The sequence below is a fragment of the Physcomitrium patens genome, chromosome 17, assembly GCF_059467195.1.
Source record: "Physcomitrium patens ecotype Gransden chromosome 17, ASM5946719v1, whole genome shotgun sequence".
Taxonomy (NCBI): Eukaryota; Viridiplantae; Streptophyta; class Bryopsida; order Funariales; family Funariaceae; genus Physcomitrium; species Physcomitrium patens.
Window position 1 is genome coordinate 10,994,938 of NC_143426.1, and position 72,089 is coordinate 11,067,026.

Genomic DNA, 72,089 nt, shown 5'->3' on the forward strand with positions numbered 1-72,089 from the left:
AATAGTTAATTAATTTAAATAAATAAAATTTTAATTAGATATTTTCTATCTTTATAAATCTAAAATAATACATCACTACAAACTTATTACCACAAACTTGATTGCATTTTTTTAAATAATGTAAAAGGTAAAAATTATTAACTTATTATCACAACAATAGTATCTTTAAGACAAAGCATATAATTAAATAAAACCAAGAAAAATTATAATTGGTTATTATATAATATATAATATATATTAATAGATAATATTTATAATATATATTAGATAATATATATTAACTATTTAGAAATAAATAGAATATTAATAGATAAACAAATGATTGTAAAATGCAAACAAAGTACAAATAGAGACCTTTATAAAAAAATATCTTTAATTATAAATAAATAAATAACAAATGTAAGAAGTTTCAATTCAAATACTAGTTATTCCATAAATTATGAAATTAAATCCTATTGTATTTGAAGTAACAAAGATATTAGACAAAGATACACAAAGTAAGTAATAATTGTAATGAATAAGACCAATTAGCTCAAAGAATAGTTCCAAAGGTACAAAGATATGTTTGAAGATCTTAAAGAAAGTAATAGATGTTTTATTATAATGAGAAGATTAAGCTTTATGTCATATTAAAAAATACAAATTAAAAAATAATATAAAAATAGAAGCTATACATCAAATTTAATTGCATTAAAGAACTATGTTACAAATAATATGATCAATGGAAGTAAGTCAAAGAAAGAATTTAAATAAAATAAAATAAAATAAAATAATCGACCAAGATTAAATTAAGATAGTAGAAATAACATAACACCTAAAGAAGTTGATTACATTAAGAAATGAGATAATTTTTGTAATCATATTAAAATATTAGAGCATAAATTACATACTTTATTTTTACGACATTAGAATTAAGATGAAAACAATAATATGTTGCAATTAACGAATAGAAGATAATTTAGTTGAACTTATCTAATTTTGCACTTCAATAAAAGTATTCAAAGGAAAAAAAAAATACCAAATCGAAAAATAAAACAATGTTTTTATAAATAGACAATGTATTAAACAAATAGATTCACATTTATAAAATTCTTGGATTTCTATTAAATTAAGGAAGTGAATAACGGAAGCAAGATAGTTATACTTGTTAATATTAGATACTACTTAACTATTAAATAAAATTAGATTGATCTCCTGTGCACTCACTCTCAGCCATGTCAGGACTCAAGGATTTAGAAGATGCTTCTATTAATGTCAAGAGTGTTTTAAGATTTATCGAAGAGTCAACTAAGTAGCATATAAGAAGTTATTTGAGGAGAATGTTAAATAGACCCAAGATTTTACTAAAGTAACCTATCCATCTTAACCATCATGAACAGAATAGAAAAATAACGTCTTAATTACTCTACTAATACAAAACCAACCACAGGCAACCACATTCATGATAGTTACCATATTCTTCATTTAGTATCATTACTTGAAACATATCTGCTAGCGAATGATACAGAGCCACTACCAACAAACCCAGCATATCAGTTGTACGTAGCAAATCAAGCAGAAGTAAGAAGTTACAAAGCATTCAGCTGACTACAGAGTGTCTGACACACTTCTTCGAATGCTTCCAGCTGAAGCAGGTACTTATTCTCTCACCTCCATTTTGAAGATACATGAGATTACCTGGCATTGTAAAGAACCCACCGGCTTCAGCAACCGCACATCAGCCACGTCAATTAGGTGTACACATGGGCCATTTCAAATATGAAATCTGATCCTGTGGATCTATAATTCCACATACTCCCGAGTCTACCATGGGCGCACTTCTGAGTTACGATGCCATTGAACCCTAAAAATCCTGAACTCGCAATCAGTTCCGACCCCGCATTCATCAATCGAGCACACATAAACTGTAAATTGCAGAACGTTGGTACTCCTCACCCGCAATCAAGACAGCAAAGACACTGTAACCTCAGTCCGAACAAGCACACAGGTCGCGATCCGCAACACGTGTTCCATATCTAGAAACGAGGTAGACTGCTCTGACCACCATCAGAGCCAATAGATCATCGTCCCAATCGAACAAAGCGCGTTGAGGATGATGTTTTCAACTCAAAAGATGGTGTTTAATAACACCATGTTGATATGGATAAAGCCGAGCTGGAAGATTTTATGCGCTCGTGAACTTCGTCACAGCCTTGGTCCCCTCAGATACAGCATGCTTCGCCAACTCACCCGGCAGAATCAGACGCACAGCAGTCTGAATCTCACGAGAGGTGATGGTCGGCTTCTTGTTGTAGCGGGCTAGGCGTGCGGCCTCCTGTGCTAACTTCTCAAAAATATCATTAATGAACGAGTTCATGATGCCCATCGCCTTCGAGGATATACCAGTATCGGGATGCACCTTCAAACCAGAGACACAACGAAATCCACAATTAGCATCCTAATGACAAACACGTCAACGGAAGTAGACAAAGAGACACTAAGCAAATAATCTGATTGCAAACGATCTGACAGACAAAACCTTCACTCACCTGTTTAAGAACTTTATAGATGTAGATCTTGTAAGTCTCAATGCTCTTCTTCGACTTCTTCTTCTTGGCATCACCCTTGATGTCAGCCTTGATCTTCTTCTCAGCCTTCTTCACCACCGGCTTCTTCTCGGCCTTGGATTTGCCGGCCTTCTGCTCCTCTCCTGTCTTGGGAGCCATTCTAAACACGCAACGAAGACAGTAAGCAAATCGACAGGAGTAAAAGACCTATAAGGAAGAATAAAATGAGCGAGGTCTAGAAGGACGACGTTGCAAGAGAGAGAGATAGACAGATTGCAATAAGGAACTATGAGAATTTTCTCTACGTGTTTATACTTACAATCCTAGGGTTTGAAGGAGCCAATGGGTGTGTTTATTTTCGCGGCTAGCATTGAGGATGTGGACCGTAGGATCTAATCGCAGATGAAAAATTTGAATATCATTTTGGCGCCAGCCATCGAGGTTTCACCCCGCGCATTCTTGCTGGAAGATCGTGATGCGATGCCAAAGAGTTTGTCACCTCGACAATGGAATCAAGCCCCCGCTTCACAATAAGCTTGCCGCCCTTTTCCATTCTGAACCCTGTTGTAGCTTCACTATGGTATAGTCAAAAAAGTTAAAAAGTTACTTTTTGGAATTAGTCCGAAATACAACCATTTAGTTGAACGGATGTATGTTTAGTATAACCACAACACACGTGACTTCTATACAATAAAAACAACACTAACAAACAATGAAAAGTATATGTTGTATTAAGTAAACAATATATATATATATATATATATATATATATATAATATAATATGAAAATATTCTCTTTTTATTAATACACTTGTTGTAAAAAATTGTACAAATGAGATATATGACTTTATACTGACAAACACCATTTTTATTTTCCTATTTAATATATTTTTTATTTATTTTTATTGATATGGTGTCACATTTTTATTTTCCTATTTAATATATTTTTTTATTTATTTTTATTGATATGGTGTCACAGGATTGCTGTATTGGAGTTCAAATCTTTTTTCATGTTTCTATATATATAATATTAATAATTATATACATACAATCAAAGTGTTTTTTCTTGTTGCACAATGAATGCAACATCAATATAAAAAAATAAAAAACTTTAAGAGTTGTAAGTGCATATGTGTACGTATACACATATGTGATATATTTGCAACGTATTGTCAAACAAATATATGTTGTTCAGATATTGTGCCAATAAAGATATATTGTCTATTTTTTTTCTGAACAACAAAGAATTAACAACTCAATATATATATATATATATATATATATATATATGTATAGTTATGTATATCAATAAATGTCATGTGTTTTTTGTTTTGTAATAGAGAAACAAATATGATCTTTGATGAATTTAATACAATTAAATCAATAATAATATTAATAATAACAACAGATTATTTTTTTGATTAGCTGATTTTGATTTAATTAGCATACACTGTAGATTATTAATTTAAGTTCTTTACAAAAAAATTGGTCTTTCACAAAATAGCATTAAAAGCAAAAGATGTACTTTTCAAGTACAATTGTGTTGGTGCAAAGCCTTAAAAAAAGCATATAATAATCACAGGTACTAAAATTCTTGTCGTTATTTTATAAATGTTGTCCATCAATAACAATCCTAACATTTGTTTCATGTAACAAATTGATTGCTTGTTCCTTGAATATCATTACATTGAAGATACATAGTGTTGGAAGTTGCTAGGGTTGCATCCAAGTCTTACAAGGCTCAATCTAACACATAGAACAGAAACAACAAACTGTGCAGAAGAATACAAAGCTAACAGGATTATCACAAATTGGGTTATCACAAATTGGGTTATCACAAATTCAGAAGTCAATGGATTTGAAGTTTACGCTGCATTGTTTAAACAGAGTTAACAATAAATTATTCTCTTATTCATGAAAAACAACAGTTTTAGGGTCTTTGGTTGGATCAGATTGTCAATATTTTTGTAAGGATAAGTGCGAGATAGAGTAGTAGGCGTAATTTGAGAGTAATCCATGGTCTAGATAGAGGCAGTTTTCCAAGTTGATGGGTTGCGGTCCTGGAGATGGGGTTGGCACATGTCACCAACATTCGGAGTTCCAAGTGGCACTACAAACTGAGCCTCTCAGAGATTGGATTTGTGTGGACAGGGTACAGAAGTTAACAAAGCACTGCTACACCCAGTTGATTGATGCTAAGTATCTCATTTCACAAATCTAGCATGAGGTGGTGGTCGTTGTCATCCAAACACGCGGTTCAGCCAGAATTTGTTCTTCAGAAACGTTGTTCAAGGGTGTGGAAGGTTATCCTAAAACACAGGGGCGTGGGACCAACCATTTTTAAGCTGCTAGCTAACCTCTGTTGATTGTCAGTGATAATCCATGAACAAGCAGGAGCATGATCATGGGTAGTTAGATCATGTGACCAGGATCATAGACAACTCTCACTACAGACTCAGGGATACAATCATCCAAGTAAAATACATGTGCACTTGAACTTCCCATGTTCTGCAAGTGACTAACCCCTGTCAGCCAGGACAGTTCAGGCCATGTGTGACCGAGGATGTCACACACCTTGCCCTGCCAGAAACCAAAATACACAGCTGCAGCAAACGACGGACCTATGACCAAAAGCAGAAATACAGATATTGGCACTCCGTGTCAATCTCATTTAAACCAAAAAAGGTTCTATATTATCCTCATTATCCCACCCTTCTTCCAAACTCCGCTTTTAAACTAAACTCAATCCAGCTACTGTTTGTTCAAATCGATTTCCTATGAAAACTCCTTTTCTACACCTGTTCCTTGTACACTGAAGTTTTTTTAGCATGTAACTTTCAATGAAGACCTGAAGTTCGAGATGACATCTTCCGAAACTGCAATGAAAGGCTTGTGTGAGAATCATGGCGCCTCTAACTCTGCAAAGCCCAGAATTCTGACCCTGATCACTAATTTGTCCCTTAAAAATGGTTGCCCTACTCGTCGGCTACGGCCAACTCCAGCGCGAAATCGTCTCGGTCCTGCCAATTCATCATTTAAAAGAATTAAAGTGAGCGAAGAGTTAATTATATGCAGCAGATAAATCCAGGCACGTTTCGATTATCAGATGATGGAAAGAACCAACAGGCAATAATATGTGGAGGTCTGCGTACAATAGCGTTCCTTGCGAAGTATTGTCCAAATTGCAGCCAGTAAACCTGCATGTTGCAAGAGCAAAATTACACGATTTAAGAAATCTGAAACTGCGACATAGCTGGAACTGCGACATACAAGTTTTAATAAGAAATATTTACCTCGTCTTCGTCCTGAGTTTCAACTTCGATATCTGACAGAGGGTAGCCGACACAGAGAAGCCCATAGCCCTGAACATATTATTCACTGTTATCAGTGGTCAGCTGAACACATCAAAAACTAAAATTATGTATACTAAGATATATACCAACTGCAATTTAGACCATAACTCGCGAGTTTATCGAGACTCATAGTTATTGAATTCTGGACATCAACTCTGCTAATTTGAGAAAATGAATTTTTACCCCTATTAACTATTAGACATAGCTAATATTCCAGTCACTCAAACCTCTGTAACCCGTGAACACATGTGTTCTTAAAACAAAAGAAATCACCAATGCAGAAAGGTATGATTTCGAGAAAGGAACAAACCTTTTCTCTCAATTCTGCAGAAATACCGAGAGCCTGAGGTTGGTATAATTGTCCAGATTTCACCCGCACAGCACATGCAGTACAGCACCCTGAACACAATGACGGGCCAGATGCACTTCATGTAAGCCTCAGCAAAAGGTTACTCATATCAAAAACTCTAAATTCGACTGCTGGAATAATATAAGATTCATTATATACTTCTTCTTAGTCTTGTGAAGAAATTGTAATTACCATAGCACGCAGGATACTAGACGCAACTTCAATTTATAAATGCCATATATGACTGTAAAACTATTATTTTCCCCAGTATGCTATGACGGACAAAGCATCTACTCTCAAATTCTCGAAATCTCCAGTAATCTAAACCCTGGGAATGTATGAATTCTAGCATGTAAATATTTGTCGATCAGAAGAATCTATAAATAAATAAATAAATAAATGACGAAGAATTAGATTGGAAATGTTCGTACCATGTCTACACGAAAATGGCAAGTCTATCTGTTGCTCTTCTCCAGTTTGAAGGATGTACCGATCCTGCAACCACAAAGATTTGTCAATAGCGAGGCGATCATAGTAATAACCCCTTGACCACAAGCTAATAGACTCGTGCCAGATATAATTTCTTGCAATCATACGTTTCTCTCGGTTTCATGTGCCTTAAGCCTCCAACTGCACACAATGAAGACATTTGATTCCAACGTGAGACTTCTAACGAAGAAGTTGGTATCAAAGGTGTCTGGTGAAGCTGCAAACGAGCCAATCCTCGTACTTCAAACATGTCGACACTTCACCCATAATTCTTCCACGATGTCGGCCCATACAATTTAAGGAGGGGAGCACAGCATGCACCGGAACACTCCAGTATGAAATACCCATCGGAGTTTCCGAGAATCGCAACGCATTGCAGCCACTCAATTTCAACCTCTCATGCAACCCCTTGCAACTTATCCAAACCAAGACTCACCTCCGGCACCCAGAAGCTGTGCGTGACGCCCTTTTGCCGGTCCCTAACCGTCACCCGGTGCACGGGAATCTCCTCCCATTCACCCTCATCGTCCCCGTCCACCGCACCACTCCCCCACGTCTCATTCGCAGAAGGTGGCCCGGGCACAATCGCAGCTCGCATCGCCACCGACTCCTGTCTAGGGGAAGAGGCAACCTCCCAGGGAATAGTGGACCGCAACATGGATGGCCTCAGCAACAGCGAGGAGGAGGCGCACGAGGCCGCCATGGCTAAACCCCAAGTATCACGAAGAAGCAAAATTGGAGGTAGTTCAGACAAAGAGAGTGTGAGAATGCTTGAGGGACCGAGACAGAGAAGAGGTGGAAACTCAGCAGCAAGAGAATGAATGAGTAGAGAGCGAGCGATGAGAGCCACCAATTGAAGTGTGAGGGTGAGAGTGATGGATGGCGAGGAGTGGCAGAAATGCCAGGAATGTGTGCGTCTCGCTTTCGCACTCTTTCGCTCTCGCTCGCTCGCTTGCTCGCGGTGTTGGTGCGTGTGTGTGCGCCTGCGGCGACGGAGACGAAGCGAGACACTGGATTGGATAACTTGGATTGGGTTTTGGGTTTCAAGCCTACGCATCGTTCGTCCCTTCTTCCTATCTTTCCCTGTTTTTTACTTATCTTTATCTTTATCTCGGTGCCGTCTTTGTCTTGGACTCGTTCTCATCTTTATCTTTATTTCTCTCTCGTCTTTCTACTCCTTACCTTCTCTTTTATTGCTTGTTTCTTTTTCATATGGTCCTATTACAGTTTTTTCTCCCAATTGTTTGTTGCTTTAAAAAAATAAAAATAAATAATAAATAATATGATGGTACAATTTATTTTTTAAAATTTTAATTTCTATGAGATTTTTCGCATATATTTTTTTAATAGAAATTTGCATATTCACAAGCCATTTGATTTTGTGTTTGGAAACTAAGCGTGTTTTTGTTTTTGTTTTTGTTTTTTTTTGTTTTTTGTTTTTTTTTCTATTTAATGTAAATAAGGTCATTTTTTACAATGATTTTTTTTTTTTTTTAAATTCTTTGGAATGGAAATTCCATATACTACGGAGAAATTTTAGATCAAGAACTGCAATTGATATCTAGTTATTTTGAAAATTATTACAAGCCATTGGTTTAGCTATTGATGAACCAGAAGTTAGTTGTGGTTTCATAAGGAAAAACCATATGCTTTTCTTTATTTTTAATATTTAATTAAGTTGTAAAAAATAACATCAAAATGGGTAGATCAGTGTATTGATATTTTTGAATAAAGTGATATAAACCATTTTTTATCATTCAATAAAAACAAAGTTATTGGTAAAGATTTAAAAAGTAGACTAATCCAAAAAATTGGAATTAAAACATAAAATTATGTTTGACATATATGCTTGATAGACTTTCTTAATATTCACTTGTAATATCTATAATTTTTTTTTCATTCTAAAGAACACAATGTATAGCAGATTTGATGTATACTTTCAATAGATTATAAAAAAAATGTCAAAAATAAATATCACAATGATAAAATAATCTTAATAATAATAATAATTTTTTCACCTAATGAAAATTGTATTTGGATTAATATTTTGTGATTTAATTTTTTAAAATCTACTTTTAAATTATTTAAAAAGTCATTATATTTTTTATTAGTATTTTTAATACCTACAAAAAAATTAAATTGTTAGTCATTATAAAAAAAAGAAACAAGTTAAAGCCAAATCTTATAACTTATCTTCATAAACCTATCTATTTATTTATTATAATTGAAAAGTTATATATATATATATATATATATATATATATATTTTTTCCTAAATTCAAAACACCATAATTTGACACTTTTTGATATGTACATTATACTTTGTCTTCTTTTGTCTACTTTGTATGTAGTTAAAGATTTGTCAATTGATGTGATAAAGTTCTGGTAGTCCTTCATTTTAAGCTTTCTTTGGGATATGAAATCATTAATCTTATTCTTTAGATGCTCTAGTTCCTTCTTAGTTAGCACGAATGAAATGAATACCTTTGTGAAGACATCTTCAATTCTTACCACAAAGAAAAATTTATATATAAAATTTAAAAAACCATCTATATTTATAGTTTGTGAACTCTTTAAAGTATCTTTAGATAACAACTTATATTTCATTGACATCAATAATTTGGTCTTAAACTTCTTTAAAAAAATTTCTACTTTTAAATATTCTACTTGTAAAACCAATAATTTTTTTCTTTAATAAATTTAATTTTAAGAATTATCGAGTATAAAAATTTCTTATTAAATTCTCTTTTGGAGATATCCCAAAAAAACCATTCTTATATATATGCTAATAGGTGGAATTTTCTTGCAATAAATCTATCCATAAAAAAAACTACATATTGTATTACTTTAGTTGGAATTGGTGAAGCTGAGTAATAAACTTTTACACTCTAAGCTTTAAGATTAAAATTGAAATTATGATTTTTGTACAACTTTAACTTCAATTACTACTTCTTTTTATAATTATCAAAAAGTATCAGATATGCAAAAATAGACAACGTTATCATTTTATTATTATTATTATTTCATTATTATTATTTCATTTCATTATTTTTACTTGAATTTATGATGTATAATTAGAACTTGAAGTTATATTAGAAATTAATGAAATGGGTATTTCTTACAAAAAACTTATAAGTGAATAAAAAATAAAGCAGGAATATTGGTTTTTTTTATTGGTTTTTTTAAAATAATTTATAATTAATATAATAATTTAATTAAATATACTAACAATGATTTAAAAAATAATTTATTTATACTATTTTCAAAAATATATAAAGTTAATATCTAAGTTTCATTATAGTTTTATTTTTTATTTTTTATTATTTTATATTATCTCTTAAAAATACAAGTCTCTAAATATATTGGCTAAGATAAATATATATTTATATTACTCAAAAATTCTATACAAATTTTACTTATATCTAATTAAAATTTATAATAATTTTATAAGAATTTAGTGACTTTGGAAGTTATAAGTTTATAGAAGTCATCAATCATAAGACTTTAGTACTACTTAAAATACAACATGAATTTTTTAGATTATCTTATTCAAATTTATTTAGAATCTTTTAAAATAAATGTTGTTTTCTATTATATATCATATCCTATTTTGATATATATATAGATATATATATATTTATTTGTGTGTATATAATCTTAGGATTTGAGGTATAATTAATATTACATTAATGACTTATTATATATTCTTATATATTATTATTATATAATATTCTTATATATTCTTATATATTCTTATTATATAATATATTCTTATATATTCTTATATTTGTACCATGCTTTCTTAAACCATAAAAATATTGTTAATTTATTTTTTTTAATTCCTTAAATATCATAGTATTTAAAGATTCTATATCATAATCAAAAAAATTAATAGTAATTTATAAAAAAATAACTTTTATTTGTTTAAAACAACAACAACTAAACCAAAGAAATTATCATTATTTTTGAATTGGTTACTTATTTACATATGTTCTTGGTGCCTAAAAACCAAGAATTAGATGAAACTTATGTATTTGTTGATAAGATTGGAGAACTACTGCTCTTATGAATCTGTATTTCATCTAATTCTTGATCAATTTTTTGACAATAAATTTTTTTGATTTATTAAAGATAATGCCACAAGTTATTTACAAATTAAAAATAATATTTTTACACTGATAATCATTTAATAGATGATATATAAGGGTTTTTACAATCTTCTCAAAAGTTAGATTTTTAATAAATAAAAAAAAAATTAATGATCTAATTTTGAAGTTAGATAAAATTAATTTAATAAAATTATGACTTTTTCATCAAAATATCATAAAATTAATACTTTAAATAAATTAAAAGACATTAACCAAAACAACTATGCAAAGAAATAAGAATATTGTTTTGAGGTGGTGTATGCTAAAAATATATAAGTTAGAATATTTTTAATCATATTTCTAAGATTCTTGTAAAATTTCTTAGGAATTTGTAATTTTTATTCAAGTAATAAACAACTTACTTTATTTGATAAATATTCATAGTATAAATTAATATATTTAATTTTTAAAATTTAAATCTTAAAATATTTTTAAATATAATTACTAGTAGTAATTTATATTGTCTTCATAAAACAAAAACTATTTGTTATAAATTTTGTTGCGATAAGAAAAAGTATATACTTAAAATATACTTATAGGTAGAACAAGAGAGGATATTCAAGGCTTTTCTATGAATATATTTTCAAAATGATTAATATTTTTGAATACACAAATATTATAAGTAAAACATTTTCTCTTCAAATATTACATAAAAGAGCCAAAATAATTATATCATTTTTTGCAACTTAGGTTATTTGAAGTCATTTAAGATGTAAATACAGATTCATAAGAGCAGTAGTTCTCCAATCTTATCAACAAATACATAAGTTTCATCTAATTCTTGCATTTTAATTATCCATCTTATTTTAGTTCCTAAACCTTCGCCACCTCGTCTTTAATTATAATTATTAACGAGTTTGTGAGCGGAAATGGTTGGCCGCTGTCCGACGTGGCTACGAGTCATTGGCTCTCGACTGAGTGAGGGAAAGCTTCGTTCCCGCCAAATTCGAACCTCGCTGGAGCTTCAACTGGAGGGAAAGCGTCAAACGGCGGGTCGGATGGTTTTAAAAGATGCCCCTCCGATGCACATCCAACGGTGCGCAGTGTCGATCCTGGTCAGGACAAGCAGGCGATCTCATTGGCTGTCGTGAGACATTATTACCCTATATTTTAAAAAAATCGCCTGATATGGTATTCTCTGAGTCAAGCTTCCCTTATTGTTCGCTTCTCATCCATTGCTTGTAGTGCTTCCTCTCGTAGGGCCTTCTTATTATATTTCCTTCTTCTGTGTGTTGTTTGTTCAGCGTGGAATAGATGGCTCCGAAGGCAGCATCTCCCGAGCAGAAGGCTGGTAAGTCCAAGGCCGAGAAGAAGCCCGTGGTGATGAAGGCCGAGAAGAAAATCAAAGCTGATACCAAGGGTGATGCAAAGAAGAGGAAGAAATCGAAGAAAAACGTGGAGACATACAAGATTTATATCTACAAGGTTCTGAAGCAGGTATGAATTTCTTATTCTCTGATCCCTGCGAGGCCTGATTATATTGCTTCCCGTACATGATTGTTGTTTTTGTGTCTGCTACTTTCGTATCGGTCGTCGACATAGATCTGATTTCTTCCTTCCTTTCTATCGTGAGGTAGTTTGTTCGGATGTCGTTTGACTTGTAGTGATGTATCGGACCATTGTTGACTGTTTACGGGTTGGTTTTGTGACTGATTTGGTGTGGATTTTGGTGTTAGGTCCACCCTGACACAGGCATCTCATCAAAGGCTATGGGAATTATGAACTCGTTCATAAACGATATTTTTGAGAAGTTGGCGCAGGAGGCTGCTCGTCTGGCTCGATATAACAAGAAGCCAACGATCACCTCTCGTGAGATCCAGACTGCTGTACGTCTGATCCTACCGGGAGAGTTGGCGAAGCACGCTGTCTCGGAGGGAACGAAGGCGGTAACGAAGTTCACGAGCGCGTAGAGAAACAGTAATACGAAATTATAACATATTGGTGTTTATGAACACCATCTATCTGGATGAAAGTAGTACTCCTGCTCCAAATTGGCATTATATACATTGTTCAAAATTTTTGTATAGAGGTGACGTCACTGGTCATACATTGTTGCATTGAATGATGCTTTCATGATGACACTTCGCGGTTTGGTCACTTACGATGTCAAATAGATGTTTCCTGACATGTAAGAATGTACTGTCATGGTTTGTCCTCTATTATTCAGACAAACAAGGCTGGCAACTGATTATGCTACATCAGTAGACAACTTTATTATTCACAGCCGTGTAGTATAATGAGTACATAAGAGCTTGTGATGGTAGTTAATGTAGGATACCAGAGTAAGTCATCCGTCGTAGATAGAAAACTAGGTCAGTTTGTGTGTCTTGATCACTCACATATTCCATCGAATCTAAAGCTGTTTGATGATGGGATTTGGAGCAGATTGGTGCGCTGTTAGAAGAGCTAATTGTAACCTCGTCGGTTTTGTCAAAACCACTTGTAATAAAAGTTAAACAACTACTTTTTCCAGTGATATGCTAAATTGCTGTTCAAAAACAAGATTATACAGTGTAGAGAGTATAATAGAGTTTGATCGAATATTAAACTTTTACACTCTAGTATTAATTAATGTCTTCAATCATAATAGTTATGGGAAAATGAGTGCGTACATTTATTTGTTCCGTTGTTAGCTGCAGAGATTAGGATATATAAACGTCATGCCGACATCGTCTCTTCAACATCCTTAGTGAGAAAATCAAAATTTTCTATTGGTGCAAAAAAATAAAATAAAATAAAATAAAAAACAATACTAAATTCAAAGTAGAAAGTCAACAGTAGTCAAAAGGCAGACTTTTGTATTATTTTATTAATTTACGTACATTGAAAAAGCAATGGTTGTCAATGTCTATATTTGCTATGAAACTACTTTCTATTTTCAATTCTCTACTAACTTCTTTCTATTTATTCATTAATAAAAAAATTCTATCTAAAGTATTGGCATTATAGATTTGATATATATATTGAGAAATGAGAAAGTGACCCACCTATTTACTAAATTGACTTACCCTATCATAACCATCATTAAAAAAATGAATCTTTTATATAGAGTGTTATTGTGAGAATAAACAAATACAAATCATATTGTGATCTTTAATATTTAAGAGTTTGTGAATATTTTATAGCGATATTATTTAATAAAATTGAACCGTTCTTTGCAATTTTTTAAAATATTCCAAATATTTTCCAATGATTTTGAAATGATCTAAAAAAGAATGTTATAACTTTTTATTCATTGTAATTTTATGGGATTAGAGGACTAAATTTCAATAATAATATTTTTTTGTAATATTTACAATGAATAAATACAATATAAAAAATATTTAAATCTCATAAATTTAATATTTTCAAAAAATAATCAAAATAATACAATACATACTTTTTATTACTGAAAGCTTTATATTTAAAATTATGTAAAGTATTATTATAATGGAAAAAAAAAAAAAAAAAAAAAAACAACAACAACAACAACAACAACAACAAAAACACAATACACAACTTTTTGCAAACATTATTTTATTTTCTTGAATATAAATTATTATTGTTTATTAATATGTATATATATATATATATATATATATATATTTAAAAGGTACAATATTGATAATAATTATATTTACCATAAATGGAAGTTATAAAAGAATCATTAATATACTAAAGTAATTTTTGCATACCTTCTTTCTGTATTCTAAAAATATCAATCACTTATTGAATAATCACTAATACTATATATATATATATATATATATATATGTATATATATACATGATATATTATTTATTTAATATATTATATTAAAGCTCAAATAATGAAGACCAAAAGTTATTTTGATGGTTGAACTTTAATCATCAATTTATTGGTTATAAATAGAAGTTAGTGACTTACCTTGAGTTGCTCAAGATTCCTTAGATTAAATATATTATCTTAACATACTTAAATGTAATCCTTTTAGATGACTATATTTGTATAATTCAAGTGGTTTAAGTAGGCATTGTATTGCCTTCAAAAAGACACTAAATTGTTAAATCTATAATTTTTGAACCTTGCATTGATGAAGTTCCTAGGTTGAGGTATTTGATATATGGAAAACATGTTACCATTATTTGCAACAATATTTTTAAAACAAAGTAATTACATTTGTAATAGAATTAGAATTGCTGTTTTTCAGGTCGGTTTATTGTTTTTTTGTTCTTAAATAATAGTCATATTGTTTATTTTTATGAAAAAATAGAAAATAGAAAATAGAAAATAAATAAAAATTTGCAATATCATAATTCTAATTGTTGCATATTATTGGATAAAGTTCAATTTTTAGTTTTTTTTTATTCAGATTGATTTTTAAGTATTTTTTTTAGGTGTTTATTTACATTATCTAATTTTTTATATTTAAAATTATCCTTTGTTTATTTTGAATTTTTTTTTTTTTGTTATTTATTGTTCTAAAAAATAGGTATTTTAATTTTAGTTGAAAGAAGCCTCTCTATTGTAATATTGTTATCTTTGTTTAAGTTCTTGTAATATGTGGCACTTTTATTAAGATTTTTATTGTGCTACATATTAATAAAATTACAGTATTTATTTATTTTCACAGATATATATATATATATATATATATATTTATATTTATATTTTTTATCAAATACTATAGGTTTTGTTTTAATAATCACCTTTTTAATTATTGTTGATTTTTTCATTTTTGTATGATGGTTTTTATAGTACTCAAGGAAGTGATTTTTTAATGAGTTTGTATAGAGTTTTAAATGTATTGTATCTAAAAAAAATATGTCATTATCTTTTCTAAAGTATATTTTATGTAAATATTATTAATAAAAATTATTATTTATATTTATACCATGATAAAATATAACTACTAAAAATTTATAAAAACTTGTGCATATTTTTCATGAATTTAAGACAATCAATTGATTGATATAAATAATAAAATAAGATAAAATATTATCTAATGATATTGATAGATCTTTTTTATTAGATAATTTTATACAACTTTAAAAATTACACATAGAAATTTAGATAGAAATAGATTTGATGGATAATATGCTTTTAAAAAAATGTCAAAGAAGAATTTTAAATACCAATTATATCTATAGATGCATCATATATCTAAAGTTATTTCAAGGAGAATTTCTTCGTTTAAAAATCTACTAAAAAACCATATATCTTGGACTCTTGAATTGGTTTAAAAAAATAAAATTCTATACATTTGTTTTACTAACTTATATATATGTTTTTATATATATATATATATATATATATATACAATTTTATTACTAGTTTTTTAGTATTCGACACTATCAATAATTCAATTGCAATGCATCAACTTTGTTTGCTATTACAATTGATGTTTAAGATAATTTGCCAAAGAGTTGTTAAAATAGTCGAAATTTCTTTAACAAATGTATTATTTTAAATTACTTTAGTTGTATCCATGTCGTTGTCACAAAATATGTGCAAAAAATTAGTTAATTTTGTTCAAGGAAATACTCCTAAATTTTAATGATAAAAAATCAAAATTTGTGGTATCATTCAATCATGTGTTATATATAGAGATTTATATAAAGATGGTTGTTGCTTTGAAATCAATGCTTGCCTAAAAATCAACAAGTCACAAAGCCATGGAGAGCTCAAAGTGCAAGTAAGATTAGAGTTGTAGTAAGGGAGACACCATAGTAAACATACTATGAATAACATAATCATTGAGAGAGTCAATGGAAAAAAGTCACATCACTGGTACTTTACTAAAAGTCCCCCCTTCCAATAGTGACTATTCTAGAGCATTGTGCACAAGACTTATCTACCCTATGTTTATTAGGACAAGCAATCAAATGGCTAATTTTTTCCTTTGGTTTATCATATTGATGTCTTTTATATAGTAAATAATTTCATTGCATTTTTTTGTAGAATTAGAATTTCATCTACCAAACAACCAAAAATTGTTCTTATGAAGTTTGATGGAGAACTGTCCAAATTTAATAGATTCATTAACTAAATTTTACTTCTTATTAGACAATTACCACTAAGTTATAAAATCCCAGCATCTTTGGTTTAGTTTACTGCAACATCAACTCCTTAGTAAACTCAATTGTAAATGTCATCGATATTCATGCAACAAGATTCATTATTAAAGAAATATAACAGTAAAAGAATTCTAATCTATGCACAAGAATATGATACTTTTTATGGATGAAATGTATCTTCAATACGAATGTTATCTATTGTACATTGTCCACAGAATTAGGTATGAGTAATTATGTTGGAATAGTTTTAAATGTACAAGAAATGGATGTGGAAATTTCTACAATACACAATTATTCAGAATTAAGAATGTGAGGATCTTTGTACACATATGTCTGATACGAGATTTACTCCCAACTGGTTCAAATGATGCATAATTTTGAAGTTACAATCGCATACCATATTTCATTTATGTATTATTTAAATTAAATAATTAAAAGAACGAAAGTATAACTGCCATTTTCCATTCTTGTATCCAAAGATGTAGCGCATGAAAGTATTTCACTAGAGTTTTACCGCAAACCTGGTAATTTAGCAAGTTATTCAGCAGCTAGTGAGTACTAGCAGGTTATAAAATGAGAATAGACGTAATACATATGTATCTTCAGTTTCTGATCGAATAGGTCTGTCTCTCGTCGCAAAGGTGGGAATGTACGATGTTATATAAGCCAGCTTCCATGTTACGGCTCCCTCTAGTCCCAAGGCATGACATAAGTTCACAGAGCATTCTCAGCGAGTTTCTCTGGAAATTGTTCGAAGCAATACCCACAAGGTGAGGAATAACATTTGCATGCACCAGATTCAACCAAATCGACGCACAGTTGCAAGTATCCGACAGGTTGCATCCACAGGCGGCTATCTTTAGACAACGTACCTTCTCTTACATAGATACTGCAACTCGGACAGCCTGGTAATGTTCAAGCAACAGCAAAAAAAAAAAAAAAAAAAAAAAAACACCAGAAACAGCCAACACTATACACTGACAGAATAGCATATGCAGGACCATGTGTACTCCCTGCAGTATTTAAAAAAAAAAAAAAAAAAAAAAGGAAGCAAAATAGGAAGCAAAAAACCAAAAAGCAAAACAAAAATAACAACTACACACTAGGGGATCAGAAGTGTCACTTTCATCCCAATTTATGGTGTTAATGAACACCAATTTGGTTTAGGTTTTTACTGTTCCTCTAGGCGCTAGTGAACTTCGTCACGGCCTTGGTTCCCTCTGAGACTGCGTGCTTCGCCAACTCACCCGGGAGAATCAGACGCACTGCAGTCTGAATCTCGCGAGAAGTAATCGTGGGCTTCTTATTGTACCGAGCTAGTCGAGCCGCCTCTTGAGCCAACTTCTCGAAAATATCGTTTATAAACGAGTTCATAATACCCATAGCCTTCGATGAGATACCAGTGTCAGGATGAACCTGTCAAGAAAGCAACCGTGACACGCCACTCAGACCATACCAAGCAGATAAACACCGAACACGCCTTAAATTCTCAAAAAAACACACTCTAAAACCTCGCACATCCACAGCCGAAAAAAAGCTGAACGAGGCAGAGCGAGTGCAGTCCTCATACCTGCTTCAAGACCTTATAGATGTAAATCTTGTACGTCTCCACGCTCTTCTTCGACTTCTTCTTCTTCGAATCACCCTTAGTGTCGGCCTTGATCTTCTTCTCAGCCTTCTTCACTACGGGCTTCTTCTCGGCCTTGGACTTGGTAGCCTTCTGCTCCTCTCCTGCCTTGGGGGCCATCTCTACGACTCAGCAATCAAACAGGCAACAGCAAAGATGAAGCTGGCATACAGTGAGAAGAATACACCGACTGAGCTAGCGAACGGACACTTGAAAAATCTGAAGATAGTCTGTTGTGGGGGCATTTTGGCTATATAGTGTGAGTTTACTAAAGAGCCAATGGGTGTAGGTGGTTTGGGCGGCAAGGATTGAGACTGTAAGCCGTTGGATTCGCATTGGATCGAAGTTTGAATGGGCTAGCCCGCCAGTTTTCGATTTTCCCTCCAAATTCCATATTGCTAAATATAGAGTTAAATTTGCGCGGTAAATGGGGATTGCGCTCACACTGTCGGATTCGTGCTCTGCCTTGCCTAAAGTTGCTGCTCTGGATTGACAAGACTGCAAGCTGGTTTTGAATAATAAATAATAAATAACGAAAACTAATAGGAAAACTAATGAGAAGAAGTTTTCCTATTAGTTTTTATTGAATGTTAAGGAATAGTTTGCATTGAATAGACATGATCCATATGAAAAAATATTAGAACTAAAAGAACATATTCCTAGCAACAATTTCAGAGTTCCATAATGACAATTAATTGCAAAAAGATTCAAAAACATCATGTGGAATAAACTGCAAACTCAACACATGAGAATTGAGTTTACATTAATGAAAATCTGCTTACAAATCAATAGGTTAATAACAACAACCAACCAACAAACAAAAAATACGATTAAATTGTTCCATGCTGATATTACCACCTAAGCATCCATCTGTGAGAACATATCATAAAATATAAAAAACAATGCAAAATTATTAAAAGTTAATAAACATAGAACAAAAAATATATTGTTTTACATATTATAAGTATAAATAAAATAGAACAATAATTTAAACAAGTTGAAATAAGAATGTACATGATATAAATGCTTAATAAAGCAAAGACTTACTTGTGTATTACCTCTTGGAACTCCAAAAGTTGAGAAACACACTTAGTTCATTTTGTATATTTACTCATGTTTACATTCTCATAAACACACATGTATTTGTTATGCACTAGGCCAACTTGCAAAGACATGTTTTAAGCGAAATCAAAATACACAATTCTCTCAATCTTAGATCTCTAAAATATATAAGATATAGATTATTAATATTTTTATTATTTTTAAATAACATAGAAATTCCACTCTCCATTTATTAAACAAGGAAAATTGCAAAATAACCACACCTATCTGCAAAATTTACTTTAGAACTTTGAAAAAAAAGAATTCAACTTCTTTTGAATTTAGAAATATGTATCTCAAATGAAAAACATTAATCAGTTAGGGATCACAGTATAAATTGTTCAAACAAAAAATTACATGTAGAAAAAAATATAAACTTCTCAAGTTTAATTATACATAGTAGCATTCAGATTCTCTATTGCCCCTACACAAAGACAATTTTTTCCTACTCATATGAAGTGTAAACACAAAATAATTGGGTAGATGGATGTAAATAAAAATTATCTATTGTGTCTTTGGCAGTTCTTTAAAATTAAACATTTAATAATCTTTGGAAGTAGCTATACAAAAATATTATATATGTAGGTGTATGTACATGAATATATGTGTAAATACATCCATACATATGTGTGTATATATAAATAAAATATCAAGTATATGTTTAAATATTTATTGAGAAGGACTCGTTTTACTTTGAAAGCAAAGAATCTCAGCAGTAAGATTATTATATTAAACATACAAATAAGATTTATTTTATTTATTTTATTTCAATACCTATACTTATAAAATAAAAGTATTTGAAGTTCAAATCTTATTATCTGTTAGTATTTGTAATAAATGAAAGAATGATTACATATTGTTAATTTCCTCTTCTAATTTTACTCATTAAAAAAATAAAACACCAACATATATATATATATATATATATTTTTAAATGCATATAATTCTATACTGTGATTTTTAGTTCTTTTATAATAGATTGGTTTTGATTGATGTAACATACATAAATAAATATATAAAAATATACATGTTACAATAAAAAAAATAGAAAATAAAAGATACAAAAATAATTGATTGTTAAAATATAACAAGATTTCATTATTTAGAATATTTATAATGTCATTACAATTTTTTGCTATTGTCACCACCACCCATTCTACATATCTTTAGTTTTTTTTGTATTTAAATATGTTTTTATTTATATATATATATATATATATATATATTGAATCATGAAGAAACAATTGTGGTGGCAACAACAAAAATAAAATTTTGAATAAAATTTTATATAAAAATTAATTTGGTCAAGAAGACAATACCAAAAATTGTGGTGGCATTAGCAATATCTTTGATTTATAATCAATTTATTTTCCTATTATCACACTAAAGTGTATTTTAGAGAGGGTTATAAAAACACATTAATATTTCTGTCAAATATTATGTTTCTGTTCACATTAAATTTCAATGTAAGTTGTTGGAAAAAATCTTATCTTCTAATCAATGCAAAACACTTCATTTGAAAAATAAAAATAAAATAAAACATAACGTTATGAGAATCTATCCATTCAATAAATTATAGTAATTTTGCATGCATGTTTTGGTATTAATAATTTCATTGTTCTATAGCACTTACTTTTGTGTGATAGTCTTTCATGAAAAACATGAAATCCCAAAATTGCACACTCACGAGTACAAATACAAATGATCGAATGTCCCCAAGCACTTCAAAATTTGCACTTAGTGGTTATAAATTGGTTTAATAGTTCGATTGGGATTTTCCCCAATTTACAGACACGTTGTTACTATGTCAGCTGCTCTGAAAATCTATTGCACGATAAATTTTTCCGTTCGTCCTTCAAATCGACCGTCTTCGACTCCAAAAGTTTATCGTTGAAGCCTTGCAGTCGGTGTTGCAGCGTATGGGAAAGCTATGGCGAGGTGTTGGTCTAGTTTCTTCCGGAGAAACGTTGCATTCGCAAGTTTGTTTCGGGAAGAGGAACTTCTTAACGGTATCCTCATTTTACTTCTCTGAGATTATCATTCCAAGGAGAATTGTGCTGATACTGAAAGTCTTTCCTGTGGGTTGCTCCGGCGTGTTCCTTTTTCTGATGTCCATGAATTTGATATCCCTCGAGAGACACCAGACATTGTAGTGGTGATTGCGTGGTTTCGATCCTGACGAAAGCTCTACGCCAGGGGCATATGTAGGATCATCCTATTCAGTTGCAGGATGTGGTTTCTCAGTTTGTTCCAAATCCAGTCTCAGCCCTGAGCAATTGCTTTCGAGTGAGAGGAGAAACAATGTCACAGCTCATCTGCTACTGTGGCGGTATCTAGTACCTACTTCCTATTCAATGTTTTAAGCTGCAAACGAGGAACGGATCGAGAGAACCTCAACCTTCTAAAGTGAATGTGTCAGTGACCGGCATTCGTGTATAGCCTGGTTTGTCGTAGACAGAGGATGCAACGTAGGGTTGTTTGTAAATCGTTTCTCGTTATGTCTGCACGGTTGCTGAAATTAGAGCTCTCGAAGACATATTAAGAATCTCAGTACATGTTTGTGCGAGCGCTATCCCAAGTCAGGGCATCGTGGAGGCATCTCAAGGCGATGATATTGGAGAGTCTCCAATACTACTGGCATGAACGAGAAGTCTTTGAGAAAGGTTATATGAAATTGTGACCTTCACCAAATTCGTCGTCAACAACATTCGAGGTGCCATCTGTTAGCATTTTGCCAAGTCCAATGTCGTCAATGTCAACAGACAAGTTGCCTTGTTTATGATGAAGAAGCCATCAGTAATTTGACTTTGCTCAAGCATGTGAGCTTCTATTTTAGCTCGTATGTTTTCCTTGCCAGGAGTCAATTCTTGAGATATACTTCTGTCAACGCTTTTTACTGTGTAGTCTAATATTTACCCTTCGTATGGAAGGTCTGAAGAGTTTCACATGGACTCCATATCTAAGCTCCTTTTAAACTTTTCAATATGCATTCAAAGTTGCTGCTTATTCTAAGGGCAAAACATAATGCTAACTTCGATACACTCTTAAGCCTGAAGGCCGAATCTGTAGCAAGCGATAACAAAATGAACCGGATACACACTCGGAAGAGACGGACAAACGGGATATGAGAGTCTTGAACACATTGGATACAAAAGAATCTGAAGGATATATGCATTGCCCGCCGAGTTTTCTTACAAGAGACAAGCCACACTTGGGATTCATTAGCCTCGCACAATTCGCCGATTTCAAAGAGCAAGGAAGCAAACCTGGCAGTTATCTCTCTCTCCACCATGCCTTGCATGAAAAGTCCCCTGGTAGTGCGCAGTCTGTAAGCCCTTGGGAGCGTGAATCATCAACCGGAGTTGTTGCGCTCTCCACCTCCGTCCCTCTTGCGTCGAGGTCACAACTCCGTCCACCATATCCTAACGAAGTTATTCCAGAAACTCAAGACGAACTGACAGAACCATCTAGGAACCATGGCCATCTTCGACAATGCCAACGTATATGAGTACCAGTTAAGGAAGAAAGTGACAACATATTCATACAGCGCTCGCAAATTCCTGGGTATTGGTGATGGCTCCATTTCTTACATTTGACGCGCGAAGTCTTGAGCCACTCTCAAATTGAAGGAAGACGAGCTCAGAATCAAAATGAGATGCTAAATAAAGACCCCCGAAATCCCTGGACACGATAGAAGAGTGACGGTGGCGAAAAGAACAACCATCTGACGCTGACGGGAAAGGGAGGAGCGGCCAGGTGGCCGCCATGGCGGTGGGGAGATGGCATATCTCCGCTGCCCCACCTATCCTATGAAGAGGCATGCGTTATAGTTATAGTTAGAGTTATAGAGTTATAGTTGATCTCTGCTTTGTTAGCCTCTACTTGTTAGATTGCCGAAAGGGCCCATTGACGATCCTTCGATCAAACAAGAGAAGGATGGAGTGTCTGTGAATTGACAATGTGTGGATAGGAATGGTGACATTGGCGGGATTACTTCGTGTGGGGTTGATTGTATGCGGGGAATGGCAAGATGCACACACGGAGATGGCCTAAACCCACATGGGGCTGCACCGTGTTTTCGGATGCCCCGAGGCTGATGGTAGCGGAGAAATCACCGTTTGCTGGAGACACTCACCAAACCTCTCCGTTGTCTGCGTTTGGGCTTATTCCTATCATTGCGCTGTATCGCTGCTGAGGTATGGAATATCGTATAAGCTTTTTTTGTATGAGGACTCAAGGTGTATCAATCGGTTGAATTTTGTTTTAGATTAGAGAAGATTGGTTTAAAATACAAAAAACATACTTGCGTAAAGTGGTCATGTAGCAGATGAATTATCAGGAATAGTGGAAGCATAAATTGTGTTGATATGATCAATGCAATGGAACCATTACATTGAAAGGATTAATTTGATATCCAAAGATTTTCAAACAGGCTTCCATTCAACATATATTACAAGACTAAATGATGAAATGGAACCCAAACCACTACTTGAGCAGATGACGATCAATTATACTTTTTAATTCAAAACCACTACTTGAGCAGATGACGATCAATTATACTTTTTAATTCAAAAATTGCCGGTAAAGCGTGGTGCTCCAAAATTAACATCAATCAACATCGGCAAATAATAATGATACTTGAAACTAAGCTTGAAAACATTGATTTCTGATGTTTTCTTTGTTCGTGGATAAAAGAATGTATGTGTCATGAGATATGTATCCATGACCCTTCCACCAGTAGATTGTTGAAAGCCTTCCATCTTGTTGACTCTAGTATTAAGTAAGAAATGTCCAACCATCTTAGTTTAGCATGTAAACTCAATGGTTGGTAATGAAATCAAGCCATATGATCTTGTCAATTAATCTAGGTAACATTGTCCTTTCTAAAAGCTTCATAGACGCTAAACCCTAAACCCTAAAAAATGCTAAGTTTTGTCAACCTCCAATGTAACGAAGATTTCTTTCTTTGATAGCAAGAAATTCATTAGTATCTAAAACTACACCTTTTAGGCATTTTATGTAAAGTAAATTTTACGTAAAAAAGATCTATGTATCATGGACATATATATTTATCTAAATAAAAAATGCTAAGTTAAAGATAAAAACTATGAAGCTTGAAAGTATACAAAATAGAAGAAAGTATGTATATTTTAGGAAGAATAAGAATGGTTATTGCCAAAGTTTAAAAAATGTGAGACTCTTGAAACTAGACTAAAAGCAAGAAATGAGTTGACAAAAGTGAGGAAGGCCTCATTCTTGCCTCTATATATACTACTTAACTAAGAACTATGTGACAACATACTATATGACTTCTAATACACATCCAACTTGCAGGACACATGTCTAATTTGCAAGGCAAGTTTCTTAGGTATGCACCATATATCTAACTTGTACTTTAAGTGGTCAACATGTCGATACGTAGTGTCCTTGTTGGCCAAGTTTTCAATCTACCAATCACATGTAGACATGTATAAAAACAAAGTAGCGTCTATGAAGCTTTTAGAAAGCTTTCCACAAGATATTATCATATTTATCTACTTTGACTTACTTCTAGCTATTTTTATTATCTAGATAATTATCAGGGTAAATATGTATATCCATGGCATTATCCTCCTTTCTAGAGACGAGTTCTATAAGGAGTGGTGATTACATATTAATGAAATTCAAGATGTGCCAAATTGTATTTGTCACGTACTCTGATTTTTGTTCCCTTTGAAGGTAGTTGGTAGGTCCTTTCAACCATCAATAATGTCCCATACCATAGCAAGAAGACCACCCCAATATTTGATCATTATTGAGGCCTTCATAACTTTCTTCAAACAAAATATTAGTAATACCATAAAGAATGGTTCCTACCTCTTGTATGGCTCAAGTAAAGACATATGGAACACAAGATGGATTTTTATAGATTCTGGTAGGTATAATTGATAAGCAATTGGATTGATCTGTTCACAAATAGAAAATAGTCGAAACTTATGATAATCTAGCTTGTCACAATGATGAATAGTTTTAATATTGTGACAAAGTAACCATACCTTATCTCCTACGTGGAATTGAGGTTGTTCCTTATGATAGATATCTGCATTGGCTTTTTGTTATTCTTGAGCTTCTTTTAATTGTACCTTCATTATTACATATAGTTCTCACAATCGATTTACCATATCTTTTGCCGCAGGATTATCAACTTTTAAAAAGTCAAAAGTATCAAATTGTAGATGATAACCGTAATTGGTAAAGAAAGGTCTTTGTTGAATAGAAGAACATATCAAATTATTGTAAGTAAACTTTATTAATGGCAAAAGAGTTGTCCAATCATCTTGTTGATAGTTGATAATACATCTCAAATACTATTCTAAAACTTGATTTATCCATTTTGTTTGTCCATCAGTTTGAGGGTAGAAAGTTGGAGATAGTTTTATATCCACCTTCAATATCTTGAAAAGAGTTCTTCAAAATCTTGATAAAAACTATGTTCTTTTGTCTCATATAATATTCCTTGGTAATCCATGATAGTGATAGATGTTGTCAAAGAAGAGTTTAGCTATTCTTTTAACTATGATAGATTTTGTATATAGTACAAAATGTGCCATCTTGATGAAATGATCTACAATCACAAATATGGAATCATATGAACTTGAAATTGAAAGATCCGTGATAAAATCCATAGAAACAAAAGACCATGTTTGTTCTGGTATAGTTAATGGTTGGAAGTATTCATAAGGTCGATGATAAGGAGTTTTTGATCTTAAACAAATATCACATGTTTGTACAAATTCTTTAACAACCTTCCACATTTGAAGCCACCAAAAATCTCTAGATATAAGCTCTAAAGTCTTATTATATCCAAAATGTCATACTGCAAGGAAATTGTGACAAGCTTCAAGAGCACATAATCATGCTTCTCTTTTTGAAACATATAAGCATCCTTTGAAATAGAATAGGTTTTTCTTAAACTCAAACTTGAAAGTATCTTGAGATTTAGAAGAATTATTTTCAATATTATAAACAAGAAGGTCTCATAACATACTTACTTGGATCTGCTTGAAAAAAGTCAAATCAACAATCAATGTTGATTTTATTGCTCGGAGATGAATTTTTTTTGGCTTTAGTAAAATTATCTTTTGTTGGTCAAAAGCTGATTCTTCTTCTTTTGATGTAAGATAAGAACTTTTATAAAAGGCATCAAACAAACCTTGTTATTTCTCTGGTTGATAAGTGATATTGAATTCGAATTTTGACAAAGACATGCTTCAATGGGCTTGGCGACGATTCAAAATATATGCTAACATGAAATATTTGAGGTTCTTGTGATCTATATACATAGTAACTAGACTTAGAGTGCATTCTAAATAATGACGCCATTCTTGAAAAGAATCCATGATTGCAAAAAGTTCCTTGTCATAGATCTCATAATTAATCTTAGCTTTTGAAAGTTTTCTTGAATGAAAAGCTATTAAATGAAGTTTGTTATCTACTCCTTTTTGTGACAAGACAACACTCAAGGCAAAGTTAGATGCATTTATTTCTATAAAAAATGCTTTAGAGAAGTTCATGCGATGTATGATTGGTGCAGAAGTAAAACTTTTTTCAAAGCTTCAAATGATGCTTTTGCTTCTTAATCTACTCGAGCTTGTCTTTACAAGTTAAGTATGTAAATTACATTGCAACTTGAGAAAAGTTCTTAATGAAGATCTAATAGTAATTAGCAAATCTCAAAAAGCATTGTACATCTCTTATTGTTTTTGGAATCTTCTAATCCATGATTGTGTGAATTTTTTTAGGATCCATCATTAGACCATTGTTTGAAATGATGTATCCTAAGAAGTTAACTTGAGCAGTGTAGAATATATATATATATATATATATATATATATATATATATATATATTTTATCTTGGCATACAATCTCGCATCTCTAAGTTATTATAACACATGACGAATATAAACTTCATATTCTTTTGCATTCTTAGAGTAGATTAAAATGTCGTCTAAGTAACAAACAACAAAATTATTTAGAATCTAAAAAAAACATCACTCATAAAATGTTGAAAAATATTTGATGTATTTATGAATCCAAAAGGCATGACATTATATTCAAAGTATCTATATCTTATTTAAAATACAATCTTCTATTCACCTCTTTCTTTAATGCAGATTAGATTGTACGCTCCTTGTAGATCTATTTTTGTATAGATCTTAGCTTGATTTAATTGATCAATAAGTCTAGTTACTAAAGGCAAAGGATATCTATTCTTGATGATAATCTTGTTGAGTCCTTGATAATTCACACATTAGCAATGATTCATCTTTTTTCTTCACAAATAAGATAAGAGCTTCTGCAGGAGATTTTGAATGGCGTATAAATTTTTTGGCTAAGTTCTCATCAATATACTTCTTGAATTCAGCCAACTCATTGTGTGATAAACTATAGATTGGACCAAATGATGGGTGAGTTCCTTTTTTAAGATTGATTGAGCAATCATATGGATGATATTCTTGGAGAATATTTACATTTTTCTTCTCAAAAATATCTTAAAAATCTTGATATTGACTTGGAATTTTACTTGAAATCTTTCCATCATTTAAAATGGATGTGCTGTAAATAACAAAAGACGATCTTTTTTTTGCAACATGAAAAAAAGTTTTTGCACCTACAAATATATGTTTGGCTATACTAAATTCATGGCTTTCTATTGGATTAAAAAAACTCTTAATGATGTTTGAAGAAAAGTGTAATTTATGAGAAATCCAATATATATTAGGATTATATATTTTTAGCCATGATAAACCTAAAATGACTGAATTAGAGGGAGATCTAATTATATTAAAAATTATGTAACTTTTATGACCATTTATTATTACATCTATAGGATGTATTTCATGAATAACATCTTTAGAAGTTAACGGATGACCATCTATGACTTTTACATATATGGATTTAATTTTTATACTAACTGTATATTATGACTTTTAACAAATTCTTCATCTAAAAAATAAGTTGAGGCTCTTGAATCTATTTAGGTAGAGGCTTTGTGATTATTAGATCCTAAACAAACATCTATTGTAAAACAAAGATAGGACTCTCAGGAGAGAATAGGACCTTCATTAAGAAATGTACAAGATTCTAGCTATACGATCTCTATTGTAGTTGGTCAAATTTATTTTTTGACATATTTTCATCTTTGACAGCAATACTCCTCATTTTGTAGTTGTGTCATTTCTTTGGATAATATTGAGTAGTGTGCTTAACTTTGCAACAATATAAAGATAGTCTTTTTTGATGACAATGAGTCTTTTCTTATTCGGTAAGAGGTTTAAAACATACTGCATCAATTTGCTTGTCTTCTACTTCGAAAATATTTAGATTGAAAAGTCGTTGGTGTTGTCATTGAATTGTAATAACATTGAGATTTTCTTGTGCAATTCTTAGATTGAAACTCACAAAAGTCGATTATCACATTTCATAGCAAAGTCAATTGATTGACTTAATGTCTAAGGATCATGTAAATTGAACATTAATTTCTTTATTTCATATTATAATGTCTAGAAAAATTGGTTGATGAGTGCTATATCATCCTATTTGATATTTGTTGCTAATTGTCAAAATTATGAAGTATATAATATCACTAATTGATTATCTTGTTGTAAGATACAAATCTTGTTGGTTGCAACATAGATTATATCATATTTTCTATACATAGATCAAAACTCCACTTAAAATGCTTCAAAATTATCCAATATTGGATCACGTCATTCAAAAAATGATAAAAATCATGATAAAGCAGAACTTGAAAGTAGTGTTCTAATAAACCTGACTTGTGATCCTTGAGTTGGATAACTTTGAGGTTGTAGTTCAATCACCAGTTGTACTTGATTGATGAATCCTCAAAACTTAGATCTTATACCATCAAACTTCTGAGGAAAAATAATTTTTGGTTTCTTAAAACTTGAAGAATGTACCATTGTAGGAGCAATAGTATGACTTGGTGTAGATGTTGAAGCAACTCCAATCATCTCTATTTCTTCATTGCCTGATAATCTTGTTGCTCCTTGTAGTGGTAGACTGAATTGATGCTTTGCAAGCATTAACTCTCTCATTTGCTCTTGCATTTGAGCCATTGCACTCTTCATTTCAGCAAGCTTTGTCATGCTAGCATAATAAAAAAAAAGGTATCTATTCTCACAAAATATAATACTCAAGAATTGAGAAAAAAATTTCTAGAAATAATATCAATTTAAAAGAGGATAATTTGTAACTTCTAATATACTTATGTCTTATCAAAAAAAAGGGATAATCTACTCTTTATCAAGAAAAGACAAAGTTATGATATTATATGTATACTCTTGTCAATCTATCAAGGACACAAACTCAAAGAAGATACATAAACTTGTGGAATCTGTATAAAAAGAAAAATGACAAAATAGAAGAAAGTATGTATATTCAAGGAAGAACTGGAATGACAATTGGCAAAGACTAGAAAATATGAGGCTCTTGAAACTAGACTAAAAGCAAGAAATGACTTGACAATAGTGATGAAGGCCTCATTCTTACCTCTATATATACTACTTAACTAAGAACTATGTGGCGACATGCTATACAACCTCTAATATGCATCCAACTTGCAGGATATATGTCTAATTTGCAAGACAAGTTTCTTAGATGTGCGCCATATATCCAACTTATACTTTTAGTAGTCAACATGTCGACATAAGGCATCTTTGTTGGCCAAGTTTTCAACCTATTAATCACCTATAGACATGTATAAAAGCAAAGCAGTGTCTGTAAAGCTTCTAGGAAGCTTTCTACAAGATATTACCATATTTATCTATTTTGACTTACTTCTACTTATTCTTATTATCTAGATAATTATGAGGATAAATATATATGTCCATGACACATATGTAGGTAGCTTGAATTACAAGCTATTGATGTAGATAATATATAAAAAACTTACCTTGTATATTAAGACATATGTCTTACAAATTATATATGTATTGAAAGTCCTATAATTATATAACTCTTAGTTAGATTATATATATGGAAGCAAAAATAAAACCTTCTTCTTTCTTTTCAATGCCTTTTTAGTTTTTAATCTTGTTTCAAGACTTTTTAGTCTTCTTACCTTTGAAAATAGCCATTTTGGTATAATATTATACCATCTTTGAATGATTTTTTTGTCTTCTTGAATGACATAAGAATTTATTGATATTTTAGTTTTTTAAAATTTATATCCTTAGCACTTTGATAAGATTGCTAACTTATTATTTTTGTTTTTTTAGAAGTGTGTGAATTATGTCACTTCTACTATTATGTTTCGAAGGTTGTGGACTATCCATCTTTAAACTAATTTTTAGTTTTTTAAATATTGATTATTTTTCTTAAAGAGAGTAGATTACTTTTTTTTGTAAAATTTTTTATTTGATATTAGAGGTTGGAGATTACCTTCTTTTAATTTGATTTGTGAGATCATTTGAGTTGTCTATGAAAAGAAAAATTATAGATACTACTTATTATTGAAGTGAAAATAGATTTATAATTATTGCAGATCTTTACAAGCTTCTCAACATCCTTAGGGTCAAAATTTCGTATATTCTAATATGAACCATGGAGGTACTATTTCTATGTCTATTGAAGAAGTCAACAATGAGGTTTAAATTCTACACCAGAAAATTATATAATTGAAAAAGAAATCTTTTATGATTTGAATTCATTTTTAAGAGTGTTTATAATCACTTTTGGAAAAAGTAATAAAAAAATGGTAGGAGAGATCAAATTCCTATTTTTACAATAAGCATGATATTTAGTTATTATACATGCTATAAAATTCTAAAATCTTGCTTGCAATGTGACTAGAAATAACAAAGCTTTTATTAATCAATTTAGATATGAATTGAAAGCCAATATTAAAGATTTATTGTTGATAATATTAAAAATAAAATTATTGGAGTAATTTATTTTTAAAGCCATTCCATACCATAATTGATTGTTTGAAAGATGTCAAGAAAAATAATTTGGTTAAGAAGATACAAATTAAGTCATAACAATAATTTTTAAGTTTACAGAAGCTTATTCATTAAGATCAAAACATATGCAAATTGACATTATATATTTCAAATTTCTTATTTAGTAAGAAAAAACTCAATGTGATTAAAAAAGATTGTGCTTATAGTACTAAGAATCTAAACTTACTACTCAACATTATTCAAAGAAGCAATATAATCACAAAATGAGGAACATAGTTGTCAGGGAAGATGATAAGTTTAAAAACAAGTTTTTATAACTATAAAATAGATTGTGCAATTGAAATCTTGTGTAATATCTAGTAAATATCATATTTTTTTAGATCCTTCACATTTTTTTTATAATAGAAGTATATTTAAGACTAAAAAATTACAAAGTCTTTGCTTTGTTAAATTCAAGAGCTCCAACTTATATTATAAACAAAGTTTTTATTATAAAATAAAAATATATTTAGATAAGAAAAACAAACTTTTCTATGTAGAAATCAAAGATAATTATTTATTATCTTCTCAAGTATTATTCATGAAAAAATTTCTTTTGATGTAATAAGTAAAGATCATAAAAGCTTGATAATATTTTATGCCATTAGATTCTCATGCAATCTAGTTATTTTAGGATTATTGTGACTAAAAAAATATAACCCTTAAATAAATTAGATTTCTTGTGATTTTGATTTTTTCCATAGTTTAGTCCAAGATTTTGCTAGTCAAATAGAAATCTATAAGTCTAATACATCAAAATCCTTATTAATAGGTGTAAGAGCTTTCATACATGCATAAAAAGAAGTGTCAACTTTTGCTATATATGCCATACTTATTTTTGATGGAAAAAATATTTTAAATATTATTCTAAGTCAATATCAAGATTATAAAAATATTTTTGAGAAAAAAAATGTAGATTTTTTTTCAAAGCACCATCTCTATGACTATTCTTTCGATCTTCAAAAAGAAATTCAACCACTATTTAGACCAAACTATAGCTTATTACAAAACAAGTTGGTTGCATTCAAAGAATATATTGATGCAAATTTGATTAGAAACTTCATACACTATTCTAAATCTCTAGCAAGGGATTTTATCTTATTTATAAAGAAAAAAGATAAATCTCTATAGATATGTATGGACTATTGAGGATTTTGTAATATCATCATAAAAAATAGATAATCTCTACTTTTGATTTTAAGACTTTTTGATCAACTCAATCAAACAAATATCTATATACAAATAGATTTACAAAGAGCAAACAACATGATATAGATTAAAATAGGAGATGAATGAAAAATTATGTTTTGAACTAGGTGTCATGGACACATATATTTACTTCAATAATTACTTATATGATTAGGAAGAAGTAGGTAAGTATAGATTAATTTCATAAAGACTTTTAGTGAAGCTTTATATAAGCTTCATAGATGCGATTTTGATTTTAGATGTCTTTGTAGGTCAAAAACTTGGCCAACAAGTTAACCACATATTGGTAGCTTGTAGAATAAGTTAACTCCGCACAGTAGCTTGTGAAACAAGCTAACCATGTGGTACAAATATAGATAGCTTGCCTTGTAAGTTAAGACAAGTGGTTAGCAAATTCAACATGTTTTGGAGGTCCTTTAGGACATCACTACATAGCTCCTAATTAAGAGTATATATGGAGGCAAGAGTGAAGTCTTCTTCACTCTTGTCAATGCCACTCTAGTCCTTAGTCTTGTTTTAAGACTTTCAAGTCTTCTTGTTTTTGGCAATAGCCATTTTAATTAATATTATATTATCTTTAGAGTGACTTTTTAGTTTTCTTCAGTGATACAAGAGTGTATCGAGGATTTGATTTCTTTGAGATTTATATAATTGATACTTTGACAAGAGTGCTAACATATTATTTTTGTCTTCTTTTAGAAGTGAGTGAATTATCCCACTTCTATTATTATGTTTGAAAGGTTGCGGACTATCCATTTTTTAAACAAAAAAATCTTATTTTTTAACATTGATCTTTCTATAAAGAGAGTGGATTACCTCTCTTTGTATAAATTTTTATTAAAGGTTGTGGATTATCCTCTTTTTTTTTTTTTTTTTTTTTTTTTTTAATTTTTTTGAGTTGCTTATGGAAGGAAAGATTATGGATGCTATTCATAGTCGAAGTAAAAATAGATTTGTAACTATTGTAGATCTTCATGAACTTGTCAATACTTTTAGAGTGGAAATCTCACGTATTTTTAACCTAAATCATGGAAGTACTATACTTACACATATAGAAGAAGTTCAGAGTTTGTGGCAAGAAGTTGTACAATTGAAGGAAGCAAGTAGATCGACCTCACAACCAAATCAAAGAGTTTTGCTTCTACAAGTATAACATGAGCAAGGATTAGTATGTTTGAGAAGTTTGATGGAATAAGATTAAAATTTTGAGGATTTTTGCAACAAGTCAAGCTCTATTTAAGGTTGCATCCTTTCCAATACCCTGATGGATTTATTCAAGTTGGATTCATAGGCACACTTCTATCAAGAAGTGCTCTCTCTTAATCTGTACTTTTAATAGAAAAAGATTTGTAACTCCTTTATGATTTGAATATATTCCTAAAAGTGTTTATGGCTACATTTGGAGAAAGTGATTGAGAATCAATAGCAAAAATTAAACTCTTATCTTTACAACAAGGATCACAATCAGTCACGACATATGCTGCTTAATTTCAAAACCAGGCTTGTGATGTGGACTGGAATAACAAAGTATTTATCAATCAATTTTGATATAGATTGAAGGATAATGTCAAAGATTTATTATGAACAATGTGAAAAGTAAAATCTTTAGAATAATTTATTATTCAAGCCATTGCATGCAAAAATTGATTATTTGAAAGGCTTCAAGAATAAAGACTTTGCTCGAGAAGAACAAGTCAAGTAATGGTGGCAACTTCCAAGTTTTTTGAAATGTATTCATTAAGGTCGAAACCATTGCAAATTAATATGATACATTTAAAACCTCTTAAAGAAGAAGAAAAGACTTGACGTCGCCAAGAGGGTTTGTGTTTATATTGTAGAGAAACTAAGTACACTGATCAACATTATCTAAAGAAGGAGTATAATTATAAAATGAGGAGTATAATTACCAAAGAAGATAATGTGTCAAAAAATGAGTTTCTATAGCTATAATAGGGACAATGCGGCTGGAATCATGTGCAATATTTAATAAAGGTCCTATTCTCTCCTTAGACCCTTCACCTTATTTTATAATAGATATATACTTAGGACCTAAAAATCACAAAGTCTTTGCCTTATTATATTCAAGAGCCTCAGCCTCTTTTATAGACAATGATTTTGTCAAAAATCAAGAAATATCTTTAATCAAGAAAACTAGATCCTTTGTCATGATGTAATAATACTTTATAGTGAAATTATAATCAAAATTAATTTTTTAATTAATATATAATTATCTTAGTTCAATTATAATTTGAGGTATCTAAACATGGCTTTAATAAAAGTCTCTTAGGTTATTTTCTTATCTTAATAGTTAGTTGGTTGAAGGTTAGTTAGTAATTTTACATTCTAGATTATAGAGACTCTTCTATATGTGGACGGTCAGATTAGATGTTACAGTATATTAAAGCTCATTGATTAGAGTAGGGGTGTAAGGAACATAGTCCTTAGAATCTTCTAGAGACAAGTTTCTAGAACCTTCTAGAGACAAGTTTCTAGAACCTTCTAGAGACAAGCTTCTAGAACCTTCTAGAAGCAAGTCTCTGGAACCTTCTAGAAGCTTCTTAGTTGGTAGAAGATGTTAGGGACATAGTCCTTAGAACCTTCTAGAGATAAGTTTCTAGAACCTTCTAGAAGCAAGTCTCTGGAACCTTCTAGAAGCTTCCTAGTTAGTAGAAGTTGCTTGAGAAGCTTCCTAAATAGGAGTATATATTGGAATCGAGGCTGAAGAGTTCTTCAATCTCGACAACACATCTCTTGGAGCTCTAGCTCACATCTCTGGTGTTGTTCTTGTATTCACCTGATTAATCTAGTTCTTACCAGTTCTTCTTGAACTTCTTGGTAGATATCAAGTCTATATTCTGTGTCCGTTGTCGTGTTGTAATACGAGTATACCGTGAAAATATAAAGAAATGGGACTTTTATTAATGTTCAGTTACCTCGAATATTGGGAGCAACGACCAACTCCAGTGCAAATACTGAGTGGCCAGGTTCAGTCACCCCATTACAGTCAGCCGGGGCATACTAAAATGCTCCGTTCGATTCCAATAACAGGAGTCAGCAGGAAGAGAAAGGACCAATTCACACAACGGATGTGCTTGGTTTGAAGAGCCAATTGGATCCAATTTCAAGAATCCAATCCGGGTCCTCTTACCATATATGAGACCTGAATTGGCCGAGCAACCCAATACAGTCTAATTACGGGAAAATCCAGGTCTTACTACGGGCCTCAGCCAATCTGACGTGAAGGACCAATTTGATCCAATTACGGGGACATCTGGGTCTTACTACTGGACTCTTAGCCAATATGAGACCTGAATTGGTCGGGCGACTCAATGTGGTCCCGATTACGAGGTTTCGATTCTATTTCAGGCTGTTCTGTTCTCTGTGCCGTTTCAGGGAACGTTGTTTTTGGTACAAAGATCTCTTAAAGGTAAAAATGGGGGAGAAAGCTTTGACGGCGAGAGCCAATTTTGGATCCAAGCTTTGACGGTGGGAGCCAATTCCGGATCCAAGACGGAAGATTGAAGAAATTCAGAGGATAAGGTTAGGGGTGAGAATAAGTTTTTTGGAGAGGTTTTTGAAGATGGGATGTTTTTGGATCAAAGAGCTAGCTTCAAGCTCTTTTCAAGGACACTAGTTTGGTTTCATTAGGGTTTGTCGGGGGAGAGCTAGCTTCATGCTTCGGGCAGGAAAAAAAGACAGAGAATTGGATTTTTTTTTTTTTTTTTTCTTCATAGGGTTTGGGAAGACTGAGGCAATCGTTGCTGAAGTCAGTGTTGTAATGGTGAATCGGGATTTTTAATGAAGTGGGTTTGATTACTCTTGACTGTTTTGTGAAATCGAGTTACGTCTGTGATGAAGAATTAAAAGGGTGTCTATAGGATTGAGTATGTGGAGTGAATGAAATTTATTGGATTAATCTAACGAGACAGTCAGTGGATACAAGATTGTGAGTATAAAGCGGTATCGAAGATTAGTAGTTTGGATTGTTCGGGGTTCTCTGTAACGTCTAGAGACCTATCGACCGAGACAAAAAGGACTTCGACGAGCAATCGAAGGGCATCCATATAGGTTTACGGTATATTCTTGTAGTCGTTTATATTCTAACTGTCAAAAACTGATAGACTGCTTGACTATTGGCGAATCTCCATACTACCTTCTAGAGCCAGACGCCCGGAGCGTTCTTGAGCAGGAAAGCACGTAATATGACAAAAGTGGTGAATCCGACGTGAAAGCTTGAGGTGGAAGGTATTGGATTTCGATTGATTTTATCTTTATTTTATGGAAAACAAAAATAAAAATTTTGAAGGATTTTTGAGAGGAGTTTCTGGTGGGGATTCTTCTAAAGGACAAGGTATGCACATGGATCTGTCTATTGCTAGTATGTTTTAAGCCTTCTCATTATCAATGCAGCAACAGCAAAGCAATGATCGAAAGGAAGCTTTGGCAACTAAAGCATTGCAAGCAGTGGTCAATAAAATTGATCAATTTGATGGAAGGAATATTTCAAGGTATTTAAGATGTTATGTTCGTGAAATGGAATTAAATCGAGTTTCTGAGAAGAAAATGGTTGAATTATTTGGACTTGCCATGATACCGGAGATAAGAGACCACATTACATCGATTACAGATCGTTATCGGAATTCATGGGAGGTTTTTTCACATGCATTGAAAGACGAATATTTCTTGAAAGATGCAGATCACGTTACTAAGAGGCTGTTTCTGGAATGGATTGAACGGCCCAATAAGAATTTGCAAGCAACAGAGCTACTAAGGGAATTTGAGAGGCAGTACTTTCAATTATCGAAGGTAGAAAAATTGACATTGGAGCCGAACAAAGTTGATCTATTTCTTCAAGCTGCTGATGGAGAATTGCAAGGAAAATTAGAACTCCTTCTTGAAGACAAAGAAGAAGATGAAGGATTGACAACGAAGTGGAAGAACGTTGAAGATGCAGTGGGATTGCTTACAAAAAAAGAAAGGAGGAAGGATAGGAGTAATATTCCAAAAACAGTACAAGCATCCAAAGCTCCAGTACGTACAACACCACCAACAATGCCTACAGTTCAACCTTCGACATCCTTATCAAAGAAAGCAGATATGGGGATGGAAGAAATTATACGAGGAATGCGAGATCTTCAAATCAAATTGGCAAGACTTGAAGAAAATACTTCTATAAATAATTCGAAGAATGTTTCAAAACAAGGATATGTACAAAGATGCATTTGGTGTGATGACGCTTCACACACAAGAAAAGATTGCAATGAATTTAATAATATGATATGACAGGGAATTATTTGTTGAAAAGATGGGAAGATAGCATTGAAAGATAGGGAGGATCTTCTTCAAACCAATTTTGGCAAGGGAAGAATGAGAGCATTGGTTCAAGATTACCTAAAAGAGTATGAAACAGCAGCACGAGAAAGTGCAAGTTATGGTGCTCGAGTAGATGATGAAATTGGTGGAAGTACGGAAACTAGTGAGTTTTGGGCTTCTGCCGTTTCTACAATGCAAGAAGGGAAATTACCTCGAGAAGCATTATTGAGGACTGCAGCTACAATACGAGGTAGAACAGGTTGGGGGGATCCTGTTGAGTCTCTTTCAGTTCATGCATATATTGCTAAGAGCCAACATGAAGCTTTGATGGAAGAAAAAAGACGAGGAAATTTTGATGATACTAGAGAAGGAAATTCTTTTAAGAGGCAAACTCGAGGAGACAAGGCTCGGGAGGCAGCTTCACAAGAATTGCCTGTAAAGGATACCTTAGCATCATTGGGAGAAAAAACAAAGGAGACAAAAGATAAAGGCAAATCAATTACTTATAAGCTACTTTCTGACATTGAAGCGGCAACAAATTTGAAAGGGGTATTAGAAGAACGTATATTAAACGCTAAGGTGGAATTCACATTGAAAGAAGTCTTGAAAATTGCAAAGAAGGAGTTTCATGAAGTTATCATTGACAACATTAAGCGAAAGAGGCAATTAATAGGCGAAACTGGAATGAGTCATGCTATTGATGCAAGAATATATAAAGATGAAGAAGAGGTTGATATTGGTTACAAGCAACCAACAAATGAAAAGAATGGGTCTAATCAACGAGTACGTTTTGCAGATTCTAATAACAAGGAAATGGAAACTTTGAGCCATTATACTCGAAAGCATTGGGCAAGAGCAACTACTGAGGTATTGGTGAAAGTAGGAGATATAGAAGAACCAATAGTTGCTTTAGTCAACCATGGTTCTGAAATAAATCTCATGTCTAAAGATCTTTATAAGAAGCAAAAATGGCCAATTGATATGGAACATGGATGGGCAATACGAGCAGCTAATAACACACGAGGCGAATTATATGGAGCTTGTCCAGATGTCAAAATTCGGATTGGGGATGTTGCGACGGAGCAACATTTCTTTGTTCAAGATACAACGTCTTATCCGTTGATTTTAGGACAACCTTATATTACGGCAACACGGATGGAAACATAAGTACTTGACGATGGTTCTGCTTATGCAAGGGTACGCAGCGAGGATGGGAGGAAAGCTGTATAATTTCTAACAGTACCTCCTAACCATGAATGGAATCGAGATAGGTTGAGGGAGAAACCATTGCCAAAGATTGTTGAAGGATTTAAGGATTTTGGGGAGGTACCACTGTAAAGCGAGATTATGGAGGTACAAAAGAGGAGGTACTCTCGCGAGATGAAGGTGCCTTTGATGCGAGTTTTATTGGTATATTGGAGAATGGAAATATTATGTATAAGAAAGTTAATGATTTTAAAAGAAAAGAAAGAAAAAGATTATATGATATTGAAGGACAATTACGCAAGTTAGGTACATTGCAAGATGATGAGAGGATTTTAGGTGTTTATGAAGAAAATGGACTGGAAGATTCATTGGAATTGATTACATCTATTGGCTTATGTCAAGGACAAGAACTCGATAAAAAAACAGTTCAGACAAGTAAGCCTTCACTCAAAGAAAAGTAACAAAATATGAATAATAAGTATGTGTATTGAAAAGAGAAACTAGAATGGCTATTGCCAAAATACAAGAAAACTAGAGACCCTTGAAACTACACTAGAAGCAAGAAAGGAGTTGACAAGAGTGAAGAAGCCTTCACTCTTGTCTCTATATATACTATCTAACTAGGAGCTATGTGGCGATGTTCTATAGGACCTTCAATATGTGTTGAATTTATAGGACACATGCCTTGACTTACAAGGCAAGTTTTTCTACGTGTGGGCCACATAGTTAGCTTGATCTTCAAGCTAACAAAATGTGTGGCACATGGCCAACTTGTTGACCACGTTTCTAATCCAAAAAGTCAATTAAAGACACCTATGAAGTCAAAGCAGCATCTAGGAAGTTTCTAGGAAGCTTCTATATTAAATATTATAGAATTAACTTACTTTTATCTACTTTTACTTACTTCTATTTATTTCTATATGTAATTATTAGCTTACATGATTATGGCCGTGACATTACCCCCCCTTCTAGAGACAAGTTCCACGAGGAGCGGTCATCATATGTTGAGGAAATCTATGATGCGACGAATTGTATTCGCCACATACTCTGATCTCTGTTCTCTTCGAAGATGATTGATAGGGCCTCTCAACCATCGGTAGTGTCCTATACCAGGGCGGGAAGACCACCCAGTTATTTGATCATTGTTGAGGCCTTCGTAACTTCCTTCGAATAGAATATTCAGAACACCATCAGGAGTTGTTCCTACCTCTAGCTAAATTAGCAAACATCGAGAGTCCCTTCCCAAATCGTGATACCAAACGCATTGTATCTCACCATCTGTTCGAGGAAGAACATGTCGTTCTTGAAGATCTTCATCTCGATTGCATCGTCTTGAAGGTTGTGACAATCGTAATGTCTCGTCCGACAGGTCAGCAAACGAAGGTTCTTGAGTTGAATCCGCTGGTTGTTGGCTCTCCATCTAATTAGCGTCACAAATGTAAAGAAGTTACAAACAAGGATAGGAAATTGAATGTTATCTTGCCTCAATCTTGTCTCTTTTATAAGAGAGATTTTCATCTTAGTTTTGATGGATGTCGTTGATGAAAAACTTTGACTTTAGCTGATGCATTTGCTAGATTCCTGGATGGCTCCCATGAGCATTCACTAATATCATATCCGCGCCAATGAACAAGATATTCCAACTTATTTCGACGCCGCCTTGAGTCTAATATCTCTTCCACCTCAAATTCTTCATTATTATCTACTTCTATAGGAGGCGGTGGCATTTGTCTTCTTCCTTGTATATCCACTATCTTATATGGTTCAAGAAGAGACACGTGGAATACAGGATGGATCTTCATTGACTCCGGTAGATGTAACCGATATGCAACTGGGTTGATCTGTTCAGAAACAGAAAAGGGGCCAAGCCTACGATAGTCCAACTTATCACAAGGTCGAGTAGTCTTGATATTGCGACGAAGTAGCCATACCTTATCACCCACGTTGATTTGTGGTTGCTTCTTACGATATAGATCTGCGTTTATCTTTTGTCGTTCTTGAGCTTCCTTCAATTGCGTCTTCATTATTGCATGTAACTGTGACAGCCGATTTGCCATATTTTCTTCTGCAAGATTATCAACTTTTGAAAAATCAAAAGTATCAAGTCGTGGATGATAGCCATAATTGGCAAAGAAAGGTGTTTGTTGCGTGGAAGAATGTACCGTATTATTATAAGCAAACTCTGCCAATGGCAGAAGGGTTGTCCAATCATCTTGTTGGTAGTTGATGGTACACCTTAAATATTGCTCCAAGACTTGGTTTATGCGCTCTGTTTGTCCATCAGTTTGAGGATGGAAAGCAGAAGATAGCTTTATGTCCACTTTTAAAATCCTGAAAAGGGTCCTCCAAAATCTTGACACAAATTGAGTTCCCCTATCTGATATGATATCTTTAGGTAATCCATGATAGCGATAGATATTATCAATGAAAAGCTTAGCTGTTTCTTCACCTGTGATAGATTTTGTACATGGCACAAAATGTGCCATCTTGGTGAAACGATCTACTATCACAAATATAGAATCATAAGATCTTGAGCTTGGAAGATCTGTGATGAAATCCATAGAAACAGAAGACCATGGTTGTTCTGGTATAGGTAATGGTTGAAGAAGTTCGTAAGGTCGATGATGAGGAATTTTTGATCTTGAACAAATATCACATGATTGTACAAAGTCTTTGACTGACTTCTACATTTGTGGCCACCAAAAATCTCTTGATATGAGTTCTAAAGTCTTATTATATCCAAAGTGCCCTGCTGTTGGAAAGTCATGATGTGCTTGAAGAACACGTAAATGTGCTTCTCCTTCTGGAACATATAGGCGTCCTCTAAAATATAATAGATTATTCTTGAACTCGAACTTAGAAGGATCATGAAGCTTGGAAGAATTATTCTCGATATCATAAACAAGAGGGTCTGAGGACATACTGGACTGGATTTGCTTGAGAAAAGTCGAATCAACAGTCAATGTTGATTTCATTGCTCGGAGATGAAATTGCTCCGGTTTCAAGAGGACCGTTCTTTGTTGCTCAAAAGCTGCATCTCCTTCTTTTGGTGCAAAATAAGAACGTCTAGACAGGGCATCGGACAAACCTTGTTGTTTTTCTGGCCGATAAGTGATAATGAAGTCGAATCTTGACAAAAACATACTCCAACGAGCTTGACGACGATTCAACACGCGTGCTGACATGAAATACTCGAGGTTCTTGTGATCTGTATACACAGTGACTGGACTAGAAGCGCCTTCTAGATAATGACGCCATTCTTGAAAGGAATCCACGATTGCAAGAAGTTCTTTATCGTGGATCTCATAATTGATCTCGGCTGCTGAGAATTTTCTTGAATGAAAAGCTATCGGATGAAGTTTGTCATCTGTTCCCATTTGTGATAAAACTGCACCCAAGGCAAAATCTGATGCATCTGTTTCCATAAAAAATGCCTTGGAAAAGTCAACACGATATAAGACTGGTGCAGAGACAAACGATGTCTTCAAGGCTTCAAATGCTGCTTCCGCTTCTTGATTCCATTGGAATTTATCTTTACTAGTCAAGCGTGTAAGTGGAGCTGCAACTCGTGAGAAATCTTTGATGAAGATTAGATAGTAATTGGCAAATCCCAAGAAACATTGGACATCTCTTATTGTCCTTGGAATCTTCCAATCCATGATTGTTTGGACTTTCTTAGAATCCATCATAAGACCATCATTTGAAATGATGTATCCTAAAAAGTCAACTTGAGTAGTGTGAAATATACACTTTTCCATCTTGGCGTACAATCTTGTATCTCTAAGTTTTTGTAATACTTGACGAACATGTATTTCATGTTCTTTGACGTTCTTAGAATAGATCAGAATATCGTCTAGATAGTAGACGACAAAATTGTCTAAGAATTCACGAAATACATCATTCATGAGATGTTGAAAAGCAGCTGGTGCATTTGTGAGTCCAAAGGGCATGACATTATATTCGAAATGTCCATACCTGGTTCGAAACGCAGTCTTCCATTCATCTCCTTCTTTGATCCGTACTAGATTATATGTTCCTCTTAGATCTATTTTTGTATAGATTTTAGCTTGATTCAACTGGTCAAGGAGTCTTGATATCAAAGGTAATGGATACCTGTTCTTGATTGTGATCTTGTTGAGTCCTCGATAATCAACACACATTCGTAAAGATCCATCTTTTTTCTTTATGAATAGAATTGGAGCTCCTGTTGGAGATTTTGAATGGCGTATGAAATTCTTTGCTAAATTCTCGTCAATATATGTCTTGAGTTCAGCCATCTCATCTTGCGATAAACTGTAAATTGGTCCAAATGGTGGCTGAGTTCCTTCCTTGAGGTCGATTGAACAATCATATGGGCGATGCTCAGGAAGAATATCTGCATTCTTTTTCTCAAAAACGTCTTGATACTCCTGATATTGACTTGGAATGCCACTTGAAGTCTTTACGTTTTCAGAAATAGGTGCAACATAAATAGCAAAAGTTGATCCTTCTTTTGCTGCGTGTATAAATGCTTTTACACCTATCAGTACGGGTTTTACTATATTAGACTTATAATTTTTTATTTGGTTGGTAGAACTATTAATAATGCTTTGGGAAAAATCAAGTTTATGCAAATTCCAATCTATTCGAGGGTTATATTTTTCTAGCCAGGATAAACCTAAAATAACTGGATTGGACGGGGATTTAATTATGTTAAAAGCTATGTAGCTATCATGACCGTCTATTGTTACTTTTATAGGATGAGTTTCATGAGTGACATCTCCAGAAGACAAGGAACGACCATCTATGACTTCTACATGTACTGGTTTAGGTTTCTGTACAAAGGATATTTTACGACTTTTAACAAATTGTTCATCTAAAAAACATGCTGAGGCTCCCGAATCTAATAAAGCAGAGGCTTTGTAATTCTTAGGTCCTAAATATAAGTCTATTGTAAAACAAGGAGAGGGTTCTGAGGAGAGGATAGGACCTTCATTAGGAATTGTACAAGGTTCCAGCTGCACGGTCCCTATTGTAGTTGGACGAATCCATTTTTTGACATGTTGTCTTCTTTGACCGTCGTACCCCTCATTTTATAGTTACGTCTTTCTTTAGGCAATGTTGAGCAGTGTGCTTAGGTTCTCCGCAATATAAATATAATCCTTCTTGACGACGACGAATCTTTTCTTGCTCAGTTAGGGGTTTAAAACGTTGTCGTGTTGTAACACGATTATACAGTGAAAATAAAAAGAAAGGGGAATTTTATTAATATTCAGTTACCTCGAATATTGGGAGCATCGACCAACTCCAATACAAATACTGAGTGGTCAGGTTCAGTCACTCCGTTACAGTCAGCCGGGGCATACTGAAATGCTCCATTCGATTCCAATAACGGGAGTCAGCAGGAAGAGAAGGACCAATTCACAAGACGGGTTCGAGGAGCCAATTGGATCCAATTTCGATAATCCAATCCGGGTCCTCTTATCCAATATGAGACCTGAATTGGCCGGTCAACCCAGTGCAGTCTAATTACGGGAAATCCAGGTCTTACTACGGGTCTTAGCCAATCTGATGCGAGGACCAATTTGACCCAATTACGGGAACATCCAGGTTACTACGGGCATCTTTTCCAATATAGGACCTGAATTGGTCGGGCGACTCAATGTGGTCTCGATTACGGGGTTCGATTCTGTTTCAGGCTGTCCTGTTCTCTGTGCCGTCTCAGGGAACGTTGTTTTTGGTAAATGGATTTCTTAAAGGCAAAAACGGAGGAGAAAGCTTGACGGCGAGAGCCAATTTCGGATCCAAGCTTGAGGTGGGAGCCAATTCCGGATCTAAGATGGAAGATTGAAGAAATTCAGAGGATAAGGTTAGGTGGGATATAGTTTTGGGGGTGGTTTTTTTTTGAGGAGAAATCGGGGGGGAAGGATTTTTCAAGCTTCTGCAAGGTTACCAGTTCGGTTTTTTTTTGGAGGTTTTTGAAGATCAAGGGAATTAGAGAGAGGAGCTTCATGCTTCGGGTCGGGGAAGGAAAGACATAGAATTTGGATTTTTCTTCTTCGTAGAGTTTTGGGGAAGACTGAGGCAATCGCTGCTGAAGTCAGTGTTGTAATGGTGAATCGGGATTTTTAAATGAAGTGGGTTTGAATACTCTTGACTGTTTTGTGAAATCGAGTTACGTCTGTGATTGAAGGATTAAAAGGGTGTCTATAGGATTGAGTATGCGGAGTGAATGAAATTTATTGGGTTAGTCTAACAAGACAGTCAGTGGATACAAGATCGTAAGTACAAAGCTGTATTGAAGGTTAACAATTTGGGTTGTACGGGGTTCTCTGTAACGTCTAGAGACCTATCGGCTGGGGCAAAAAGGACTTCGACAAGTAGTCGAAGAGCACCCGTATAGATTTACGGTACATTGTTGCAGTCGTTTATATTCCAGCAGTCAAAAACTGATAGACTGCTTGACTATCGGCGAATCTCCATACTACCTTCTACAGCCAGACGCCCGACGCGTTCTCAAGCAGGAAAGCACGTAATACGACATAAGTGGTGAACCCGACGTGAAAGCTTGAGGTAGAAGGTATAGGATTTCGGTTGATTTTATCTTTATTTTTATGGAAAACGAAAATAAAAATTTTGAAGGATTTTTGGGAGGAGTTTCTGGTGCGGAGTCTTCTAAAGGACAAGGTATGCACATGGATCCGTCTATTGCTAGTTTGTTTCAAGCCTTCTCATTGTCAATGCAGCAACAGCAAAACAATGATCGAAAGGAAGCTTTGGCAACCAAAGCATTGCAAGCAGTGGTCAATAAAATTGATCAATTTGATGGGAGGAATATTTCAAGGTATTTAAGATGTTATGTTCGTGAAATAGAATTAAATCGGATTTCTGAGAAGAAAATGGTTGCACTATTTGGACTTGCCACGATACCGGAGATAAGGGACCACATTACATCGATTATGGATCGTTGTGGGAATTCATGGGAGGATTTTTCACATGCATTGAAAGACGAATATTTCTTGAAAGATGCTGATCACATTACTAAGAAGCTGTTTCTGGGATGGATTGAACGGCCCAATAAGAATTTGCAAGCAACAGAGCTACTAAGGGAATTTGAGAGGCAGTACTCTTAATTATCGAAGGTAGAAAAATTGACATTGGAGCCGAACAAAGTTGATCTATTTCTTCAAGCTGCTGATGGAGAATTGCAAGAAAAATTAGAACCCCTTCTTGAAGACAAAGAAGAAGATGAAGGATTGACAACGAAGTGGAAGAACATTGAAGATGCGGTGGGATTGCTTACAAAAAAAGAAAGGAGGAAGGATAGGAGTAATATTCCGAAACCAGTACAAGCACCCAAAGCTCCAGTACGTACTACACCACCGACAATGCCTACAGTTCAACCTTCGACATCCTTGTCAAAGAAAGCAGATATGGGGATGGAAGAAATTATACGAGGAATGCGAGATCTTCAAATCAAATTAGCAAGACTTGAAGAGAATACTTCTATAAACAATTCGAAGAATGTTTTAAAACAAGGATATGTACAAAGATGCATTTGGTGTGATGACGCTTCACACACAAGAAAAGATTGCAATGAATTTAATAATATGATATGACAGGGAATTATTTGCTGGAAAGATGGGAAGATAGCATTGAAAGATAGGGAGGATCTTCTTCAAACCAATTTTGGCAAGGGAGGAATGAGAGCATTGGTTCAAGATTACTTAAAAGGGCATGAAATAGTAGCACGAGAAAGTGCAAGTTATGGTGCTAGAGTAGATGATGAAATTGGTGGAAGTACGGAAACTAGTGAGTTTTGGGCTTCTGCCGTTTCTACAATGCAAGAAGGGAAATTACCTCGAGAAGCGTTATTGAGAACTGCAGCTACAATACGAAGAAGAACAGGTTGGGTAAATCCCGTTGAGTCTCTTTCAGTTCATGCATATATTGCTAAGAGCCAACATGAAGCTTTGATGGAAGAAAAAAGACGAGGAAATTTTGATGATACTAGAGAAGGAAATTCTTTTAAGAGGCAAACTCGAGGAAACAAGGCTCGGGAGGCAGCTTCACAAGAATTGCCTGTAAAGGATACCTCAGCATCATTGGAAAAAAAAACAACGGAGACAAAAGATAAAGGCAAATCAATTGCTTATAAGCTACTTTCTGACATTGAAGCGGCAACAAATTTGAAAGGGGTGTTGGAAGAACGTATATTAAACGCTAAGGTGGAATTCACATTGAAAGAAGTCTTGGGAATTGCAAAGAAGGAGTTTCATGATGTTATCATTGACAGCATTAAGCGAAAGAGGCAATTAATGAGCGAAACTGGAATGAGTCATGCTATTGATGCAAGAATATATAAAGATGAAGAAGAGGTTGATATTGGTTACAAGCAACCAACAAATGAAAAGAATAGGTATAATCAGCGAGTACGTTTCGAAGATTCTAGTGACAAGGAAATGGAAACTTTGAGCCATTATACTCGAAAGCATTGGGCAAGGGCAACTACTGAGGTATTGGTGAGGGTAGGAGATATAGAGGAACCAATAGTTGCTTTGGTGGACCATGGTTCTGAAATAAATCTCATATCTAAAGATCTTTATAAGAAGCAAAAATGGCCAATTGATATGGAACATAGATGGGCAATACGAGCAGCTAATAACACACGAGGCGAATTATATGGAGCTTGTCCAGATGTCAAAATTCGGATTGGGGATGTTGCGACGGAGCAACATTTCTTCGTTCAAGATACAACGTCTTATCCGTTGATTTTAGGACAACCTTCTATCACGGCAACACGGATGCAAACAAAGGTACTTGACGATGGTTCTGCTTATGCAAGGGTACGGAGCGAAGATGGGAGGAAAGCTGTACAATTTCTTACAGTACCTCCTAACCATGAATGGAATCGAGATAGGTTGAGGGAGAAACCATTGCCAAAGATTGTTGAAGGATTTAAGGATTTTGGGGAGGTACCACTGTAAAGCGAGATTATGGAGGTACAAAAGAGGAGGTACTCTCGCAAGATGAAGGTGCCTTTGATGCGAGTTTTATTGGTATATTGGAGAATGGAAATATTATGTATAAGAAAGTTAATGATTTTAAAAGAAAAGAAAGAAAAAGATTATATGATATTGAAGGACAGTTACGCAAGATAGGTACATTGCAAGATGATGAGAGGATTTTGGGTGTTTATGAAGAAAATGGGCTGGAAGATTCATTGGAATTGATTACATCTATTGAGTTAGGGGATAATGATAAGATTGTTGAGATTCATTCGAGAGAGGTTTATACCATGCTTGAGTCTTTTCAAGCACCAGAAGTCACAGTAGAGACGAGATATAAAACGGCAGATAAGAAGGTAAAGCTTGTTGCCGGACCATTACCAGAGGATTTTAAAGAACAAATGGGAGAAGCATCAAGAGAAGCAAGTTTAAGAGATCCAATGAGTATTGGACATCAGTTTACTAAAGAGACTTTTGAAGAATTGAAGATTGGTTCTGATGGATCTTTATTGCCGGAGGAAATTACTTGCTTCAAAAAGATGTTGGCTAAACAAGGTAGATCGTTTGCCTTCGAATCTCATGAAATTGGGTGTGTGGATCCAAATATTATAACACCTATGGTTATCTTCACTGTACCGCATGTACCTTGGAATCTAAGACCGATTCCAGTACCGAGGGCACATTTACCTAAATTGGTCGAACTATTGAAAGAAAAGATAAAGATGAAAATATTAGAACCTTCATTTGCGCCGTATTCTAGTCGATGGTTTACGGTACCTTAGAAGAATGGGTCACTACGGTTTATTCAAGATATGCAGCCGGTGAATGCTTTAACTGTCAGGAATGCAGGAATTGGACCTATTGTGGATGAATTTGCTGAGGCGTTTGCTGGAAGGGCGATCTACTCAATGGGTGATTTGTATTCAGATTATGATCAATTTCAACTTGCTGAAGGAAGTAGAGATATGACAACAATGAGGACACCGCTTGGATTGGTTAGAATGTGCACTCTTCCTCAAGGCGCGACCAACTCAGTTGCGCATATGATGAATGGGATGAATAAGGTATTGAGAGATTTTATCCCGGAAAAGACTATGCCTTTTCTGGATGATGTTCCTATAAAAGGGTGCAGAGAAGGAGACAAGGATGAAACTTTAGATACGAGGGGGTGTCGCAAATATGTTGTTGATCATATACAAGATTGTGAAAAGATTTTAACTCGGCTTGGAGAAGTTCATCTTACATTATCGGGTATGAAGTCCGTATTTGGAGTGCGAGAGGTTGTAATTGTTGGACATTTATGCGGATCTTACGGAAGAAAACCAGATCCGACTAAAGTTGATGCAATTGGAAGGATGAAAGAGGATTGTGGTTCTTTAATAGACGTTCGCAGGTTTTTAGGTGCATGTGTATTTTATCGAATCTGGATCCCTCATTTTGCTCACATAGCGGATCCATTATATGAACTGTTACGCAAAGGTTACCGATTTGAATGGAAAGGAAGGCATATTCAGGCAATGCAAAGATTGAAGAAATTATTGATGTCACCTCCAATATTGAGGAAGGTTGATTATAAGTGCAATAGACCAGTGATTCTTACTGTAGACGCTAGTCCAATTGCCGTTGGATGGGCGGTGGGTCAAGATGATTCGAATGGGAGTAGATTTGCAGTTCGATTTGGGGCTCAAGTTTTAAATATTCGTCAGCGTGCATATTCGCAAGTCAAAAGAGAACTTTGGGGAGTCGTTTCGGCTATGAAAGCTGAAAAGGACTATTTGATTGGGGCAGTAGTAGTAATTGAAACAGATTGCTTGCCATTGCTTGGAATGATTACTAACTGTTCAACGCCAGATATTGCAATGTTGAGATGGATTGCTTATATTAAGTCACTAAATCTGAAATTTAAGCATGTTACTGGGAAGGACAATTTAGTAGCAGACATGCTATCTCGAGCAAGATACGAGAGGGAGGACGAAATGGTTGAAGACATTGATGACGTCGGATTGAAATTCTATTCAATATCAAATCTCAACTGAGAAGACAAGCTATTTCTTGAAGAATCTTATGAAGGAGAATTATTGGATATTGGTCATTACTTGAATATCTTAACTAAGCAGGGGAATTGGTCTACAGAAAAATTCAAACAAATAAGAAAAAAAGCATATTGATTTTTACTTCGAGATGGATTCTTATGGAAGAGACCGAAGAAAGGAATTGGGATGCCACGACGAGTGATAGGCAAAAGGGAAGAAAAACTAAAATTATTAAAGGAGTTTCATGATAGTTTATGGGCAGGGCATAGAGGAATCTGGGCTACTTTTGCTAAACTCAAAGAACGATATTGGTGGAAAAATATGTATCGAGATGTGTTCTCATTTGTAGAGTCATGTGAAATCTGTCAATCGTATTCTAATATCCGACATCGAGATGGTCTTCATCCTACGTATCCTCTGGCTATTCATTTTAAATGGGTTGTTGATTTGGTTATTATGCCGGTTGGGTTATGGCAGATGAGATATTTGATTTTAGCTCGTGAAGATTTATCAAATCAAGTAGAAGGAAGCGCATTGAGGACAAAATCTACAGAGGAGATTTGTAGGTTTTTGCTTGAAGATGTCATTTGCCGTTACGAGTGCGTAGGAAAAATCACTGCAGATCGTGGAGAATTAAATGTACAAGAAGTTCGTAAGTTCTTTGAAAGATGTGGAGTTAAACTATCAGTGACTACTGCTTATAATCCGGAAGGGAATGGGAAAAGCAAACGCGGTCACCCGCCGATTGTGAAAGCATTGGTTAAAGCTTGTAATGGGATGGTTAAAGAGTGGCCACGGCTTTTGTCATTTGCATTATGGGCTGATCGAACAACACATAGTTCGGTGACAAGATATATGCCAGTAGAACTTATGACAGGTCAAAAACCAATTATGCCGATTGAAGAAAAGGTACTTACTTGGAATATGTTATCATGGAAAGATGGATTGACAAGAGAAGAACTTCTGGCTATTAGGATTCGACAATTGGAGCAAAGAACGGAAGATGTCTAGATAGCATTGGAAAGGTTAAAAAGAGCAAGGTTACAAAACAAGGTGCGATTCGATAAGCAACATCGATTGAGATCAAAAGCAATCGAGGAAGGTGACTGGGTACTTGTTTATGACAATAGTCTGGATAATCAACATAGTACTTTGCGGAAATTTTCAAAACGTTGGTTTGGACCATATGTAGTAACAACTGTTCATGATAATGCGACTTACTCATTACGGGAGTTAGATGGTACAAAATTGAAAATACCAATTACAGGGAAGCGAGTAAAAATATTTAAACGAAGACACGCGGAGATGAATATGGAAGACCTTAATGAAGGTACAGAGATTCCGCAGCAAAAAGATGAAAGTGATATGGATAATGAAGGTGACGACGACGAACTGGACAAAGACGTAGGGGATATATTCTGAATCAAATAGCAATTGGGTAAATTGGTGCATACCGGAGGATGCATAGGTTCAGAGGGGGTGGATGTCGTGTTGTAACACGATTATACAGTGAAAATAAAAAGAAAGGGGAATTTTATTAATATTCAGTTATCTCGAATATTGGGAGCATCGACCAACTCCAGTACAAATACTGAGTGGTCAGGTTCAGTCACTCCGTTACAGTCAGCCGGGGCATACTGAAATGCTCCATTCGATTCTAATAATAGGAGTCAGCAGGAAGAGAAGGACCAATTCACAAGACGGGTTCGAGGAGCCAATTGGATCCAATTTCGATAATCCAATCCGGGTCCTCTTATTCAATATGAGACCTGAATTGGCCGGTCAACCCAGTGCAGTCTAATTACGGGAAATCCAGGTCTTACTACGGGTCTTAGCCAATCCGACGCAAGGACCAATTTGACCCAATTACGGGAACATCCAGGTTACTACGGGCATCTTTTCCAATATAGGACCTGAGTTGGTCGGGCGACTCAATGTGGTCTCGATTACGGGGTTCGATTCTGTTTCAGGCTGTCCTGTTCTCTGTGCCGTCTCAGGGAACGTTGTTTTCGGTAAATGGATTTCTTAAAGGCAAAAACGGAGGAGAAAGCTTGACGGCGAGAGCCAATTTCGGATCCAAGCTTGAGGTGGGAGCCAATTCCGGATCTAAGACGGAAGATTGAAGAAATTCAGAGGATAAGGTTAGGTGGGATATAGTTTGGGGGGTGGTTTTTTTTTGAGGGGAAATCGGGGGGGAAGGATTTTTCAAGCTTCTGCAAGGTTACCAGTTCGGTTTTTTTTTGGAGGTTTTTGAAGATCAAGGGAATTAGAGAGAGGAGCTTCATGCTTTGGGTCGGGGAAGGAAAGACATAGAATTTGGATTTTTCTTCTTCGTAGAGTTTTGGGAAAGACTGAGGCAATCGCTGCTGAAGTCAGTGTTGTAATGGTGAATCGGGATTTTTAAATGAAGTGGGTTTGAATACTCTTGACTGTTTTGTGAAATCGAGTTACGTCTGTGATTGAAGGATTAAAAGGGTGTCTATAGGATTGAGTATGCGGAGTGAATGAAATTTATTGGGTTAATCTAACAAGACAGTCAGTGGATACAAGATCGTAAGTACAAAGCAGTATTGAAGGTTAATAGTTTGGGTTGTACGGGGTTCTCTGTAACGTCTAGAGACCTACCGGCTAGGGCAAAAAGGACTTCGACAAGCAGTCGAAGAGCTCCCGTATAGATTTACGGTACATTGTTGCAGTCGTTTATATTCCAGCAGTCAAAAACTGATAGACTGCTTGACTATCGGCAAATCTCCATACTACATTCTACAGTCAGATGCCCAGCACGTTCTCGAGCAGGAAAGCACGTAATACGACAACGTACGGCTTCAATTTGCATGTCTTCTACTTCCGAATGTACGTTTGGCAAAGATGTTGATGTTGCCATTGAGTAATAACGTTGAGGTTTCCGTGAATGATTCTCGGATCAAAATTTGAAAAGTCGATTATCACATTTTACCGCAAAATCGATTGCTTGACTCAAAGTTTGAGGATCAGGTAAGTTGAGCATCAATTTCTTTACTTCATATTGCAATCCATAAAGAAATTGACTGATGAGTGCAGCATCATCCCACTTGATGTCAATTGCAAGTTGTCGATTGCAACACGAGTTGCATCGTGTTCACCATACATAGATCGAAACTCCGCCAAAAAAGCTTCCAAATTGTCCAATATTGGATTTCGTTGTTCAAGAAAAGACGAAAATCACGATAATGCAGAACCAGAAAGTAGAGTGCCAATAAACCTGACTTGTGATCCTGGAGTTGGATAGCTTTGCGGTTGAAGTTCAATTGCCAATTGTACTTGATTGATGAACCCTCGAAACTTTGATCTCGTACCATCAAATTTCTTAGGTAAGGCAATTCTTGGTTCTCTAGTGCTTATAGGGTGTTGTACAATTGGAGAAGGAACGTGATTTGTTGTAGATGTTGAAGCAGCTCCGATCATCTCTATATCCCCACTTTTTGCTATTCTTGTTCTTTCCTGTGTTGGTGAATTGAGTTGATGCATCGCAAGCATTACCTCCCTCATTTGCTCTTGCATTTGTGCCATTACACTCTTCATTTCAAGAAGCTCTACCATAATGACACTAAGAAGAAAAATTTGTTTGATACTGCTTAAGACAAAAGAAAAGAAAGACTTGATAACAAAGAAGATACTAAGAACAATATCACTTTAGAAGTGGGTAATCCGCAAACTTCTAATACGCTTATGCCTTGTCAAGAGAAAGGGGTAATCCACTCTTACTCAAGAAAAACAAAGCTCTGATATTGTAAGTACACTCTTGTCAATCTGTCAAGGACAAGAACTCGATGAAAAAACAGTTCAGACAAGTAAGCCTTCACTCAAAGAAAAATAACAAAATATGAATAATAAGTATGTATATTGAAAAGAGAAACTAGAATGGCTATTGCCAAAAGACAAGAAAACTAGAGACCCTTGAAACTACACTAGAAGCAAGAAAGGAGTTGACAAGAGTGAAGAAGCCTTCACTCTTGTCTCTATATATACTATCTAACTAGGAGCTACGTGGCGATATTCTATAGGACCTTCAATATGTGTTGACTTTGTAGGACACATGCCTTGACTTACAAGGCAAGTTTTTCTACGTGTGGGCCACATAGTTAGCTTGATCTTTAAGCTAACAACATGTGTGGCACATGGCCAACTTGTTGACCACGTTTCTAATCCAAAAAGTCAATTAAAGACACCTATGAAGTCAAAGCGGTATCTAAGAAGTTTCTAGGAAGCTTCTATTTTAAATATTATAGAATTAACTTACTTTTATCTACTTTTACTTACTTCTATCTATTTCTATATGTAATTATTAGCTTACATGATTATGGCCGTGACAAGTTAGGGGATAATGATAAGATTGTTGAGATTCATTCAAGAGAGGTTTATACCATACTTGAATCTTTTCAAGCACCACAAGTCACTGTAGAGACGAGATATAAAAAGGTAGATAAGAAAGTAAAGCCCGTTGCCGGACCATTACCAGAAGATTCTAAAGAATAAATGGGAGAAGCATCAAAAGAAGCAAGTTTAAGAGATCCAATGAGTATTGGACATCAGTTTACTAAAGAGACTTTTGAAGAATTGAAGATTGATTTTGATGGTTCTTGATTGCCGGAGGAAATTACTTGCTTCAAAAAGATGTTGGCTAAACAAGGTAGATCGTTTGCTTTCGAATCTCATGAAATTGGGTGTGTGGATCCAAATATTATAACACCTATGGTTATCTTCACTGTACCGCATGTACCTTGGAATCTAAGACCGATTCCAGTACCGAAGGCATATTTACCTAAATTGGTTGAGCTATTAAAAGAAAAGATAAAGATGAAAATATTAGAACCCTCGTTTGCGCCGTATTCTAGTCGATGGTTTACGGTACCTAAAAAGAATGGGTCACTACGATTTATTCAAGATATGCAACCGATGAATGCAGTAACTGTCAAGAATGCAGGAATTGGACCTATTGTGGATGAATTTGCTGAGGTGTTTGTTGGAAGGGCGATCTATTCAATGGATGACTTGTACTCAGATTATGATCAATTTCAACTTGCCGAAGGAAGTAGAGATATGATAACAATGAGGACACCACTTGGATTGGTTAGAATGTACACTCTTCCTCAAGGCGCGACCAACTCAGTTGCGCATATGATGAATGGGATGAATAAGGTATTGAGAGATTTTATTCTGGAAAAGACTATGCCTTTTCTGGATGATGTTCCTATAAAAGGGTGCAGAGAAGGAGACAAGGATGAAACTTTAGATACGAGGGGGTGTCGCAAATATGTTGTTGATCATATACAAGATTGTGAAAAGATTTTAACTCGGCTTGGAGAAGTTCATCTTACATTATCGGGTATGAAGTCCGAATTTGGAGTACGAGAGGTTGTAATTGTTGGACATTTATGTGGATCTTATGGAAGAAAACTAGATCCGACTAAAGTTGATGCAATTAGAAGGATGAAAGAGGATTATGATTCTTTAACAGAGGTTCGCAGGTTTTTAGGTGCATGTGTATTTTATCGAATCTGGATCCCTCATTATGCTCACATAACAGATCCATTGTATGAACTATTATGCAAGGATTACCGATTTAAATGGAAAGAAAGGCATATTCAGGCAATGCAAAGATTGAAGAAATTATTGATGTCACCTCCAATATTGAGGAAGGTTGATTATAAGTGCAATAGACCAGTGATTCTTATTGTGGACGCTAGTCCAATTGCCATTGGATGGGCTGTGGGTCAAGATGATTCAAATGGGAATAGATTTGCAGTTCGATTTGGGGCTAAAGTTTTAAATATTCGTCAGCGTACATATTTGCAAGTCAAAAGAGAACTTTGGGGAGTCGTTTCGACTATGAAAGCTGAAAAGGACTATTTGATTGGGGCAGTAGTAGTAATTGAAACAGATTGCTTGCCATTGCTTGGAATGATTACTAACTGTTCAACGCCAGATATTGCAATGTTGAGATGGATTGCTTATATTAAGTCACTAAATCTGAAATTTAAGCATGTTACTGGGAAGGACAATTTAGTAGCAGACATGCTATCCCGAGCAAGATACGAGAGGGAGGACGAAATGGTTGAAGACATTGATGACGTCGGATTGAAATTCTATTCAATATCAAATCTCAACTGAGAAGACAAGTTATTTCTTGAAGAATCTTATGAAGGAGAATTATTGGATATTGGTCATTACTTGAATATCTTAACTAAGCAGGGGAATTGGTCTACAGAAAAATTCAAACAAATAAGAAAAAAAGCATATTGATTTTTACTTCGAGATGGATTCTTATGGAAGAGACCGAAGAAAGGAATTGGGATGCCACGACGAGTGATAGGCAAAAGGGAAGAAAAACTAAAATTATTAAAGGAGTTTCATGATAGTTTATGGGCAGGGCATAGAGGAATCTGGGCTACTTTTGCTAAACTCAAAGAACGATATTGGTGGAAAAATATGTATCGAGATGTGTTCTCATTTGTAGAGTCATGTGAAATCTGTCAATCGTATTCTAATATCCGACATCGAGATGGTCTTCATCCTACATATTCTCTGGCTATTCATTTTAAATGGGTTGTTGATTTGGTTATTATGCCGGTTGGGTTATGGCAGATGAGATATTTGGTTTTAGCTCGTGAAGATTTATCAAATCAAGTAGAAGGAAGAGCATTGAGGACAAAATCTACAGAGGGAATTTGTAGGTTTTTGCTTGAAGATGTCATTTGCCACTACAGATGCGTAGGAAAAATCACTGCAGATCGTAAAGAATTAAATGCTCAAGAAGCTCGTAAGTTTTTTTTGAAAGATGTGGAGTTAAACTATCAGTGACTACTGCTTATAATCCGGAAGGGAATGCAAAAAGCGAACGTGGTCACCCACCGATTGTGAAAGCATTAGTTAAAGCTTGTAATGGAAAAGTTAAAGAGTGGCTATGGCTTTTGTCATTTGCATTATGGGCTGATCGAACAACACATAGTTCAGTGACAGGATATATGCTAGTAGAACTTATGACAGGTCGAGAACCAATTATGCCGATTGAAGAAAAGGTACTTACTTGGAATATGTTATCATGGAAAGATGGATTGACAAGAGAAGAACTTCTGGCTATTAGGATTCGACAATTGGAGCAAAGAACGGAAGATGTCCAGATAGCATTGGGAAGGTTAAAAAGAGCAAGGTTATAAAACAAGGCGCGATTCGATAAGCAACATCGATTGAGACCTAAAGCAATCGAAGAAGGTGACTGGGTACTTGTTTATGACAATAGTCTGGATAATCAACATAGTACTTTGCGGAAATTTTCAAAACATTGATTTAGACCATATGTAGTAACAACTGTTCATGATAATGCGACTTACTCGTTACGGGAGTTAGATGGTACAAAATTGAAAATACCAATTACAGGGAAGCCAGTAAAAATATTTAAACGAAGACATGCAAAGATGAATATGGAAGACCTTAATGAAGGTATAGAGATTCCGCAGCAAGAGATTGAAAGCGATTTGGATAATGAAGGTGACGAAGACGAACAGGATAAATACGTAGAGGATGTTTTCTAAATCAAATAGCAATTGGATAAATTGGTGCATACCAGAGGATGCACAGGTTCAGAGGGGGTGGATGTCGTGTTGTAATACGAATATACCATGAAAATATAAAGAAATGGGACTTTTATTAATGTTCAGTTACCTCGAATATTGGGAGCAACGACCAAGTCCAGTGCAAATACTGAGTGGCCAAGTTCAGTCACTCCGTTACAATCAGCTGGGGCATACTAAAATGCTCTGTTCGATTCCAATAACGGGAGTCAGCAGGAAGAGAAAGGACCAATTCACACGACGGGTGAGCCTAGTTCGAAGAGCCAATTGGATCCAATTTCAAGAATCCAATCCGGGTCCTCTTACCATATATGAGACCTGAATTGGCCGAGCAACCCAATACAGTCTAATTACGGGAAAATCCAGGTTTTACTACGGGCCTCAGCCAATCTGACGTGAAGGACCAATTTGATCCAATTACGGGGACATCCGGGTCTTACTACTGGACTCTTAGCCAATATGAGACCTGAATTGGTCGGGCGACTCAATGTGGTCCCGATTACGGGGTTTGGATTCTATTTCAGGTTGTCCTGTTCTCTATGCCGTTTCAAAGAACGTTGTTTTTGGTACAAAGATCTCTTAAAGGTAAAAACGGGGGAGAAAGCTCTGACGGCGAGAGCCAATTTTGGATCCAAGCTCTGACGGTGGGAGCCCATTCCGGATCCAAGACGGAAGATTGAAGAAATTCAGAGGATAAAGTTAGGGGAGAGAATAAGTTTTTTGGGGAGGTTTTTGAAGATGGGATGTTTTTGGATCGAAGAGCTAGCTTCAAGCTCTTTTCAAGGTCACTAGTTTGGTTTTATTAGGGTTTGTGTGGAGAGAGCTAGCTTCATGCTTCGGGCGGGGAAAAAAGACAGAGAATTGGATTTTTTTTTTTTCTTCATAGGGTTTGGGAAGACTGAGGCAATCGCTCTTGAAGTCAGTGTTGTAATGGTGAATCGGGATTTTTAATGAAGTGGGTTTGATTACTCTTGACTGTTTTGTGAAATCGAGTTACGTCTGTGATGAAGAATTAAAAGGGTGTTTATACGATTGAGTATGCAGAGTGAATGAAATTTATTGGATTAATCTAACGAGACAGTCAGTGGATACAAGATCGTGAGTATAAAGGGGTGTCGAAGATTAGCAGTTTGGGTTGTTCGGGGTTCACTGTAACGTCTAGAGACCTACCGGCCGGGACAAAAAGGACTTTGGCGAGCAGTCGAAGGGCATTCATATAGGTTTACGGTATATTCTTGTAGTCGTTTATATTTCAACAGTCAAAAATTGATAGACTGCTTGACTATTGGCGAATCTCCATACTACCTTCTACAGTCAGACGCCTGGCGCATTCTTGAGCAGGAAAGCACGTAATACGACACCGTGATAGTTTCTCGAGACTTCACTCACCTCAAATATCAGAGCTAGTTTCTTCTTTGTTAGAGTGTGGATTACCCCTCTGCTTGGAAGTGTACTAGCACTTTAGAGGTTGCGGATTACCCTCCTCTAAACTGATACTTCTTTTGTTACAATATTGGAGTCTTATTTTTCTTGGAGAGAGTGGATTATCCCTTTTCTTGAAGCTCTTAAGGCATTTTAGAGGTTGCAGAGTACCTTCCTCTAAACCAATATTGTCTTCTTGTACAATCATTTTTGTCCTTCTTTTAGAATGGTCGAGGGCCAAGACATTAGTATGACGGAAAGTTCAGAGTCCAAGTTAGATGCTATCATGAATGCCCTCGCTATGTTATCGCAAAGAATTACAGAGATTGAAGGAGTCATGGCAAGGCTTCATAATGATGGAGCATCTGAGATGGCACAATCTAGGTTGCACCAGCCTCAAACTTCTACACTTGGAGAAGCAGCTTTACCTCAGGTTCGACAAGCACCGCTGGTTCTATAACATATGGAACCTCGAGTTAGCCTTCCGAACAAGTTCAATGGTACACGTTCCAAGTTTCAAGGATTCGTCAACCAAATCAGGTTGATAACAATTTTACAGCCCGATCGCTATTAAACGGAGGAGTCACGTGTTGGGCTTGTTGGAACCTTACTTACAGGACAAGCTCTATCATGGTTTGCTCCTTTGTTTGAGAAACGATCGTCCATACTAAACAATTTTGAAACCTTTTTGGAGGCATTTGTGGAAGCATTTGGTAAACACGACGAGGTTCGATGGGCTACAACAAAGATCCGGTCACTATGACAAGGGATGCGTTCTACATAAGTCTATGCATTGGACTGCAGGCAATTAACATGCGACATCAATTGGGACGAAGAAGCGTTGATGAGTCAATTCTATTGTGGTTTAAAGGACGATGTGAAGGATTTGCTGTTAACTTTTCTTGATCCACAAATGCTCAACGAAGCTATTAGCCAAGTTGTGAAGTGCGATAATCGCCTATTCCAACGTCGTCAAGACCAACGTTCAAGACAACAAACGGTTCGCCACACCCCAACTATGTCGGCAAGCAGCGTGAATTCACATTCAGAGGTAGAAGACATGTAAATTGATGTGATACGTGTCAAATCTCTTACTCTAGAAGAAAAAAAGCAGCGTATGGAGGAAGGTCTATTCTTGTATTGCGATGAAGAAGGCCACAAAGTTGGAAACTGCCCCAAGAAGCAAAATCGATGTATTATCAAGACTAAAGGCGCGTTTATTCAGGAAAACGAGGATGCCCAGCCACAATAGGAACTGTGCGATTGGACAGTGAAATATCGCAACAACAACCAGGTTCCTTTCTTTCCGCTCAACCTGCCCTTTGTTTTACAATCCCTTTGCTTATTGGCCCTCAAAAACTGAGAACCTTAGCATTATTAGATTCAGGAGCATTTGCTTGTTTCTCAGACGAAGAATTTGTAAAGCGTCATAAGATCCCTTTAGTACAAAAATCCAAACCTATCCACGTTGAGGTCATAGATGGACGACCTTTATTATCTGGTAGTATCACCCATGAATCAGAACCTATAGAAGTGATGTTTAAGGACCATAGTAGTCATATTATTTTTAATATTATTAGAACCCCATCAAATCCTGTTATTTTTGGTCTTTCCTGGTTGGAAAAGCATAACCCATCCATAGATTGGAAGTTACGAAAGATGACCTTTCCTACAAAACCATCCAAGAGCAAGCCTAGTAGAAAACCTCGAATAGAGAAATCCTTATTTATTGGAGCAAGAGAATTTATAAGATTGTCTAAGGGAGGCTCACCGTTTGTCATTTATGCGACTCTAACTATCGGGGAGAAGATCTCGACAAGAAGTATATCGGAGCAATATAAGGATTTTAAAGACGTGTTTCAAAAGAAAAATGCCGACATGCTACCGGAACACAGATCATATGATTGCGCCATAGACTTACAAAAAGGAGCACAACCACTTTTTGGCCCAATCTACAATCTATCGCAGATAAAATTGGCGGAATTACGGAAGTACATCGACGAGAATCTAGCCAAGAACTTCATCTGTCATTCAAAATAGTCAGCTGGAGCACCCATCTTATTTGTGAAGAAGAAAGATGGCTCGTTGCGGATGTGCGTGGACTATTGAGGCCTCAACAAGATAACAAAGAAGAATCGTTATCCGTTACCCTTGATTTCTGGTCTCTTAGAACAACTTGGACGTGCAAGTATCTTTACAAAAATTGATCTAAGGGGAGCTTACAACCTCGTACGAATCAAGGAAGGAGATGAGTGGAAGACAGCGTTCCGTACAAGGTATGGCCATTTTGAGTATAATGTCATGCCCTTTGTTCTTACCAACGCTCCACCGATCTTTCAACATATGATGAATGACATTTTTCCGAGAGTACCTTGACGATTTTGTTGTCATGTATTTGGATGATATTTTGATATTCTCCAAAAATGAGGAAGACCATGAAAAACATGTTCGTTTGGTATTGGAGAAACTACTCGAGCAAGGACTATATGCCAAGTTGGAGAAGTGTTTATTTCACCAACTAGAAATGGAGTTTCTGGGGTTCGTTGCGACTACGGAAGGCTTGAAGATGGACCCCAAGAAGGTGGAAGCAATCGTGTCCTGGGAGGTTCCGAAGACGGTGAGAGACATACAATGCTTTCTTGGCTTTGCCAACTTCTATCGGATCTTTATCAAGAATTACTTTCAAGTTGCTGCTCCTCTCACTCGGTTGACATGCAAAGATAAGCTGGAATGGGGACCTCTTGCGGAGAAGGCATTTCAAGACCTAAAAATTACATTTATTACGGCTCCAATCTTGATACACCCAGACTTTACAAAGGCCTTTTATTTAGAAACTGAAGCTTCGGATTTTGCTTTGGGAGCTGTACTTTCACAAATGGGAGAAGACAAGAAGCTCCATCCGGTTGCATTCTATTCTCAAAAGTTCTCTGCTGCTGAAATCAATTATGAGATCCATGATAAGGAACTTCTTGCTATAGTGGATTCTTTCTAAGAATGTCGTCACTTTCTTGAAGGAGCTGCACATCCAGTGATCATATACATAGATCACATGAATTTGGAGTATTTCATGTCGACTCGAGTTCTAAATCGAAGTCAAGCTCGATGGAGTATGTTGTTATATAGGTTCGATTTTATTATCACTTATCGACCTAGAAAGCAGCAAGGACAAACTGATGTCTTATCGAGGAGATCATATCTTGTATCAAAGGCTGGAGAAGCAGCGTTTGATTAACAATTTACGACATTATTGAAGCCAGAGCAATTTCAGCTTTGCGCTACTATTATGCCAATTGATGCTGACTTCCTGAATCAAATACGTACCGTAACCATTGAAGATTCAATAGCCATTGATATTAAGCAGCTTGCCAATGACGACAAGTTCAAGGTGGAGGGAGATCTTTTATACTTTGAAGAACGATTGTATATCCCAAAAGGACAAGCACGACTTCGAGTTCTTCAATCTCGCCAAAATTTTCCAGCTGCGGGATATTTTGGATCCAACGAGACCTTGGAGCTTATTTCTCGAGATTTTTGGTGGCCCCAAATGTGGAAGGATGTGAAAGATTTTGTCCTCTCTTGTGACATCTGTTCAAGATCCAAGAATCCTCGGCATCGCCCTTATGGACTCCTACAGCCATTGTCGATTCCACGTCGACCATGGTCTTCAATTTCCATGGACTTCATCACAGACCTGCCATCATCGAACTCATTTGACAGCATCTTTGTCGTGGTAGATCGGCTTACAAAAATGGCACACTTTGTCCTTTGCAAGAAGACATCGTCTAGTGAAGTCACAGCAAGGCTCTTTCTGGTTAATGTGTATCGATATCATGGACTACGAGATGATATCATATCAGATCTAGGAACCCAGTTTGTATCAAAGTTTTGGAGATCTCTCTTTGAGATACTGAAGGTGGATATCAAGCTTTCTTCGGCTTTTCATCCTCAAACTGACGGTCAAATCAAACGGGTGAACCAAATCTTGGAACAATACTTACGATGCAGCATCAACTATCAGCAAGACGATTAGACCACATATCTGTCGCTAGCCGAGTTTGGATATAACAACACCTTCAATGCATTGATTCAATACACACCATTCTTTTCCAACTATGGGTATCATCCAAAGCTTGATTTATTGAGTCCATCAACAAATAACAATCCAAGAGTTGAAGGATTTGCGAAACAACTATCAGAGCTTCAAAATACGTTGAAGCTTCAATTACAATCCGCTCAAGAATCCTACAAGGCGTCTGCAGATAGATTTCGGAATCAAGCACCTACTTTCAAAATTGGAAATAAAGCATGGCTTCTTCGACGAAATATCAAGACCAAGCGACCATGTGATAAGTTGGACTATCGAAGATTGGGACCATTTATTATCCAAAAGCAAATCAATCTAGTGGCGTACCGTCTTGAATTACCAGTTTCTATGAAGGTACATCCAGTCTTTCATGTTTCTCTGTTGGAGCCTTATCGAGAGTCATCTTTTCCTGGAAGAGTGCAATGTCCGCCATCTAGTATTGAGATCGAGAATCACGAGGAATACGAGGTTGAAAAGGTGCTGGATTCTCAGCGAAGGTGGGGCAAGTTGGAGTATCTTGTTCATTGGTGCGGCTATGACATTAATGAGCGAACGTGGGAGCCAGCTGAAAATCTCACCAATGCGCCACAAAAGGTACATGAGTTTCATCAACAACATCCTCATAAACCTAAGTCGCTTTGACAATAGCTTCTTTCTGAAGCTTGCTCACCTAAGAATATAAGAAAGGGGGAGAGCACCACCAAAATTCGTAGTTGATGTACTTATATTCTCGAAGATAAAATAGAATTTTTTCAATAGCCACAGTTTGGTCTTCCGATATGGATAGCCAAGAGATAGATACTATGCCAGTCAGATTATGTCAACCAACTAGTTCACGAAGGCGACCCCGAGATGAAGAACCACCTGCACCACGACGACGACGGAGGATACCAAGTAACCGATCACTAGTGATTGTATTTGAGTCTGAGCCTGCTTACGATGGTCAACCAAAAGGCATATTTGCAGGACAATTTCACAATGAAGACACGGAAGTTCATGCTTAGTCAGAAGTTGAAGGAGTGGGCCACTACCGTTGGCTTCAAGGGTCGATGAACCACTTACCTCGTGAACAACAGTTGGAGTTCATAGCAGACGTTATACGACAGATCTTCATTTTCTTGCGTTGATACTGATTGACAACATTGCTTCTCAAAGACCTCGAAGCTAAAGGAGGGGGTGATGTTAGGGACATAATCCTTAGAACCTTCTAGAGACAAGCTTCTAGAACTTTCTAGAAGCAAGTCTCTGAAACCTTCTAGAAGCTTCTTAGTTGGTAGAAGATGTTAGGGACATAGTCTTTAGAACCTTCTAGAGATAAGTTTCTAGAACCTTTTAGAAGCAAGTCTCTGGAACCTTCTAGAAGCTTCCTAGTTTATAGAAGTTGCTTGAGAAGCTTCCTAAATAGGAGTATATATTGGAATCGAGGCTGAAGAGTTCTTCAGTCTCGACAACACATCTCTTGGAGCTCTAGCTCACCTCTCTGGTGTTGTTCTTGTATTCATCTGATTAATCTAGTTCTTGCTAGTTCTTCTTGAACTTCTTGATAGATATCAAGTCTGTATTCTGTGTCCGTGACTAGGGGCTTATAAGAAAAATCTAAATTACTTAAATATGAAAGTAACAAGGTAATTGGGATTTGTGTATGATTAAGATGACTAAGAAGAGTATTTTTTTAGCACTTTTGGATTGAAATTTAGATTATATTCTTCTCATATGGATGAAACTTATTAGATTTTCTTAGATACTTGTCAAACACAACCTCACCTTCTACAACTAAATACTCAGTGTCATGTTGTAACAAGACTATATGGTAAAAGATGATAACATGGATCTTATTATAAAAGAGCTAAGTTAAAAGATAAAGTAGAAAAACATGGATAAAAGATAAGGTAGTAAATTTTTACAAAATTTACTTCTATTTACTTTAAAGAGCCATAAATAAGGTAAAATAAGCTAGATTAGAAAAATAAATAATATAAATATCTTTAAGAAAAAGTTAAAAGTAAATTCTAGCAAAAATTACATAGAAAAAATAGGTATTGATACCTGAGAAGGGTTAGATATCAACCTAGGTCGAAATCAGACCTTGAGACAAAACCAAGCACCTATGGCAATTCGGGTTTCTTTTTAGAGATCAAAGAATGGAGTTTGATAGCAAATTGGATAAGATTTCTATGAGCATTGGTTTTAGATGATCTAGATTTGTTATGACTTTGTAAGAGCTTTAGAATGTCAAGTTTGTTTTCAGATGACTTGGATTTTGTGAAATAAAATAGGGTTGACATTTCTAGTGATTTCAAGAGTTTTGTAGTAGATCTACAAGTGAAATTTTGTGGATTAATGGTCATAGTTGTACTTAATATGTATTGTGAATCTTAGCTCGATCTAATGGTTGAATTGAGGATTATTGAGGTTTAAGTGGGTCAAGGTCTTAGAAAGTAGAATTTTAGGTCTAGTGAGGGTTTTTAAGATTTCTTGTAATCTACAAGTTGGATCAGAGTGAAATTTATAGGTGATGATAGTAGAATTTTTTTCCTATGTATATAAAAAGTTTATAATCAATCGAATGGTGAAAAAGAGAGATATTGGCTCTGGAAGATTGGCATCAAGGTTGAAGAAGGAGGCTGGCTAATACCTAAGCATATTTTTGAGGTTATCGTCTATTTGGTAATTTTGATCCTTTTCAAATTATTTGTACTTATTTTCAACTTAGTTTTTAAGAAGTATGCAAAATTTGAGTTAAGATCAATGATTTATTCATTAGTTATTGAGGTTTAAATCTATTGTAGAAATTACTAGGATTTGGTTAGGATTTGATTTAAGATTTTAGATTTGGTTAGGATTTGATTTAGGATTTAGGATTTGATTAGGATTTGTTTTAGAGTTAGGATTTGATTAGGGTTTGATTTAGAATTAGGATTTGGTTAGGATTTAGTTTAGGATTTGATTTAAGGTTTAGGATTTAGTTAGGATTTGATTTAGGATTTGGTTAGGATTTGATTAGGATTTGGTTTAGGGTTTAGGATTTGGTTTAGGATTTAAGGTTTGATTAGGGATTTATTAGGATTTAGTTTAGGGTTTAGAATTTTATTAGGATTTATTTAGGATTTAAGATTTAGTTAGTTTTTGGCCTAAAGTTTGAATGAAATTGAATAGAATTTTAACTAAGATTAAATTAAGATTGAATTGAGATGTATTTGAGATATATTTATGATCATTTTAATATTTTTTTAAGATTTCTTATTGTTTCTTTGTGATTCCTTTGAGGTTTCTTTGAATTTGATTAAAGCTTGCTTAGCATTGTTATGGTCTAATTAGAATTTAGTTAATATTCTATTAAAACTAGGATTTTGTTGTTGCAATTTCCATTCTACCTTCCACAACTAGGTGCCCGAAGCATTTTCAAGCAAGACTTCACGTATTACAACACCGGTGCAATCCTAAACAAGACATAGAAGCGATGCTAAGTGAGTTTAAATTGATTGAAAAATCCAACTCAACTCCTCTCATTAAGTCCTGGGTAGTTGACTTAGGAGCTACTGCTTAAGTCATGAAAGGGAGTCATTCTCTGAGCTCAACAAGCATCCATCTGCCAATGTTCCCACTGCTAGTGGTGCTAAGCTACTTACTTCTGGTCCTGGATGTATATCTGTTGCAGGCAATAAAATCTCTGAAGTTTTGTATGTACCGAAAGTCACTAGGAACTCTCAGTTGGCCAGCTTGCTGATCTAGGACATCTTGTTTTTAAAGCGAAGAGCTGTCTGGTGATGGACAAGAAAATTCCATCCAAAGTGTTTCGTCGAGGGACCAGGGACCCGGAGTCAAAGCTGTACAAGCTTGACCGTCTTCCTCCTGATCCCCCACTTAGAAAACTTGGACGAAAATACTTTCTTACACATCCGACTCTCACTGCTACGTGTGTACTTTCCTCACCAACGCCTACATCGCCATCGTAGAGTGGACCTGCTTCATCGAATATACAGTCCGCAGGGTCAATCTCGCATACTGACAACCTCTGGCACCAGCGCATAGGACATGCAAATCATCAGAGGCTAGCATTCATGACAAAACATGGACTCATCACCGGAGCTCCAGTTTACTCTCACAGAGGCGTGTATGAAGTTTGCTCCAAAGCAAAACAGACGAGGCAGCGAATTCCTAAAGCAACGTCAAGTCGCTTCAACTGATTCATACTGATGTTTGTGGTCCCTTACCTGTTGCAGCAGCTGATGGACCCCGCTCTGTCCTGACTTTTACAGACGACTTCAGTCGTTACTCATGGGTGTTCCCTACAAGGCTAAAAAGTCAAGTGTTTGATTACTTCAAGCTTTTCAAACAAGTAGAAAACCAGCTTCAGAACAAAATCTCGTGCGTACGTAGCGACCGTGGCGGAGAATATATGTCAGATCAATTTTCTCGATATCTCCACAGTCAAGGAATACGTCGTTAATTGACAGTCGCCCGCACACCTCATCAAAATGGGGTGGCGGAAAGGAAAAACCGAATCTTGTTCAAGATGGTTCGCTGCCTAACTTTAGGCAAAAATCTTCCAGCCTTCCTCTGGGGAGAGCTAGTTCGCACTTTGAATCACATCAATAATCGATGTAGTACCCGTGATCTGAATTCCATCACACCTTTCGAATGCCTGTTTGGTGCAAAACCCGATGTATCACACTTCCGCATTACAGGCAGTATTGCCCATGTTCACATTCCTGAAGCTATGCGCTCTAAGCTTGGCCATCGTTTCATCAGATGACACTGAGACGGATGCTGCCATGCTTGTTGATTCAAGAGATTCAGATGTCACTGGCGACACTCGAGACGATACAGTGCATCATAGTCCCTCTCCACCAGTTCTGAGGGAAAAACGGAAGCGACTACCAAAACCTCTTCCACTACCTCGAGAACCTTCAACAAGAATCAAATCGGACAACTCAAGACATCTGGGGTATCACATGTACACTGCTACCACCGATTATGCATTACTAACTGACACTTCTAGTGAAATTCGATTTGCAGATGTCATTCAGGACCGAAGGTGGAGAGAGGCCATGGAGGTCGAAATGGAAGCACATTTTCGGAATGGCACTTAGGAGCTTGCAGAATCACCTCCTGTCGAGTCCTCACTTTCCGCAAAGTGGATCCTGAGAACTAAGACAGATCATGCTGGCAACATTCGTTACAAAGCTCGAGTAGTGGCTCGTGGGAACGAGCAAAGGCCAGGTCTCAATTATGATGAAACCTTCGCACCAGTCGTAAAATGGTCAACTGTCGGACTCGTGGTGGCATCAGCATCGGCATTTGGCTGGCCCATCTCTCAGATGGACGTAGTAACAGCGTTCCTCAACGGGACCCTGAAAGAACTTATCTTCATGGATCAACCAGCTGGATTTGAGGTCGCTGGAAAGGAGCATCTTGTCTGCAGACTGAAGCGGTCAATCTACGGGCAAAAACAAAGCCCACGAACCTGGTGTGATGAAGTCGATTCCTTTTTCCGTCAAATTGGATGCACTAGTAGTCTTCTCGATCCTAACCAATACATTTTCCGAAAAGGCAAAGATATTGCGATCATTATTATGTTCGTCGATGACCTGCTCATTACAGGTTCATCAACCAAACTGATCAACTCAATTAAGGATCAGCTCTGCTCCAAGTATGACATGAAAGATTTGGGAACAGCACGAAGATACCTGGGAGTAGATTTACTCGTCACAGACACTGGAATTTTAATGCATCAGGCAGACTGCTGCCACGGCTTGATCAAGGATAACAGCATGGAAAATTGTCGCCCTGTCAAGACGCCACTTCCTGAAGAGCTAACTCTGTCGGCTGAAACAGGCACTGCGGAATTTGACTTTACTACGTATTGCCGACTGGTAGGAAAATTGATATATCTAACTAATCCTAGGCCCGATTTGTCATTCGCTGTTGTAGTCAGCAGGTTTATGGCACATCCCTGGCAAGCTCATTGGGATGCTGCGGTACACATTCTGCGATACATTAAGGGAACTGTAGACCTGGGAATTTCATTTCAAAGGTGCCCAGAACTGGAGCTCAAAGGTTTTACTGATTCAGATTGAGGTAACTCGTGTCCAGACACAAGGCGGTCCACCGGAGTTCACTTGTTCACGCTGGCATCGAGACCGGTTAATTGGAGCAGCAAATGTCAGCCTACAGTGTCTCGAGCCACCACTGAAGATGAGTATAGAGCTCTTTCAGACGGAGCACAAGAAGGTGTCTACCTGAAGCGCCTAATTGAGGAACTACGAATGCACATGTTGCCACCGGCTTATTTAAATTGCAAAGATGCCACGATCTCAAGTAATATGTCTATAGCTCACATTCTGACACAGCAAGATTTGCACCTCCTGTGTGACAACGTCAGTGCTATCAAACTGGCAAAGAATCCAGTCTTCCACGCCAGAACAAAACACCTGGAGATTCATCACCATTTCGTCAGAGAGCAAGTTCTGGCATTGGAAGTCACAGTTCAGCACATTTCTACATCCGAGCAACCTGCAGATATTCTAACCAAAGCGCTTTCTTGCATCAAGTTCGAGCAACATCGAAGAGGAATCGGCATGCGGACTATTGATAAGATGCAATTATTGCAAAATTCTTCGTCATTCAGATAACAGGGAAGTTTGTCCCTTGTCCAAATTTAGGAACTTGTCTGTAGATTCATCAGCTCATGCCTCTGCCCATCTTGGAGTCGAGCCAAGCTCGAGGGAGGGTGTTGAAAGCCTTGCATCTCGCTGACTCTAGCATTAAGAAGGAAACGTCTAACCGTCTTAGTTTAGCATGTAAACTCAGCGGTCGGTAACGAAATCAAGCTGTATGATCTTGTCACTTAGTCTAGGAAACGCTCGACTAATCTGGTTCAGCGATTTGATCTTGGCCCTGCACATTCTGCGGGGGCAGTTGAGGTCACAGACTCCCCTCTCTCCTGTACTTAATCCCTGTTTTGGGTTAACGAAAACAGGTCGAATTAAAGCTTTTCTTTCCACATAGATGTGCACAGTAGAGAGCTGTGAAGTTGAGCAAATTGCGCAAGTTAATGCAGAAATTTATGCATTAGCATCATCGCACGAACTAGACTTGCTGCCTAGAAACTTTAGACAAGGCAATGTGAAATTAACAACGGATTCGGCACATGCCACCACAAAGGCTTCGAAACAGTACTGAGCAATAAGTACATGACTGGGCCTTCAATACATTCATGTATTCCAATCCACACACAAGCAACAGGAATTTGCATCAGAGACGGCACATCATCACCCCCAATTCCGAAAGAAGAACGAGCGAGCACTGGAAAAGTTACCTCAAGCTTTGACCCGGGGTGAACATTGAGCACCATGGGCACAATAACCACCACGTTTCTCAATGAAGGCCGTGGAGAACAACTTCCGACTACGAAATCCTTATCTCCACCAAACTCCCGTCCAAATTACACAACAGCATCCCGACCATCAGCTCCATCCCAAGGTACGCCATGTCTGACAGAGAAAACAAAACCTCTTTGATTGCTGCTGCATAATTTGCGTTGGGTTGGAACCTGTCCAGCCTGATCGGTGGCTGCAGGACGATGTGCTTCAGTGATCCCTCAAGGAAAACACCTGCCTTCCCAAAATCGTTACCTGAGCTTTGCACACCCTCTCCATTCCATCGCACAGTTAGCAGCCCTTGCTGCTTCTCGTCCTTGCCAGCACGTACTGCTAACTGATCGAAAACGGATAACAATGAACGCAAGCCGACGAAGAATAAATTTAGCAAATTACTGCTCCCAGCCAACCACCCAGCTGACGCGACAGATTCAACCACAAATTTCAAGACTGGAGCTCGGTGGCATGAACATTGCTTCAAAAACGAAGTGGAGCAGAGTTACAAAACTTGCTGCATTGCGCACGACCCACAAACCTTTGCATTACAGCGCGAAACCATTCCGAACATCAATCCTCGCAGTTCTTTCCTGAGAGTCCTCCAATCCAAAACCCTAGATTCAAGATTCCTGCTCCAATCCACCTACTTTCACATCATTTCGTATCTTAAGCTGTGTCAATGTTGCAGGCACCAACTGTAGCGTCGCCGACGTCCCTGCCAACCATTGTCTGCGCGAAAGTGTCATACGGGATGCGTATCTGACGCAGGAAATGCACCATTCAGGGCTCCAATTAGATCCAGAAATGGCTGCAGAAGGGCACTGGTAAGAGCACGTGGGCGACCAGGTCCCACCATCGCCAAACGAACGCTCGGGGATCCTTCAGTCCAACGCTAAACTCACACATGAGAGGCTACTGTGTGCCAGCCGGACCCGCCATCGCCAAGCATTTGCTGTCAATGCAGTCAACCATGTCGAAAACCATGCCTGCACTTGAACATTTGTTGGGAACACATCATGAAGAAACGAATGACTTCATGCTCTCAACTTAGAACCGCCATTCGCATTCGCTATAAACACACGCACACACGCATCGCTCGTGAAATGCTATTAAAAACATTATATCGAATTTGAGCAATTAACGTGTGTGTGTATGCATATATATATATATATATGCAAGTTTTTATTTATTTGGT

The 72,089-nt window shown here is 35.5% G+C and overlaps 5 protein-coding genes and 1 long non-coding RNA gene across 13 annotated transcripts in view; 1 reads left to right on the plus strand and 5 right to left on the minus strand.

Annotated features, from left to right (window-relative positions):
* Positions 1 to 1,375: 1,375 nt before the first annotated feature.
* On the minus strand, positions 1,376 to 2,817 carry LOC112294494 (histone H2B.11). Its single transcript, XM_024544986.3, has 2 exons — positions 2,529 to 2,817; positions 1,376 to 2,398 (listed from the first exon to the last, which is right to left on the minus strand). The coding sequence occupies exons 1-2, from the start codon at positions 2,703 to 2,705 to the stop codon at positions 2,165 to 2,167; spliced, it is 411 nt and encodes a 136-aa protein (XP_024400754.1). The 5' UTR covers positions 2,706 to 2,817; the 3' UTR covers positions 1,376 to 2,164.
* A 2,369-nt stretch (positions 2,818 to 5,186) lies between these two features.
* Positions 5,187 to 7,809, minus strand: LOC112294492 (uncharacterized). The gene is made up of 6 exons (XM_024544984.1): positions 7,174 to 7,809; positions 6,680 to 6,743; positions 6,210 to 6,298; positions 5,840 to 5,908; positions 5,699 to 5,743; positions 5,187 to 5,566 (listed from the first exon to the last, which is right to left on the minus strand). The coding sequence occupies exons 1-6, from the start codon at positions 7,792 to 7,794 to the stop codon at positions 5,522 to 5,524; spliced, it is 933 nt and encodes a 310-aa protein (XP_024400752.1). The 5' UTR covers positions 7,795 to 7,809; the 3' UTR covers positions 5,187 to 5,521.
* Positions 7,810 to 12,014: 4,205 nt separating this feature from the next.
* Positions 12,015 to 13,361, plus strand: LOC112294493 (histone H2B.11). The gene is made up of 2 exons (XM_024544985.2): positions 12,015 to 12,322; positions 12,562 to 13,361. Exons 1-2 carry the CDS (start codon positions 12,140 to 12,142, stop codon positions 12,793 to 12,795), a joined length of 417 nt encoding a protein of 138 aa, XP_024400753.1. The 5' UTR covers positions 12,015 to 12,139; the 3' UTR covers positions 12,796 to 13,361.
* Positions 13,362 to 18,054: 4,693 nt separating this feature from the next.
* Positions 18,055 to 18,784, minus strand: LOC112294495 (histone H2B.11). The gene is made up of 2 exons (XM_024544988.2): positions 18,491 to 18,784; positions 18,055 to 18,336 (listed from the first exon to the last, which is right to left on the minus strand). Exons 1-2 carry the CDS (start codon positions 18,665 to 18,667, stop codon positions 18,103 to 18,105), a joined length of 411 nt encoding a protein of 136 aa, XP_024400756.1. The 5' UTR covers positions 18,668 to 18,784; the 3' UTR covers positions 18,055 to 18,102.
* A 3,119-nt stretch (positions 18,785 to 21,903) lies between these two features.
* Positions 21,904 to 23,273, minus strand: LOC149987553 (uncharacterized). Its single transcript, XR_016497964.1, has 2 exons — positions 22,915 to 23,273; positions 21,904 to 22,368 (listed from the first exon to the last, which is right to left on the minus strand). It is a non-coding gene; the product is annotated as an uncharacterized LOC149987553 (long non-coding RNA).
* Positions 23,274 to 66,967: 43,694 nt separating this feature from the next.
* Positions 66,968 to 72,089, minus strand: part of LOC112294067 (uncharacterized) — a 5,329-nt gene continuing 207 nt past the window's right edge. Inside the window, exons 1-5 of one of the 8 annotated variants that reach the window (XM_073539965.2) lie at positions 71,433 to 72,089; positions 70,837 to 71,292; positions 69,206 to 70,474; positions 67,730 to 68,955; positions 66,968 to 67,478 (exon numbers count right to left, since the gene is read on the minus strand). The exon at positions 71,433 to 72,089 is cut by the window's right edge and continues 47 nt beyond it. In XM_073539965.2, coding sequence (XP_073396066.1) covers positions 70,926 to 71,292; positions 71,433 to 71,440 — 375 coding nt within the window. In that variant the 5' untranslated portion in view covers positions 71,441 to 72,089 and the 3' untranslated portion in view covers positions 66,968 to 67,478; positions 67,730 to 68,955; positions 69,206 to 70,474; positions 70,837 to 70,925. Of the gene's footprint in view, positions 67,482 to 67,729; positions 70,544 to 70,836; positions 71,293 to 71,432 lie in introns of all 8 variants that reach the window. The other 7 variants (XM_073539964.2, XM_073539963.2, XM_073539966.2 and 4 more) reach the window with 7 other exon arrangements.

Coding starts and splice junctions, on each gene's coding strand:
- LOC112294495 (XM_024544988.2), bottom strand. CDS start 18,667: ATGGCCCCCAAGGCAGGAGAGGAGCAGAAGGCTACCAAGTCCAAGGCC. Junction 18,337..18,490: donor TCTATAAGGTCTTGAAGCAG/GTATGAGGACTG, acceptor CTTTCTTGACAG/GTTCATCCTGACACTGGTAT.
- LOC112294494 (XM_024544986.3), bottom strand. CDS start 2,705: ATGGCTCCCAAGACAGGAGAGGAGCAGAAGGCCGGCAAATCCAAGGCC. Junction 2,399..2,528: donor TCTATAAAGTTCTTAAACAG/GTGAGTGAAGGT, acceptor TCTGGTTTGAAG/GTGCATCCCGATACTGGTAT.
- LOC112294493 (XM_024544985.2), top strand. CDS start 12,140: ATGGCTCCGAAGGCAGCATCTCCCGAGCAGAAGGCTGGTAAGTCCAAG. Junction 12,323..12,561: donor TCTACAAGGTTCTGAAGCAG/GTATGAATTTCT, acceptor TTTTGGTGTTAG/GTCCACCCTGACACAGGCAT.
- LOC112294492 (XM_024544984.1), bottom strand. CDS start 7,794: ATGCGTAGGCTTGAAACCCAAAACCCAATCCAAGTTATCCAATCCAGT. Junction 6,744..7,173: donor ACAGCTTCTGGGTGCCGGAG/GTGAGTCTTGGT, acceptor TTGTGGTTGCAG/GATCGGTACATCCTTCAAAC. Junction 5,567..5,698: donor ACTTCGCAAGGAACGCTATT/GTACGCAGACCT, acceptor ATGAATTGGCAG/GACCGAGACGATTTCGCGCT.